We start from the raw sequence: 71,896 nt of genomic DNA, 5'->3' as shown, positions 1-71,896 counted from the left end.
TGTGTGGGGGGGGGGTCAAAACATTAAGAGTACAGATTATTGTATGGGACAATATACAAACGTTTTCGATAAATACCTTTTTTTAAATGACGTTTTACTGAGTAAATGCATTTCATTTGGATAACAGATGAAAACGTAATGAATTGACGGTTAAAACATTAAGAGTACAGATTATTGTATGGGACAATATACAAACGTTTTCGATAAATACCTTTTTTTAAATGACGTTTTACTGAGTAAATGCATTTCATTTGGATAACAGATGAAAACGTAATGAATTGACGGTTATTTGTTGATGTAAAATCTAAATTTGACCGATTTTAGGTTGTGTCATGAGATTTGGTGGCGAAAAGAAATTGCGTCCCTGCTGAAAAAGTTTGAATATTCACTGCAGTAAGGGTGTCCATACACTATGCTTAGCGTCTATTTAAAGCAGTGCAGGACAGGAGCTTTAGTCATTACCGATCTTAATCTCATTTTAACAGAGTGGCATTAATCTATTGCTCTTTTTAGGGTACCACGGAGAGTGCTGCCAATAAACTGAAATAGAGACTATATTCCCCCGTGTATTAGAATAACAACACAGTCTTAATATGGGATCCCGAATAGAAGACAGTTAAATTCCGTGTTAAATGGAGACTTACTGTAGGCTATATCGGTATTCCATATGCTTGTGGTCCCAATGTCAATAACATCAATGCTTCACGCAGTAACTGTTGAACCCTTGGGATTGACAAATTACATGCCTCTAGAAACAAAATGATTTAAAAAATAAGAAGAAGAATTTCACATTTAAAGGAAAATAAGAATCATGTTTTTTTTTATAGCACCTCAGTTTGAGCATTATACGAGTTCTACCTTACATGACAATTTAGCCGTTATGTAATATATTTAGCCTGCCTCGGTTCTTCTTAAAATAGCCCGTGACGGCCGGTTACATGGGTTACTTTGAAGCTGACCTTGGTTAGGCCTAACCTGTAAAGTAGTTTAGCTGCCTTCCCACACTACCTCATGTCATCTAGGGCCAAAGGGCAAGGACACTTATGCTGTATACTAGTACCACAGGTGGATGGTGGCACATTAATTGGGGAGGACGGGCTCATAATAACGCCTGGAATGGAATAAATGGTATCGAACACATCAAACACATGGTTTCCATGTGTTTGATACCATTCTATTCACTCCATTCAAGATGTTATTATGAGCCGCCCTCCCCTCACCAGCCTCCTGTAACTGCCCATCTCTACTACACTTCTATCCTTTACTTCTGCCATACAGTACCTACTTACACTTATAAAGGTCAGGAGCATATGATTTTATCTCGGCATGGCAATAGCATTTGATGATGCTCAGTACTTTGGCGCAGGTTTGAAAACCATGTCATGTATTCATTCTGTAAAGATTTGTGTCAAAAGGCTCACAGTTCCTGTACTGAAATCCATATGCATGCAATTGTACAGACAACAGGTTCACAGCCAAAGAACAGGCACCCAGCAGAGCAAACATGCATGTCTCTTCTTCTTTACCACATTCTACCTTTCTAACGGGCGATGGCTGACTGCTGCCCCACGGCCTACCCATGTAAGGGGTAGGCCCGGGGAGGGGGGAGAAGAGAGCCAGTACAGGTCAGATAAGTCGAGCTCACCTTCAGCAGAGAGGCTGCAGAGCATTACAGCCCTAATGGCTCACGTGTTCCGCCTGACCTCACCACCACCAGCTTTAGTCTCCAGAAGAAGAAGAAGAAGAAAAAGCTGTTGGGAGGATTCTAATACACCCCCCCCTCACCCCCTCCTGCCCTCTGTCCATCCCTGCGTGTGCTTACTTACAGCTCCATATGACGATGAGCCTCCGTAATGGACAGGTCTTTGACAGACGCCCAATTCTACACATGGACTGGTACTGTAGGCCTATAGCGAACACAACGTGGCTTTTGAGCCTTGGTGACATTGTACTATAAACAGGCTACCTGGGGAGGCAGGTAGCCTAGTGGTTAGAGTGTTGGGCCCGTAACCAAAAGGTTGCTAGATTGAATCCCTGAGCTGACAAGGTAAAAATCTGTCATTCTGCCCCCGAACAAGGCAGTTTGCCTAAACCATCATTGTAAATAAGAATTTGTTCTTAACTGACTTGCCTAGTTAAATAAACTAGATATTATTTTCTTTTCGTTTATAAAACTAATGTTACCACAGTAAACAGCTATAAACAGCTTTGTCTTTGAAAATGGGCAACAAGTGTAGTACATTTACATTTTGGTCATTTTGCAGACACTCTTATCCAAAGCGACTTAACCCAGCTCAAGGAAGAGTCTCAGTGGTTCCAAACTTCTTCTTCTTCTTCTTCTTCTTCTTCTTCTTCTTCTTCTTCTTCTTCTTCTTCTTCTTCTTCTTCTTCTTCTTCTTCTTCTTCTTCTTCTTCTTCCATTTAAGAATGATGGAGGCCACGGTGTTCTCTGGGACCTTCAATACTTCAGACATTGTTTTCGGTACCCTTCCCCAGATCTGTGCCTCAACACAATCCTGTTTCGGAGCTCAATTTCAAGTCTCATAGCAAAGGGTCTGAATACTTATGTAGATATGGTATTTCTGGATTTTACTTTTAATGCATTTGCAAAAAAAATGAAAACTCGCTTTTGCTTTGTCATTATGGTGTATTGTGTGATGAGGTGAAAAAAGTATGTGGACACCCATTCAAATGTGTGGATTCGGCTATTTCAGCCACACTAGCTGCTGACAGGTGTATAAAATTGAGCACACAGCCATGCAATCTCCATAGACAAGTCAGTTCATAAAATGTATGCCCTGCTAGACCTTCCCTGGTCAACTGTAAAAGTTGTTATCGTGAAGTGGAATTGTCTAGGAGCAACAACGGCTCAGCTGCGAAATGGTAGGCCACACAAGCTCACAGAACGAGAGTGCCGAGCCCTGAAGCGAGTAAAAAATATCTGCCCTCAGTTGCAACGTTCACAACTAAGTTCCAAAATTCTTTATTTAACGGTTATTTTACCAGGTAAGTTGACTGAGAACACATTCTCATTTACAGTAACAACCTGGGGGATATTCACAGGGGGATGAAGGAACCAATTGTAAGCTGGGGATGATTAGGTGACGGTATGAGGGCCAGATTGAGAATTTAGCCAGGACACAGGGGTTAACACCCCTACTCTTACTATAAGTGACATGGGATCTTTAGTGACCACAGAGAGTCAGGACACATGTTTAACATCCCATCTGAAAGACAGCAACCTACACAGGGCAATGTCCCCAATCACTGTCTTAGGGCATTTGGATATTATTTTAGACCAGAGGAAATAGTGCCCCATACTGGCCGTCTAACATCACTTCCAGGAGCATCTGGTCTCCCATCTAGGGAGTGACCAGGAACAACCCTGCAAAGCAAGTCAGCAGTGGGATGGAAGGTGGTATGCTGCTGGCTCTGGAAACAACGTCAGCACAAGAACTGTTCGTCGGGAGCTTCATGAAATGGGTTTCCATGGCCGAGCAGCCGCACACAAGCCTAAGATCACCATACGCAATACCAAGCGTCGGCTGGAGTTGTGTAAACTTGTTGCCATTGGACTCTAGAGCAGTGGAAACGCGTTCTCTGGAGTGATGAATCACGCTTCACCATCTGGCAGTCCGATGGACAAATCTGCGTTTGGCGGATTCCAGTAGAACGCAACCTGCCCTAATGCATAGTGGCAACTGTAAAGTTTGGTGGGGGAGGAATAATGGTCTGGGGCTGTTTTTCATGGTTCGGGCTAGGCCCCTTAGTTCCAGTGAAGGGAAATCTTAATGCTACAGCATACAATGACATGCTAGACAATTCTGTGCTTACAACTTTGTGGCAACTGTTTGGGGAAGGCCCTTTCCTGGTTCAGCATGCACAAAGCGAGATCCATTCAGAAATGGTTTGATGAGATTGGTGTGGAAGAACTTGACTGGCCTGTACAGAGCCCCGACCTCAACCTCATTGAACACCTTCGGGATGAATTGTATCGCAGACTGTGAGCCAGGCCTAATCGCCCAACATCTGTGCCGACCTCACTAATGCTCTTGTCGCTGAATGGAAGCAAGTCCCTGTCACAATGTTCCAACATGTCGTGGAAAGCCTTCCCAGAAGAGTGGAGGCTGTTATAGTAGCAAAGGGGGGACCAACTCCACATTAATTCCAATGACTTTGGAATGAGATGTTTGACGAGCAGGTGTGCACATACAGTGGGGCAAAAAAGTATTTAGTCAGCCACCAATTGTGCAAGTTCTCCCACTTTAAAGATGAGAGAGGCCTGTAATTTTCATCAAACTTCAACTATGACAGACAAAATGAGAAAAAAAATCCAGAAAATCACATTGTAGGATTTTTAATGAATTTATTTGCAAATTATGGTGGAAAATAAGTATTTGGTCACCTACAAACAAGCAAGATTTCTGGCTCTCACAGACCTGTAAATTCTTCTTTAAGAGGCTCCTCTGTCCTCCACTCATTACCTGTATTAATGGCACCTGTTTGAACTTGTTATCAATATAAAGACACCTGTCCACAACCTCAAACAGTCACACTCCAAACTCCACTACGGCCAAGACCAAAGAGCTGTCAAAGGACACCAGAAACAAAATTGTAGACCTGCCACCAGGCTGGGAAGACTAAATCTGCAATAGGTAAGCAGCTTGGTTTGAAGAAATCAACTGTGGGAGCAATTATTAGGAAATGGAAGACATACAAGACCACTGATAATCTCCCTCGATCTGGGGCTCCACGCAAGATCTCACCCGTGGGGTCAAAATGATCACAAGAACAGTGAGCAAAAATCCCAGAACCACACAGGGTGACCTAGTGAATGACCTGCAGAGAGCTGGGACCAAAGTAACAAAGCCTACCATCAGTAACACACTACGCCGCCAGGGACTCAAATCCTGCAGTGCCAGACGTGTCCTCCTGCTTAACCCAGTACATGTCCAGGCCCATCTGAAGTTTGCTAGAGAGCATTTGGATGATCCAGAAGAAGATTGTGAGAATATCATATGGTCAGATGAAACCAAAATATAACTTTTTGGTAAAAACTCAACTCGTCGTGTTTGGAGGACAAAGAATGCTGAGTTGCATCCAAAGAACACCATACCTACTGTGAAGCATAGGGGTGGAAACATCATGCTTTGGCGCTGTTTTTCTGCAAAGGGACCAGGATGACTGATCCGTGTAAAGGAAAGAATGAATGGGGCCATGTATCGTGAGATTTTGAGTGAAAACCTCCTTCCATCAGCAAGGGCATTGAACATGAAAGGTGGCTGGGTCTTTCAGCATGACAATGATCCCAAACACACCGCCCGGGCAACAAAGTAGTGGCTTCGTAAGAAACATTTCAAGGTCCTGGAGTGGCCTAGCCAGTCTCCAGATCTCAACACCATAGAAAATCTTTGGAGGGAGTTGAAAGTCCGTGTTTCCCAGCAACAGCACCAAAACATCACTGCTCTAGAGGAGATCTGCATGGAGGAATGGGCCAAAATACCAGCAACAGTGTGTGAAACCCTTGTGAAGACTTACAGAAAACATTTGACCTCTGTCATTGCCAACAAGGGGTATATACAAAGTATTGAGATAAACTTTTGTTATTGACCAAATACTTATTTTCCACCATAATTTGCAAATAAATTCATTAAAAATCCTACAATGTGATTTTCTGGATTTTTTTTCTCATTTTGTCTGTCATAGTTGAAGTGTACCTATGATGAAAATTACAGGCCTCTCTCATCTTTACAGTGGGAGAACTTGTACAATTGGTGGCCTACTAAATACTTTTTGTGCCCCACTGTACATGTCATTTAATATGTGTATCAACCTACTGGTAGAGCTCTTTTGGTTAGTACACTACACAAACTGTCTTATGTAACCTTTCCACACATAACATGTCACACTAATTTGAGAGTCATAGATTCACGTTGACTATGTTGCGTCTAGACTCTGAGGCCAGGCTACAATACGACGGCCTGGTAGGATAAGGCCTATCAATAGGGTTGGATTCTGGTCTTTCAAGCAACATGATCTCACGTTTTCCACTCAAGTCAAATAAAGACAGAAGAAGAACTTAGGTAAGGTTGATTCCTGTCACGTGGCTGGTAGGCATGTACACAAGGTAGAGGGGGAGGAGTCACCTCACCATAGGATTGACTGTTAGTTTCTGTAATCTCCACCCCTTCGGTGCTAAGGAAATTTTAGAGCAGATTTACATGAGCTATTCAGTCTACAGTTGGAGCCTAAAGGAACTCAGGATTGGCTTTACTGGCAAATTCTTCGCCACCTACCTTATTTTCTTCTGTACAGCGTCCAACATGAGACTGCAAGTGTGGTAAATTAGTACTTCTATTTAAATTGTTACACACTGTTTTGTGTTTTGTGTTTGATATTGCATTGGTTTGGATGGTGGTTTGGCAAAGTGGACAAGGTGATTAGTTGATTGGCTCTGGCCTGTGTTCTTGCAACTATGCAAGAGAACAGGGCTCATTGTAAGTCGCTCTGGATAAGAGCGTCTGCTAAATGACTTAAATGTAAATGTAAAAAATTGTTGATCTAATGATATATGTTCTATTTACAATGTTTTACATTTCTTTTGAGTCTTAGAGTTGGAGGAAATTGCCAGTAAAGAAATGTGAACTGTAAGCTTGGAGGTTTTAAATTAGCCTAATTGGTTTATCAATTCTAAGCATCTATCACCTATCACCTCACCTGACACACGGCTTCTGCTTATAGATGTCTGCTCTGTCATAACCACACGAATAGACGCACGTTTTAAAGATATTGGACAGGTTTTCGAGATACCTTTCCAATCATAATATAGCCAGGGCTAAGCTTGGTTGATGCAGGTACATGGAGAAATCAAATTGTAATCAAGTCAACTGAATGTATAGTATTCGTGCAAAGTATTCATCTTTCAAAATCAATATCGATTATGTTTAATTAAGCAATGATGTGGATTTATGTGAGATTGCCATTCAGCGATAGAGCTGCTGAGATTTGATTTTCAACAGGACAGGACAGGACTTTAAAAGTCAGTGGTTTTACAAGTACTAGAGATAGCGGGGTAGGATTCATCTGTAAGTTAACACAGCTGTATTTCATTTATGGTTATGCCAATGTACAAACACACCAACTAGAGGATATACGTTAGATTGAACAGAAAATAGTGATCTATCGCAGTTTTTTTCAATCCCTGGTCTGTGAGCGGCTTGAGAAAAGTTTTATTTAAGCAGCCATCAAAGAAAGAAGACCTATAGCTTATTGGTCCCTGGTAGGCGTACAGTAAATGTTGATACACAGGGCTTGTACACTGAGTGTACAAAACATTAAGAGCACCTTCCCAATATTGCATTGCACCCCCATACCCCTTTGGCCCTCAGAACAGACTAAATGAGTCGGGGCATGGACTCTACAAGGTGTCGAAAGCATCCCACAGGGATGCTGGCCAATGTTGACTCCAATGCTTCCCACAAGTTGTGTCAAGTTGGCTGGATGTCCTTTGGGTGGTGGACCATTCTTGATACACAGGAAACTGTTGAGCGTTGCAGTTGTTGGCACCGACTACCATACCTCTCAATTGTCTTAAGGCTTAAAAATCCTTCTTCAACCTGTCTCCACGCCTTCATCTACACTGATTGAAGTGGATTTAACAAGTTACATCAACAAGGGATCACAGATTTCACCTGGTCAGTCATGGAAACAGCAGCTGTTCAAAATGTTTTGTACACTCAGTGTATATAAATCTCGGCCTATAACTTAGTGAACTAAGGTTCACATTGGGCCTATTGATATTTCTACAGATGTGATGTGATGATTGACCTTGTAATAATCCTCTCGCTTCCCCGTTTGTGTTTTCCAGACACTAATATGAGGAAGCCTTTACATGCCCCAGACCCTGGAGAACATCAGGAGCCAGTCAGTTGTTGTGTTTAGAGGACTATGCTCTCCTCGACACCGTAAGGCAAGCGCTCGTGCTAAACCAGCCAGAGCAGCCTCACAGCCAGCCTGAGCCTCAGCCTCCACCTATGCAACAGCGATGGAATTGATGCTCCCAGGTGCTGACATGGGGCCCCAGAAGGACTCCTTCCCCCTGAGCAGAAGGCATCACTACCTCCACGTCCGGAGAAAATTGAGGCCCATAAGGATTCTAGCTTTCGTCCTCAGCATTGTGACTCTCAGCACAGTCTTCTCATTGGGTGCCTTCCAGTGGACTACTTCTTCTACTGGGCTCGCTGGAAATGGAAGTGATCTACTTTCCTCCTCCCCCGCTGCTATGTCCGGTGGAGACCTACTTCAGTCGGCCCCCCGCAGAACACTGCTCACCACCAAGCACCAGGGAGGCCACAACATCTCTATGACGGAGGACATGCCCGTGGCCATGAAGTCTTCCATGGATGAAATGAACCAGGGGGACTACCCCACGGATCTCTTCAGCCTGGAGGAGAGAAGGCAGGGGGCTGTGGGTCTGCACATGTTTGGGATGTTGTACATGTTCATCGCCTTAGCCATTGTGTGCGACGAATTCTTTGTCCCGGCCCTAACTGTGATCACAGAGAAACTTCAAATCTCGGACGACGTTGCCGGGGCGACGTTCATGGCGGCCGGGGGTTCTGCCCCGGAGCTTTTCACTTCCGTCATCGGGGTGTTCATCTCCCACAGCAACGTGGGCATAGGAACCATTGTGGGTTCGGCCGTGTTCAACATCCTGTTTGTCATCGGGATGTGCGCGTTGTTCTCCAAGGAGGTTCTCCAGCTGACCTGGTGGCCCCTCTTTAGAGACGTCTCCTTCTACATCATTGGTCTGTTGATGCTCATCCTGTTTTTTTTGGATAACCAGATCTTTCTGTGGGAAAGTATCGCCTTGCTGATGTGCTACATTTGTTATGTGACATTTATGAAGTTCAACGCAAATGTCGAGACCTTCATAAAGAGTAAATTGGGCCAGAATCAAGTGGATGAGGTGGAGGCCGCTCCTAAGGTGAGTTTTGCCGCCACCTTTTCCTCCCCAGATGTATTCTTAACTCACGTTCCTTTTGCTTTTGGCAGGAGGCTGCACGCATGCAGCGTAAGGAAAGGGTATTTAAAAGTCGTCCTGAGGGCCAGGTAAACGGACAGACGCCTAACCTCTGCCTGCCCAGGGATTAACATTGGGTTTAGCTGCATGTCACCTGTGCATGGCCTCACAGAGATGGCCCTCCCTATTCGTGCTGACTAAGTCAAACCACCAAGCAGGTCGCTCCATGGAGTCTTCCATCCACTCCCATATTAAATAACAGGCCTCTGAGCCCTTTGCAAAGCTGGCTCACCATACATACAGCCCTCGCAGTAGTCAGTCAACCAACTTTACGCAAATCTAGTTTTCCCTTAAACGTTTTAAACATACACAAGACACATTTACACAGCCAATGTTTAGGAAATGTATATGCCATTTAAGTAATAAATATGTCAACTTTTTTATCTTCTTGATGATGGATACTGTAATTACACACCATTTATTAACTTTGTCATTAACTTCGACCTATAGGAAATCAGTTACACATTAACTGGTTTACTGAATTCAGTGGTCTGTGGTTATCTGAGGGAGTCTTAAACATTGGAACTAACCAGCTGTCGACTTATACCAGGAATTGTCAATATCTGTAATGGGCTGCAAATGGGGGAGGGTGGTTGCTCTGACGAGGTCTCAATGTTTGGAGATTCCAATTCCTATTATCAACATGGCCCCAGAGGGTAGCTTTGTGTGGCCACATTTCTTCAAAGGATTGACACGTTTGAGTGGATAGGCCCGACAATGTGCACTGCACAGTGTGTCCCCTTGAACCGACTTCTCAACAGCTGTATTCAATCAACATCTCTTTATGACCAGAGTTGAGATAAGGACAGTAGGCTAAAGTAGCTTGAGCACTCACCGTTTTCTTAAAACTCCCACGTGTACTTTATTATCAAGATCGGCTAGCTAGTATTTTTCCAGAAATGCTGGTCCTAATGTAAGAAAACAACAGATTTGAGTACTTGAGACTTTAAAAGGAGGCTATACATACATTTCCATGGGATAAAACGTAGCGTCCGACCCCAAAAGACACAGCAAATAAATTGATTTGTGTAGATATAGATCGAATACATTTTTTTGTTTTTAAACTGCATCATTATCATTCAGAACTCTACTGTTGTGACATATCTCCTACATGTGTCCGACCTGCTGTGTTCTTGTCTTTGTCTTCAGTTGGAGTCTGATTCATTGCTCTCAGATGTTATATACTCAGAGTCACACTCTTACGGAGCCCAGGTGAACCCTAGCTGGATGTTGGCTGTGATTGTTAGGGCTTACCTGTAGCTTTTTTTTTTACCTGTATTGCATCCCAATTCAGGTCTTCAGGGGTTTATACTTTAATACTACTGTTCAATTTGGACTAGATTATAGGCCTGTATTTGGCATTTAGAAGACAATAATATCCATATGTACTAATTATTATCATCCTCACACCACATTGAGACACTAGATATTGTAAAGAAATATCTAGCAATGAGGTTTGATATAATGATTCCAGCAAGCAGTACTTTAAAAAATACCTAGTTAAATTCATTAATGGTAACTAAGTTACGAGCCATGTTTTTTCTCCTAAAAATACGGACCAATGTTGTAGTGACAGCAACATTTAGTGGGTGGCAGCAAACCTTGCTCTTACATCTTTACATAACATGCAAGTATCTGGTCAGTGGTTATTTGATGTGTGATATGTTCAGTTTACACCTCGGATCTTAACGTTGAAATGCAGGTGCCATTATTCAACCCGACTTGAAGAGGTGGTTACTATTTCTATCATCAAGGGGATATAAAAACTCCTGTTTGTATTCCGTCCTTCGGGTAAACTGCCCTGTTCACAGGAAGTCTCTCATCCTTGTACTGGTCTGACTCCTCAGGGATTTCTTTTAACCAGCCAGCACATGATGTACGACTTGCTTGCCCTCATATGTCTGTAGTTCTTAAGTAATCCCTCTGCAAATCCTCCAATCCATTTACCACAGCTAATTTTAACCAGGTGCTACTGCTGGTGTGGAGATCAAAACTCACTCAACACTAGGAAAAGTTTTTTTTTTTTAAAGTTAACCAATTGTGTTTATTGTTTTGTCATTCAGTGTAAAGTCTGTGCTTTTAACCCAAGCCATATATATGTAGAGAGATATGTATAAATATGTAAGACGGTGGAAGTCAGGAAGAACTCACCCTACTTGATTATTCTAAGACTCCAATCCTTCTTAAACCCTTAACTGATTACCATTTGTGACGACAGCAAATATAAAAGCAACAGACTCCTGGGCCCCGTTTCCCAAAAGCATCTCAAGACTAAGTTCATTGCTAGAACCCTCGTCGGAGCTTCGTTAAAGCTCCGAGCTGTTTTCCAAAACCATCGTTAGTAAAGTTCCACTTGAAAACGTTTGTTATTTACCAACTGCCTCCAGACCACTCGTACAACAGCCAAGTGTGTCGTTGGATGCTTATTTGCCCTTCTGTGTTACTTTATAGTTACTTTATACACAGAAGATCTCCACTAAACATAGGCGCCAACATCTTGATGCTATCTGAATCTTCTGTGACCAGCCGGTAACTTCACAGATCACAGATAACTTCTGTGACCAGCGGATAACGAAGCTACACATTTGCCAATGTTTTTGCAATTGTTACAAACAAGCAAGAGATACAATTATTCTTAAATGAAAAACAAGATGACTGCATTAAAATATAAGTACAGTATAGACCGATATATTTAAACCATACTGAAATCAATTTCATGTTCAATCAGATTTTTTTTGTTGTTGCTAATTCTAGGCTACTGTATGTAATTGCCTCAATATATTTAATGTTGTGTCACATGTGCGCAATACCTCATTTGTGATAGTGTATTATTATAGGGTTAGCATTAAAATAATGTGCCCCAATATTTGCAGCCATAAGTGATTATATATATATATATATATATATATATATATATATATATATATATATATGAGCTGAACCGTCGTCAGTATTGTGGAATAATTCTACTGTTAAAGTAAGACTTGGAAGGCAAAAGCTGATCCGACAGCGGTGCTGCATTTCGTTCGATCCTATCAGTATCGATACATGAACCAACAACACCCAGTGTTTTGTGAAACGCATATGATATTCAGCTGCTATAGGCAAGATGCACCGTTAAAACACTCCTAAGCTTAATGTTGCATTCTATGAAAGCGGGTATTTACCACATATGACGGGAAATTCTATTAAATGTCCCCCCAACTCGTAATTAGTAGTGGGAAACATGTCTATCTATCATCGCTGAGTGCCAACTCATGCTACATGCTGACCTTTGACGTCCCCTACTGAGGAAATAACAGCATTTTTGGCAGTTAAATGTAACAACTAAATTATTTATTTTTTAAACAATCTATTAACATGGTTTTGGAACAAAATAATTTGTTTATAAGCATTATATCTGTAGTTATAGTTTATGGTTGACGCAGCTTGTTGGCCATTAGCCAATCAACGTTTCTTGACAAAGTTCAAAGCTCGTGAATGCATGATGCATCCAACTGCATTTATGACTTCACAACTTAAAATTACGTCCTTCCCACTTGGTTATGAACGCAGCATTAGTTCCATCGCTATCGGGAATCGGGCCCTGGGCATGATGTGACCAACCTGCTGCAGCTGACTGACTAAAGCTGACTAACTAAAAACACAGAAGCCGACAGTGACTCAAAGAATGAACAATGAACAGTAGAGGATCTTTTCCACATTACGTTTCTCTACATCCTCTATATATACACACTGAACAAAAATGTAAACGCAATATGTAAAGTTGGTCTCATGTTTCATGAGCTGAAATAAAATATCCCCAAAATGTTCCATATGCACAAAAAGCTTATTTCTCAAAAATGTTGTGCACATCCCTGTTAGTGAGCATTTCTCCATTGCCAAGCTAATCCATTCACCTGACAGGTAGGGCATATCAAGAAGATGATTAATAAACAGCATGATCATTACACAGGTGCACCTTGTGCTCGGGACAATAGCTTTTTCACACAATTTCTTGAGGGAGTGTGTAATTGGCATGCTGACTGCCGGAATGTTCGAACAGAGCTGTTGCCGGAAAACATAATGTTAATTTCTCTACCAAAAACTGCATCCAATGTTGTTCTAAAGAATTTGGCAGTACGTCCAACTGGCATCACAACCTGGAGACTACGTGTATGGTGCTGTGTGGGCGAGTGGTTTGCTGATGTCAATGTTGTGAACAAAGTGGAGTTATGGTATGGAATACAATTGCATTTTGTCAATGGCAATTGAATGCACAGAGATACCGTGATGAGATCCTGAGGCCCATTGTCGTGCCATTCATCCGCGGCCATCAACACGTTTCAGCATGATAATGCACGGCCCCATGTCGCAAGGATCTATAAGCTAAAAATAGCCTAGTTCTTCCATGGCCTGCATACTCACCAGACATGTCACCCATTGAGCATGTTTGGGATGTTCTGGATCGACGTCTATGACCGCGTGTTTCAAAGTTCATGCCAATATCCAGCAACTTCACACAGCCATTGAAGAGAAGTGGGACAACATTCTACAGACCACAATCAACAGGGGCGGCAGGTAACCTAGTGGTTAGAGAACTGGGCCAGTAACCAAAAGGTTAATAGATCGAATTCTTGAGCTGACAAGGTAAAAATCTGTCATTCTGCCCCTGAACAAGGCAGTTAACCCACTGTTCCTAGGCCATCATTGTAAATAAGAATTTGTTCTTAACTGACTTGCCTAGTTAAATAAAAACATCCTGATCAACTCCATGTGAAGGAGATGTGTTACGCTGCATGAGGTAAATGGTGGTCACACCCGATACTGACTGGTTTTCTGATCCACACCCCTACTTATTTTAAAAGGTATCGGTGACCAACAGATGCATATCTGTATTCCCAGTCATGTGAAATCCATAGATTAGGGCCTAATGAATTTATTTCAATTGACTGATTTCCTTATATGACCTGTAAAATTGTTGAAATTGTGGCATGTTCCATTTATATTTTTGTTCAGTATAATACACTAGCGTATAGTACTTAGAATGAAGTAACGTATTGGGAATGCGTTGGACATTGGAACTCGTGTGTAAGAGCTTTTGACGAGCATGATCTGACTGCACTAGGAAGTGTTTTGTCGGCAATTGTTTGCTGTTGCAAGAGACGAGAAGACTACATGCTTATTTTGCAGGGCAAAATTCTCACAGATTTTTTTAGATAGAAAGCAACCACCAGTGTTCACGTATTTCTATCAACATTTCTTCTTTCAATCATGCCTCTCAATGACATGTAAATGATTGTGGATCATGTTGTAAATGTCCATGCTTCCATAATCATTAGTACAGGGCTCTCCAACCCTGTTCCTGGAGAGCTACCGTCCTGTAGACTTTCACTTTAACCCTAATCAAGCGCACCTGATTCTAATAATTACCTGGTTGATAAGCTGATTCAGGTTAGTTACAACTGGGGTTGGAACGAAAATCTACAGCTTTCTAGGAGAAGGGTTGGAGAGCCCTGCTTTATTGTAACGTTTCCCTTAATTGCGAGAGTTCACTTCCTGCGCTAAACCCCAGGTCCACAACTGACCAATCAGCTACACTGGGTTTCATTGTCTCAGAAATAGGGTTATGCTCCAGTCTTTATCATTAATTGTAACTAAAAGTGTACTGGTATTGTTATTGAGTTAACTTCTTTTCCATGAAGAAAGGGTACCGGTCACACACTTAACATTGTATTCTATATCCAATATCTTCTATATCCAATGGACACCGGGGTCCTTAAGGGTTGTAACACCACCCAAGTAACAACCATTAATCAACCCAATACATAATATAAGTGTAATAAAAGTGTGAGGTTCGAATCAAACGTCACATTGTGACATGTGAAGGTTGTTATGAGAGTTAACATGAAGGGGTTGAAATTACTGTTCTAAATACGGTTATCTCTGTGGATTAGTCCTCTCTAAATCTGGGAGCTTGGCGGGTCAGGTGGACACAATTGACTTCTGCCTTGCAAGGATACTTTCAGAAACTCCCAGCTTCGCAGAAAGCCTTGGCTGGCTGGCTGGCTGGCTACGGTATACTGTGAATAATTGTTATTTCGAAAAGCGTCACGTGTTCCTGAAAAGATCTTAAAGATCATTTTGTTTGGTAGTTTGAATTAATTACACGTTAATTAATCGCATTACATAACAAGGCAGTTAACCCACTGTTCCCCGGGTGCCGAAGACATGGATGTCGATTAAGGCAGCCGCCCGCACCTCTCTGATTCAGAGATGTGGAAGACACATTTCAGTCGAATGCGTCCAGTTGTACAACTGACGAGGTATCCCCCTTTCCTTCCCTAACATGCACTTTCCAATGGTGCAGTTACCTCCTGCAGTGCAAGTTTGATTGAATTCCAGGCGTAGCTATTTCCTGTTGAGGCACTGAAAGAAGTAAAAAAAAAAGATGCCTGTGACATATATGTTGATTTTCTATTCCAGATATTTGTTTTCGTACAGTGTGTGCATGTATGCATGTCCAGTTTGTGTGTTTGCTTGTATGTTTATGTACGGAGAGTATGAAAACCCTGCAAATTCACTCTCCAAGCCATTCCCCAGCATTTTGGTAAATATTGTTTTAGCTATGAGGACATGTGGAGTGTTTGATTGCAGCTTCTACAGCAAAAACACTTTGTGGAAAATAGTACTTAAAGTAAAAAAATATATATATTTCCATCGTTATTGTAGAGGTATAAAGGGAGTTAGGGAGCCCAAACTACTTGATATAAAAACAATGGCAGTGAATGTAAAGATCCCTATTAATCAATTAACTTTAATTAACTTCAATTACCCTGTTTGTGGATCAAATGGATCACCCATTAGTGCATTGTTTACTCAATCCCAGATTCTGTAGCTAGAGACATCTATGCCTCTATCATTTTGGCAAGAGTTAATAACTATCAATTTGATGATGTTCTATTATAATGATATGAATCACAGTTCATCCTGTGCTCCTGTGTTCTTTTTGGTATTTGTTTTTATATGTAGAGTCATACATAATTCACCTCAAAATGAATGTTTAGATAGGCCTACAGAATTTGTCAAATCATTATTTGACCTTTAATAAATCCCTTTCCTGCAATCAAATTACCAAATCGCCCTCCAGTGGCCTCGTTGGAATGTTAAAATGTTTCATAATTTCATAATTAATCAACATAAAAAAATTAAACACAAATCCACTGTTTGTATGTCAAATGGTTTTGTTATATTTAAGTCTTCTATGATGCATATAAAGTGTAATGTTGGGATGCAAACCCAAAACGGAATACATTTCAACTCTATATCTGACATGGTACAGGTGTCTTCTTTTTTAAGTCCATAACCATATGTGTGAGTTGTATACATTTGTTTCAAAGTTGATTTGTTTAAGACTACCAAGAAACACTCTGTGACCCTAATTTAGCCCACTGCAGTAAAGGGTTCATGCTATAAGCTATAGCCAGTATAAGGCCAATTACTTTTCAGTTGTATAAAGATGGATTTGTAAAGTATTATTGCTACATTTGTATTGTGTCGACCCCATTAGTTTCTACCCCATTTGTGGCTATGCCAAAAGCCTTGAGTATTATCCAAACCCACTCCCTTCCTGACATAGGTGGGAGTTCTGTTAAGATTCTATTTCTACACGGTCCGTGTTTATGTCCTGTCGACGTCAAATCCCAAAATCAAACGCATTCATCACGTACACAGTTTACAGCAGGTATAAAAGGTGCAGTGAAATGCTTGTGTGCTAGGGACGATAATGGCGCCCATTTCAGACCACATTACACACAGCAGACCAACTGTTAAGCAAACTGGTCAGTGTGGTGAGAACGAGACAGGTTGGAAATGTGACCGTGTGGCGGATGTTTTGGCGGTGGTTTCAGAGGGGATAAAAGGCACCATGTCTGTACATTTGACATTTTAGTAATTTAGCAGGCGCCCTTATCCAGAGCGACTTACAAGGGCAACGAGTTTAATTGCCTTGCTCAAGGGCACCCCGGCAGATTTTTCACCTCGCCGGCTCGGTGATCCGATCCAGGGGCCTTTCGGTTACTGGCCCAATGTTCTTAAACTGCTAGACTAAATGCCTCCCACAGAAAGCCAGGCCACATTGCAAACCTCCAGCAGTTCTCCATCTTGCCAATCCATCCATTCCTAACCCTAAGCTCCGGCAGCAGATGCTCTGCAGGTTATTAGGCTCAATGCCTAATAAATAACCTGTATGACCCGTTAGGGCCATGTGAGCATTAGGCAACAGCCAACCGCCGGGAATCAAACACAGCACAGGGCCTTAGCCTGCCTTACTGGAAAGGCCTAAGTTTGGTTGCTCACATGGCTAACGCTCATCCGCTAACACTTTGAGAGACAGCTACTAGTGGCTCTGGATGGATCCTCCTAACCCCAATGAAATCCTTAACTCGACGACATGACTCGGTCTACATTGATACAAACTGGTTGTGTAATTGTTGTCCCATTTTCCGGTAGACAAATAGCAGGGCTGTTCAGGGTTTTCAACTCTGATAATTGAAGAAATAGTTGAAATTCTGTAATTTTTTTTATTGGTAATCATAGTCTAGAATTTTTTTAGTGAATCATACAATAGTTAACTACAGTATGGCTAACACTTGGCCTATGTCTGCTTAGTCAAATTGCTCCTGTAACTCAAGACTTTTAGCTCCTATAATTCAAGATGTTCCTTCTTCCATTTTTAAAGGAAATAAATATTAGGATTGTCATGTATTCCCATTCGCTTCTTTTGCGGTGTGAAGATACACAGTTAGCTATAGTATAACCCTGTGTCTGACCACAGCAAACTGCTGAGGTGTTGCATAGTTTTGTCGTCTTTGAGCAGGGATTCATTGAAGTTATTCACTCATTTCATATCATTGATTTACAGTGGCTTCATAAAGTATTCAAACCTCTTGACTTTTCCCCACACTTTGTTGTGTTACAGCCTGAATTTAAAATGGATTACATTTAAAAAAAAAATACATGTAATTATGTCACTGGCCTACATGCAACACCACATGATGGCAATGTTTTTCATTTTTTTTCTCTCCAAATGAATTAAAAAGGGAGACCTACTGCTTGCTATGGTATCATACTGTACCTTACATTCCAAACAAAAAAAGCAGTATGCTTTCTCAATTTAATTTCTCTCTCAAACGGTTGTGTAAAATGGGATTCTGTCTCCACAACTGTAATGTATATGTCCTCTGAAGAACTGTTGGCTTTAGATTAGAGGAGCTGCATCTGTAGGTTTTACAAGCTTTATGTCTTCCCAGCTGCCAAGTATTCCCAGCTGCATTACAACTTGTACATTCTCTATGGGTCATTTTGAAACCGGCTTAGCTATTGACCGTTTGATATCCTGATAATTTATCATGACGGCTGCTTCTATTTCATTCATTAGGCCACACTGTCTTGTCAACAACTAGCATTTCCTGGCAGATGTTTTCTGTTTAAGCGCGATTTCGTGTGACTTCATACATGCACGTCTTTCTCTTTACCTCTTCCCTTTGAAGGCAACCACGGGTGACGACGAAAACAAGTTGACGGTATGTTTATGTTCTGTCGTGGCATCTTCATCTGTATTTATATGTGTCATGTTGACAGTACTGAATATCCAGTGTTCTTATTCAGCAAGCACACAAAGCATGTTGCCATAGACAACAATGCTGCATGAATACAATGAAATATAATGGTCCACAAATGTGGACCATTTGTGGACCACTCTAAATACCCATGTATTCAGAGTGTTGGCCCAATGCCGTTTCTGCATTATGACACATTTACACGACACTTCAACATTCAACATGGCAGCCATGTTAGCTCCCCATGAACATTACATGGGCAATATTTAAACAATGCTATGTAACTGAACGTCCAGTATTAGAACAAAAGTTGACCTAACTCTCTAAATATATGAACTCTCTAAATATATAAACTCTCTAAATATATGAACTCTCTAAATATATGCCGCTGGTTTGCACTACAAGGCACTGCATAATTGACACTCCCGCACTTGACACGTCGCACTGTGTATTCACTGTGCATACCACTTTGTTCAACTGCCTCATTGTTACACCACTGTGTATTCACTGTGCATACCACTTTGTTCAACTGCCTCATTGGTACACCACTGTGTATTCACTGTGCATACCACTTTGTTCAACTGCCTCATTGTTACACCACTGTGTACCAAAGACACATATGCATTGTGAGCTCACGGTTGGGGTCAATCCAGGAAAGTAAAATTGAAACTCAATTCATACATTGAATTTCAGTTCACTTGACTGAATTGAAAACCAAATTGACTCAACCCCTGCAGTTTTAGATTAGAGCTATGTAATGAAGCTGTAGATTAAAGCTTTGTATAGAAGCTATAGAAGATCTAGTATTGACGCTATAGATGATCAGGTATTGAAGCTATAGATTAGAGCTATGTATTAAAGCTATAGATGATCTAGTACTGAATCTATAGACTATCATCTGGTATAGAGACGTTAAAGCAGCCTATGCTCTTGGTCTCTACTGCAGGCCAAGCCCCGTCTCCAGAGAGGAGGCTCATCAGCCTCCCTCCACAACACCCTGATGAGGAATAGCATTTTCCAGCTCATGATCCACACCCTGGACCCTCTCAGTGAGGGTGAGGGACTGGGGGGTAAAACAACAGGTTCTTTTTGTCACACCTTCAATATAGACACACTTCCAATATCTATATTTGATATATTTGTTTCAATACGTTTCTGTATTAGACATGTTTTCATAATTTCTCATTCATGGAAACAAAGTCAAATATTTGTAATATTTTGTTTTACGTTTCCATTAGTGGGGAATCCGTAGCTAGGTTTCATATTGTTAGGGTTTATCACTGACTCTATGCAGCAACGATTGTGTTTCAGGGCGATTCAAAGAGAAGGCCTCCATTCTTCACAAGATGGCCAAACAGAAATGTCAAGATGGCGGGGATGGGGAAAAACCCAACGGTGTCGCAGGTGAGCTTTACATTTCAAATGTATGTAAATGTTAAATATGTTAAAATACTTGTTATATACTAAATTAAAAACTGGGTGGTTCCAGCCCTGAATGTTGATTGCCTGAAAGCCATGGTATAAGAGACCGTATACCATGGCTATGACAAAACATATATTCTTAATGTTCTAACTACATTTGTAACCAGTTTATAATATCAATAAGGCACGTCTGGGGTTTGTGGTATACGGCTAAGGGCTGTGTCCAGGCACTCCGTGTTGCGTCGTGCTTAAGAACAGCCCTTAGCCGTGGTATATTGGCCATATACCACACTCCCTCAGGCATTATTGCTTAAATATACTGTATATACATAATATACACTGCTCAAAAAAATAAAGAGAACACTAAAATAACACATCCTAGATCTGAATGAATGAAATATTCTTATTAAATACTTTTTTCTTTACATAATTGAATGTGCTGACAACAAAATCACACAAATGATCAATGGAAATCAAATTTATCAACACATGGAGGTTTGGATTTGGAGTCACGCTCAAAATTAAAGTGGAAAACCACACTACAGGCTGATCCAACTTTAATGTCCTTAAAACAAGTCAAAATGAGGCTCAGTAGTGTGTGTGGCCTCCACGTGCCTGTATGACCTCCCTACAACGCCTGGGCATGCTCCTGATGAGGTGGCGGATGGTCTCCTGAGGGATCTCCTCCCAGACCTGGACTAAAGCATCCACCAACTCCTGGACGGTCTGTGGTGCAACGTGCATTGGTGGATGGAGCGAGACATGATGTCCCAGAAGTGCTCAATTGGATTCAGGTCTGGGGAACGGGCGGGCCAGTCCATAGCATCAATGCCTTCCTCTTGCAGGACCTGCTGACACACTCCAGCCACATGAGGTTTAGCATTGTCTTGCATTAGGAGGAACCCAGGGCCAACCGCACCAGCATATGGTCTCACAAGGGGTCTGAGGATCTCATCTCGGTACCCAATGGCAGTCAGGCTACCTCTGGCGGGCACATGGAGGGCTGTGCGGCCCCCCAAAGAAATGCCACCCCACACCATGACTGACCCACCGCCAAACCGGTCATGCTGGAGGATGTTGCAGGCAGCAGAACATTCTCCACGGCGTCTCCAGACTCTGTCACGTCTGTCACATGTGCTCAGTGTGAACCTGCTTTCATCTGTGAAGAGCACAGGGCGCCAGTGGAAAATTTGCCAATCTTGGTGTTCTCTGGCAAATGCCAAACGTCCTGCACGGTGTTGGGCTGTAAGCACAACCCCCACCTGTGGACGTCGGGCCCTCATACAACCCTCATGGAGTCTGTTTCTGACCGTTTGAGCAGACACATGCACATTTGTGGCCTGCTGGAGGTAATTTTGCAGGGCTCTGGCAGTGCTCCTCCTGCTCCTCCTTGCACAAAGGCGGAAGTAGCGGTCCTGCTGCTGGGTTGTTGCCCTCCTACGGCCTCCTCAACGTCTCCTGATGTACTGGCCTGTCTCCTGGTAGCGCCTCCATGCTCTGGACACTACGCTGACAGACACAGCAAACCTTCTTTCCACAGCTCGCATTGATGTGCCATCCTGGATGAGCTGCACTACCTGAGCCACTTGTGTGGATTGTAGACTCTGTCTCATGCTACCACTAGAGTGAAAGCACCACCAGCATTCAAAAGTGACCAAAACATCAGCCAGGAAGCATAGGAACTGAGAAGTGGTCTGTGGTCCCCACCTGCAGAACCACTCCTTTATTGGGGGTGTCTTGCTAATTGCCTATAATATTCACCTGTTGTCTATTCCATTTGCACAACAGCATGTGACATTTATTGTCATTCAGTGTTGCTTCCTAAGTGGACAGTTTGATTTCACCGAAGTGCGATTGACTTGGAGTTACATTGTGTTGTCTAAGTGTTCCCTTTATTTATTTGAGCTGTGTATATTATATTACATCCTCCAGTGACTCTCACCGTCTCTCCTTCAAGTCTAACTCCTGGCCTCTCTCTATCTGTCTCTGTAAGCAGACAAAAACATCCCCAACAGTTCCAACGTCACAGTGGAAGTCACTTCGCCTGCAAACGGCGACGTAGGACCGGTAGGCTTTGTCTACCAAATACCTCCAAAATCAGTGACATGATGTTTAAGAGAGTAACTGACACACACTGGATGAAATAGTTCTGTTTCAATCAAATACATGTTTTATAGCCTTGGTATTTCTGTCACTGTTTCTCTCTAACCCCCCACCTCCTCTCTGTTTGGTAGGCGGAGGAGGAGGAAGATGAGGATGCTCCTCTGAGTTTGGAGTGGCCGGAGACGAACCGCAAACGAATAACGTACCTCCTTATCCTCCCCATCGTCTTCCCCCTGTGGCTCTCTCTGCCGGATGTCAGGAGAGAGGCAAGTGGAGCTGCTCCTCAGACTACATTAACATTTGGGGTGTAGCTACGGTTGGTTGATTGATTTGTGAAAGTCTATGACGCTTTAAAAAAGGACAACCTTTCTTTCTTTTTCTTTTTTGCAGACTTCCACAAAATTCTTCCCCATAACTTTCATTGGTTCCATCTGTTGGATTGCTGCCTTCTCCTACCTCATGGTGTGGTGGGCTCATCAGGTAAGCCCCTCCCTGACACATGTCAATTTCGTTCTGAGCCAATCAAAGCATAGGGTTTGGTGTCAATCATTATCTCACCTCACCTATGGCCTTTTGATTATGGTGGAAGCGTATCAGTCTGTGTGTGACCACGACACATAATCAAGAGCCAACCAATCCAAACAAGATCCAGTCAATCGATTGAGTTCCAGCCGTGCCAATCGCCAGACGTCATAACGCCAAATCTGATTCTTTGTCTTTGTTTGAACAATGTAGTTAACCCATTTTTACTCTCAGGTTGGAGAGACCTTCTGGATTACAGAGGAGATCATGGGATTGACCATATTAGCAGCTGGTACATCAATTCCTGATCTAATCACCAGTGTCATTGTAGCCCGGAAAGGCCTTGGTGACATGGCTGTGTCCAGCTCTGTGGGCTCCAACATATTTGACATTACCGTGGGGTAAGTCGGTCCAAAAGCACATTTAAAATGCTGTTTGCATGAATGAGTCATTTTTAAAAATGTTTTCTCAGTCAAGCTCTATCGCTGCACATTTGCAGTGTGACAGTAGTTTTGCACAGATCTATGCTCTTTTGCATGACAAAAATGTCAACCTAGAAGTCAAGGCTCAACTGCAACTATGTTTTCACTTTACCACCATATAGTCAACTCTAGACAGTAATGGTACATGTGATTCCTCTGTTTCTCCGGCTACCCTTGCAGCCTGCCGTTCCCTTGGCTCATCTACGGCCTGGTCAATGACTTCAAGGCGGTGCAGGTGAGCAGCAACGGCCTGTTCTGCGCCATCGTGCTCCTCTTCCTCATGTTGCTCTTTGTCATAATCTCCATCGCCTCCTGCAAGTGGAAGATGAGCAAGGTGCTGGGAGGCCTCATGTTTTTACTGTACATCTTCTTCCTGGTAACCAGCGTCATGCTGGAAGACAAGATCATCGTGTGTCCCATCTCCATCTGAAGGCCCCTCTTCAACCCCAACCTCCTGGAAACACAAACACACCTTCTCTCTCTCACACACACATACAGTACACACAATCATTTGATCCTCCCGTTGTCAATGGGGGCTTCCATTGGGAGGAGCAGTAGAAAACTAGCATGACTTGATTGATTGATTCCAAATGCCCGAGCACAACCTGCAAATGATAATTTGTGAACTTTGAGCAGGGCAGACGGACCTGTCGATGAGGGATTGATTCACGATGCTACTGCCCAATGGGATGGGTTTCTCCCCACATCACATGACCACATCTGAGAGCTTCCATTGGTTTAAATCTGTCGTTGACTGACAAACAGGCGATTGTAATCACGCCCATGTCGGAGAGTAGAGGACCACGTCTGGTTACTCTAATCCAGAGGACTATGTGATATGATTAGAGAATAGATTTGAATATGTCAGGTATCAACTGTCCATCCATCAAAACCTTTGATGGCTGTATGAAGTGGAGCTCTGGAAAAGGTCCTGCAGGTCCTAACCAGAAAGTGGAACCTGGCAGAGAAATGGAAGAGAGGTTCATCAGATGCAAGAAATATCAAGGCATGAGGAACATGGTTGGATCCAACAACAGGTAGATTAAAGAGCAGAGCCTCAGCTTTCACAGAGTTTACCGAACTCCAGTAAATCGCAATCAATTTGCACAGGTCCTTGCTATAAGAGTGTCTGAGGATTGCGTGGATCAAGCGGAAGTGTTTTTCTTGATTTTTGTAACTTAGTTTTCAGTTGTATTTATATTACAATTGCTTAATTTGCAAAACCCAAAAAGGTTTTTGTTCTCAAATCAAAATCTAGAATTTGTACAGTTCTGATTGGACTTGTAACCGTTACATGTTTGTATGGACTTGCAAAGTTTGGAAAGGTAAAAGTGTAAATGAAGAGAAAATGGTAGTAATATGACGAGGTTGGTTTTGTTTGGGACAATTTTGTGAAGTAAATATAATGTAGTATTTCTAATATCTTCTGTTTCTTAAACCCAACCCATATTTTCAAACTTGTTTGACATATAATATTAAGGTGAATCCAGTTGAGCAAATCTATTGTACCTAATGCTACAACAATTTTATGGTTGAAAATGTAACAATACAATTTTATTCCGGTAAAAGATATATACACTGTGCTCCACTTATTCTATACGCAAATCAGCTGAGGAACATGACAAGTGTAAATAGTTAAAATGGTCGACAGGTGTGATGTAGGGACACACTTTTTCAACCCCTTTTAATCAAATGTATTTATAAAGCCCTTTTTAACATCAGCAGATGTCAGCAGTCCTATACAGAAATCAAGACGAAAACCCCAAACAATGCAGACGTAGAAGCAGATGTGAAGTGAAAATATATATAAAAGGGGTGTGAACTCTGTACAAATGATCAGTTTTCCATGTTTGATACAGTTTGTATGCTTCAGAATCATATAGGGATATAAATATCTATTTTTTATACGTTATATGTTTGCTTGTTTTCTCTGTATAATAGAGCAAACAGTAACATGTATATCGGAATAACATCCTGTTTTTTTCTCATCCTGTTTTTTTTTTATATTGACCAAAAGCAAAATAGCATGTGAATGATATTCCCAGAATAATCGATAGTTCTACACTGTAAAAAAATCGATATGTTTCTTCTCCACTATAAGATCGATCATAAAAAAATGTCAAACTATTTAGTTGCTTCAGAATTGTTACCTTACCGTTACTGTATGGGGCTTGCCCTTTGAATGGCAATGGCAAAACCTATCACAGGATTCTCCAACCATGTTCCTGGCGCGCGACCAAGGTTTCCAATCCAACCACAGATGTAACTAACCTGAGTCAGTTGATCAACCAACTAATTATTAGAATCAGGTGCGCTAGATTAGGGTTTGAGTGACATTTCACAAGACGTTAGCTCTCTTGGAACAGATTTGGAGAGCCCTGCTCTAGCACATGAAGCATACAGTATGTGCATCACCACAATTAAGTTGTTTTCTTATAAATAATTGTTAAGATAACAAGCCCAATTTTGCAATACTTGTACCATAATAGTGACTTGTTATATTATCACATCCTAGTGGGCAAAAATGGTGTAAAATATGTATTTTGGAAAGAGATGTGCAGTGGAAATAACGTATTTTGAACCATATTTGCTCACTGGGATATGCTATATGTGATTTTTAACAATAATAATTGAACCATCTGAGACTGAATAGGCAAAAACACCAAAAAGATCCACTATATTGACAACTAAAATAATGGATTATCTTTGTTAAAAGATTTTCCATGTATTACTGTAACTCCTTTCACTTTTTGTTAATTTCTCTAAGCCAATTTCATCATTGTCAATTTGTTTTCTCTCGCGAATGCAATGTTTATGCATACAAACAGTTTGTAAACTGTAATGTAAACTGATAATGATAATTCCATATTCTGTTTAGACCAATATCGCTTCCACTGCTTTAGGGTTTAATGTTATTGATATGTATAGAACATGTTTAAAATACAGATAACTTTCATGACTTTAGACATCCACGTTGCATTAATAAAGAAACACTTTCATATAGCGGGTTATTTCTTGATCTTTTTTTCAATGGATCTTATGCGTGTGTAGCATTTAATGCATGGATGAGTAGGAAGGAAAGACGGTCAATATACAGAACTATATGGACAGCATGGAAGTCTATCATAATAACACAGAACAAAGAATGAACGGCAATGCTTTTATATTTCTGTTACATACCATATATTTAAGTATGAATCGTGTATTTGAATCATAATCATGTATACTTGAATCATGTAAAATATTGTTTAAAAAAATCATATCAGTCATTCTGTATAAAATGTCATGTGATAATAAATGAAACTGTTTGAAATGTAGGTGTAAATTGCTTGGTTTCAGAATCAAATCACCCAAAACGAAACTATCAAAATTATCCGATAAATGTTGTCCTCTACCATATAATATATAATATAGAAATATTCATTATAGGGTGCAATGGTGCATACATTATTGATTTGGTTACCCAAGAATACAAATTTGAAATGCACAAGTACATAAGCCAGTAGCGCCACCTAATGGTTAAAAATAAACACTGCAACCAGGGCCATATTCAGATGGAAATATTGAAATAGAAATGTCATGAATAGAGCTGTTAGGGTTCCTTTTTCTACTTGTCAGAGGCATCTTCGTTCTTCATAAAAATGTTATATCTGAACGTCCCACAAAGTTTCTCACTGCTAAACGCCCTCTGATTGTTGTTGGTAGTGGTGGTATTTGTAACATAATTTCGAAAGGGTTTTCTAATGACCAAATAACTTTTTAAAATTATAAACTTGGATTAGCCGTACATCGGCCTCTGTACGCCGATGTAGATCCGGAATGTCTACACAGTCAGAGCAGACGAATTCAATAGAAGCGGCGAAGAAGATCCCAACCTCCTTTGCACATTTCTGGAGCTCTCTAGATTGTTCATGACTGAACTCTAGATGGCGCTTGTGGGCATCTATGTCTTTCCCCAGGAATGTTTGGAGGTGAAGGGACGCTCCAGAGCACGCAGAAAATACCTTTCCCCTCTGTCCTGCCATTTCTACATTAGCTTTTGATTTGAGTTTATTAAAGGAAGATTTACATGGGAGGGATGCAGGATAAATAAGTTGCTCCACACTCATACGTGTGCCTTTCTATCCAATGTCACCCACATTAAGTGGCAGTTTCCCTGACTGATCATTGAGCATGTCTTTTTGTCCAAAACGAGGCTTAATTTGTCCAGGCAAAATGTAAGAATGTCTCTTCATGTAGCTTCCATTACCTTGGCCATCTTGAATATTTTCTTTGGGATTTCAATAGAACCCAGAATCATCCTGCCAGGACCAAGTTCGAATTTCAGAGGCATTTTCAAAAGAAAGTGATATATTTAGTTGGTAAATGACTAAAAGCCTATGGCAAATAAAGCAAATCTTTTTTTAAGGGTGAGATTGTCAGAGGCAATCTTGCACGGTGGAAAAAGGAAGAGATCGCTTATCACCTGCCCTTTTATCCAGTTCATTTTAGTCGACCCATTCAATGATAAGCCAATATCCTCATCCGTCAAACCGAAAGAGACGGGTAGGAATTTTTTGGGGTAGAGTCGTACCGGTCTGTTTCTGTTTACTTTATGGAACTGTCAGTTGGCAAGAGCACAAGAAAATCTAGTACCAGGCAAAAAAAGGTGTGCCTTCAGAAAGTATTCACAACCCTTGACTTTAAAAAAAATATATTGTGTTAAAGCCTGATAAAATGTGGCAATCAAAAGTGTGCAACTTTGAGCACGTGTCCATTAGGCCTATGGATTTTTTTGGTTTCAGCATGAATTAGATTGAGCAATAAAAGCTACACTTTTATTCCGTAGGCTGGGATCCGCACTAAGCAGTTTTTACAAGAGCGCATTTTTCACTGGCTTCCCACTGGTTTCAAAAACAATGATTGATAAGCAGTTTAAACTTCTAGGATTCAACCGTTATTGGGTTCAAATGCACATTTAGATTTGTGAACAGCCATCCACAACAACCACAATCCGTAAACGCAAATAATCGCAATGAGAGAGCAGCAGTGTGATTCACACATATGCGCTGTGTAGATATCAATAATAAGTGATATCCGTATCGCGGTAGACTACGCCACTACTGTCATCTTTACCTCCAAGCGTTTATTCAAATTGGATATTCTTTGGATGCCGACAGCAGTCGCATAATTGGAAGACATATATTGGATTGTAACCTACAAAAACCTATTCCTGCTCTTTTCCCGCGATCCATCAAACACATTTGGTGTGTCATCATAGTGGTCTCTGATTTTTGGTCAGACTCGCTCAGGTGGAACAAATTTAAATATTTTTTTCCGCAAACAACCTTTCTTAATTTAAAACTAATCCTCGAAGTAATCATCTAGATTTTCAGAAGTATCGGTAATCTGATTACAATACTTTTGCTGGTTACAGTTCCCGTTTTTAGTAATCCCTTCCACGTAAAACGTTACTCCCCAACCCTGTAAAATAGTACAATAATGAAAAACCCTTGAATGAGTAGGCGTGTTTAAACTTTTGACTGGTACTGTATATCAAGCAAGTTTTTTTATATTCCACAGAGTCTTATCATATTAACTGTTCTGTACAGATAATGATCAGACTCACGTTACAAATGCTGGTTAACAAACAATACATTTAGTTTAGATTGTTTCACAAAAGTAGTGCGCTAGTCTTTTACTAGTCCGGTATTAGCAGACCAATATTGACTTCATCCGCATAGGCAAATGGCTACTGCAAGAAAACGTACGCTATCTGGATTTGAAGATGTGATAGATGGAAAAACAACGATTTTCAAAGACAGCGGCAAGAAGATACACGTTGCAGCCCTGATCCTAGCTAGGGGAGGCAGTAAGGGGATCCCCCTGAAGAATATAAAAGTTCTGGCCGGCGTCCCGCTCATCGGATGGGTTCTGAGAGCTGCCGTGGATTCCAAACAGTTTGACAGGTGATTCCGTTCAATCTACTATTGACTTTCCAATGTAGCTACAGTATATGGGTTTGCTCTGAGGCTGTTAATAATAACTAGCTGCAACAAATGCATGTGACGTTCTTGTTTTGCGTGCACGGATAATATTGTTCATCCTAGTGATAAAGTATATGTTGTCTATGATGATTGATGCATCTAGTCATATCTGTACATTATCAATTGTTTGTGTGTGATAAACCCATGTCAGACTCTTATTGAAATAGTTTGAAAAGAGGATGTTTGAAAATGAGCTGTCTCTGACTTTGTCTTGGCCACGCAAGACCGGATTGCATTGATGTAGCTTACTTGCAGTGGTGTACTTAAGAAAAATACTTTGCAGTATTTGCAGTACTTATGTCGTTTTTTGGGGTATCTGTACTTTACTTTACTATTTATATGTTTGAGTACTTTTACTCCACCACATTCCTAAGGAAAATAATTTACTTTTTACTCCATCAATTTTCCCTGACACCCAAAAGTACTCGTTACATGTTGAATGCTTACAAGGACATGAAAATGGTCCAATTCACACACTTATAAAGAGAACATCCTTGGTCATCCCAACTGCCTCAGATCTGGCAGACTCACGAAACACAAATGCTTAATTTCTAAGTCATGTCTGAGTGTTGGAGTGTGCCCCTGCCTATCCATTTAAAAAAAATGAAAATAATGCCATCTGGTTTGCTTAATAAAAGGAATTTGAAATTATTTATACTTTTGATACTTAAGTATATTTAAAACCAAATACTTTAAAGTCTTTTACTCAAGTAGTATTTTATCAGGTCACTTTCACTTTTACTTGAGTCACCTTTATAGAAAATATCTTTCCTTTTACTCAAGGATGACAATTGGGTACTTTTTTCCACCACAGCCTACTTGTTACAAAGCCTGAGGAATCAACTTCTTAATTTCTTTCTCCCACCAGTGTGTGGGTATCAACTGATCATGATAACATTGAGAAGGTGGCCAAGGCATGGGGAGCTCAGGTTCACCGCAGGAGCCCAGAGGTGTCCAAAGACTCCTCCAGCTCTCTCGACACTATCCAGGAATTTGCCCGATTAAACCCAGGTAAAGGGGTGAATCTCAATTGTAATTTCCTTGATTCCTCATGTCCTCACTTCTTGGCTCCTTCTCAAAATGCATTCGAGGAGGAGATCTGAGAGGAGGAACTGCAAATCTTCTGCTCCAATGTGCTGTGAGAAGGAGACAAGGAGGGAAGTGTGAGGAATCAAGATAATACAATTGTGATTTACTCAATGGCATAGCAACAGGGAAGTATCAACGTTTATTATAATTTATTGTGACAAAACCACACCCTCTTTGATGCTTCACTGTCTTTGTTAGGACTCTTAGGCAGTGCTTTGTTATAGATGCCAGCCGTTAATGGAAAATATGCAGAAGAACATATTAGCTCGACTACGGCTCTGGGGCGATATGTATCAAGCATCTCAGAGCAAGAATACTGATCTAGGATCAGACCCCCCCCCCAGCCCATGTAGTCTTATTCATTGTGTTCTTTGAGGCAAAGCTGATTGTAAATGTCACGACTTCCGCCGAAGTCGGTCCCTCTCCTTGTTCGGGCGGCGTCACTGGCCATTTCTAATTTAAAAATAATCCCAATCTGAGTAAATTGTTGCATATTAAGTATAAACAGAGTTTCAGTTGCTATCTTATTGATAATGTGAGAGTGACTATAGACAACCCATGAATAGGAATTTATCCAAATAATGTGGGACTCACTCCGTCGCTACAAATGTCAACAGTGACCATATAGGTTTATTCATATCTCATATCATATGACTATCTGGTTAAATAATGGATAAATCAAATATCTGCTGTGTTGTGTTGACTTCCTCCAGAGGTGAATGTGATCTGTCACATCCAGGCTACGTCTCCCTGCTTGCACCCCTTCCACCTGAAGGAGGCCCTGGAGTTGATCACCAATCAGGGCTTCACGTCTGTCTTCTCCGTGGCCCGGCAACACCACTTCCGCTGGCAGGAGGTCAAGAAAGAAGGTATGGGATAGCCATGTGTTATGTTTAGGGCTTTCCAGGGTAGCCTTGTGTTATGTTTAGGGCTTTCCGGGATAGACTTGTGTTATGTTTAGGGCTTTCCTGGATAGCCTTGTGTTATGTTTAGGGCTTTCCGGGATAGACTTGTGTTATGTTTAGGGCTTTCCGGGTAGCCTTGTGTTATGTTTAGGGCTTTCCGGGGTAGACTTGTGTTATGTTTAGGGCTTTCCGGGATAAACTTGTGTTATGTTTAGGGCTTTCCGGGATAGACTTGTGTTATGTTTAGGGCTTTCCGGGGTAGACTTGTGTTATGTTTAGGGCTTTCCAGGATAGCCTTGTGTTATGTTTAGGGCCTTACACGTAGGTTTGTTTTCCCGGACACAGATTAACCCTATTCCTGGATTTAAAAAAAGGTAAATGGAGAATCTCCATTAAATTCTTTGTAGTCTAGGATTAGGCTTAATCTGTGCCTGAGGAAAAACTGTCCCTTACTTAATAAGTTGTGTCAGGAGTTTGCCCTGGCCACATCAACATAGCCAGGAAAAACTTGAGTAGCCTAGATATGTTGTATTTGAAAACGCCTACCCAATATAGCTTGTAGATGCTAATAGATGCTAATGCTCAATGATAATGAATTGTTTATATAGGGCCTTTCACAAGCACAATACATGGAAGTCATCCCATCCACCACCAATCACTGTGTATCACAATAGAGAGATGAGGGGTGTTTAGACAAGTACGTCTTTTCTTCTCTGGACAAGGAAAATCTAATCCAATCAAATGTTATTGGTCACACACATATTTAGTAGACGTTAAACCTTTTAGGGCTAGGCGTCCCGCTAGCGGGACAACTTCCGGTGAAACTGGAGGGCGCAATTCAAATAAATAATCATACAAATTATGGATATTAAACATTTAGGTACATATAAGTGTCCTATATTGGTTGAAAGTTTAAATTCTTGTTAATCTAACTGCACTGTCCGATTTACAGTAGCTATTACAGCGAAAACATGCCATGTGATTGTTTGTGAACGGTGCCCCAAATCAAAATATATTTCCACCGGCACAGGTTTCATGAATTCACAAATAGCGATTAAATATTCACTTACTTTTTGAAAATCTTCCTCTGATTTGTCATCAAAAGGGTCCCAGCTATAACATGTAGTGTCATTTTGTTAGATAAAATCCTTCTATATATCCCAAAAAGTTGGCGCCATCGATTTGAGTAATCCACTCGTTGAACATGTAGAGAAAGGAATCCGAAAATCTACCCCTAAACTTTGTTTCAACAAGTCAAAATACGTTTCTATTTTCTCCTCAGATACCCTAAAATGTAATCAAACTAAAATATTTCTTACGGAAAGGAGTATGTTCAATAGGAAACTGATTTTAGCAGGTGCGTCCTGTCTTCATGGCGCACAAACACGAGTTTCCAAGACTATGTCCCTGTACTAAAACTGTTACTTCTTCATCGTTTTTGAAGTTACTAGTCTGAAACCTTGAACATAGACTGCTGACACCCTGTGGAAACCATAGGAATTATGACCTAATATTGCCATTCAAAGGGTTAGGGTTAGGGATAGCGTTAGGGTTAGATTCTGGTTGGTTTTTCTTTGGATTTTCTCCTACCATATCTATTATGTTATGATCTTCTACATTATTTTAACATTTCTACAAACTTCAAAGTGTTTACTTTCCAATGGTACCAATTATATGCATATCCTGGCTTCAGGGCCTGAGCCACAGGCAGTTTACTTTGGGCACGTCATTCAGGATGAAATTGAGAAAAAAGTTGCCGAGCCCCAAAATGCAGGTGTAGCAAAATGCATGTGTTCCAAACTCCAAAAGTGAAGTAGTATCTAACAATTCACAATAATACACACAAATCTTAAAGTAAAAGAATGGAATTCAGAAATATCTAAATATTAGGGTGAGCAATGGCTGAGTGGCATTCACTAAAATACAGTAGAGTACAGTATATACAGTGAGGGAAAATGTATTTGATCCCCTGCTGATTTTGTACGTTTGCCCACTGACAAAGAAATGATCGATCTATAATTGTAATGGTAGGTTTGAACAGTGAGAGACAGAATAACAACAAAAAAATCCTGAAAAACGCAAGCCAAAAATGTTATAAATTGATTTCCATTTTAATGAGGGAAATAAGTGTTTGACCCCTCTGCAAAACATGACTTAGTACTCGGTGGCAAAACCCTTGTTGGCAATCACAGAGGTCAGACGTTTCTTGTAGTTGGCCACCAGGTTTGCACACATCTCAGGAGGGATTTTGTCCCACTCCTCTTTGCAGATTTTCTTCAAGTCATTAAGGTTGGGAGGCTGACGTTTGGCAACTCAAACCTTCAGCTCCCTCCACAGATTTTCTATGGGATTAAGTTCTGGAGACTAGCTAGGCCACTCCAGGACCTTAATGTGCTTCTTCTTGAGCCACTCCTTTGTTGCCTTGGCCGTGTGTTTTGGGTCATTGTCATGCAGGAATACCCATCCATGACCCATTTTCAATGCCCTGGCTGAGGGAAGGAGGTTCTCACCCAGGATTTGACGGCACATGGCCCCATCCATCATCCCTTTGATGTGAAGTTGTCCTGTCCCCTTAGCAGAAAAACACCCCCAAAGCATAATGTTTCCACCTCCAAGTTTGACGGTGGGGATGGTGTTCTGGGGTCATAGACAGCATTCCTCCTCCTCCAAACACGGCGAGTTGAGTTGATGCCAAACAGCTCCATTTTGGTCTCATCTGACCACAACACTTTCACTCAGTTGTTCTCTGAATCATTCAGATGTTCATTGGCAAACTTCAGACGGGCATGTATATGTGCTTTCTTGAGCAGGGGGACCTTGCAGGTGCTGCAGGATTTCAGTCCTTCGCGGCATAGTGTGTTACCAATTTTTTCCTGGTGACTATGGTCCCAGCTGCCTTGAGATCATTGACAAGATCCTCCCGTGTAGTTCTGGGCTGATTCCTTACCGTTCTCATGATCATTGCAACTCCACGAGGCGAGATCTTGCATGGAGCCCCAGGCCAAGGGAGATTGACAGTTCTTTTGTGTTTCTTCCATTTGCGAATAATCACACCAACTGTTAACACCTTCTCACCAAGCTGCTTGGCGATGGTCTTGTAGCCCATTCCAGCCTTGTGTAGGTCTACAATCTTGTCCCTGACATCCTTGGAGAGCTCTTTGGTCTTGGCCATGGTGGAGAGTTTGGAATCTGATTTGATTGATTGCTTTCGTGGACAGGTGTCTTCTATACAGGTAACAAACTGAGATTAGAAGCACTCCCTTTAAGAGTGTGCTCCTAATCTCAGCTCGTTACCTGTATAAAAGACACCCGGGAGCCTTAAATCTTTCTGATTGAGGGGGTCAAATACTTAATTACCTCCTTAAAATTCAAATCAATTTATAACATTTTTGACATGCATTTTTCTGGATTGTTTTGTTGTTATTCTGTCTCTCACTGTTCAAATAAACCTACCATTAAAATTATAGACTGATCATTTCTTTGTCAGTGGGCAAACGTACAAAATCAACAGGGGATCAAATACTTTTTCCCTCACTGTACATGTGAAATGAGTAAAACAGTATGTAAACATTATTAAAGTAACTAGTGGTCCATTTAAAGTGACCAGTGATTTCATGTCTATGTATATAGGGCAGCAGCCTCTAAGGTGCAGGGTTGAGTAACCGGGTGTTAGACGGCTAGTGATGGCTATTTAACAGTCTGATGGCCTTGAGTTAGAAGCTGTTTTTCAGTCTCTCGGTCCCTGCTTTGATGCACCTGTACTGACCTCGCCGTCTTGGATGATAGTGGGGTGAACAGGCAGTGGCTCGGGTGGTTGTTCTTCTTGATGATATTTTTGGCCTTCCTGTGACATCGGGTGCTGTAGGTGTCCTGGAGGGCAGGCAGTGTGCCCCCGGTGATGCGTTGGGCAGACCGCACCACCCTCTGGAGAGCCTTACGGTTGTGGGTGGAGCAGTTTCCGTACCAGGCGGTGATACAGCCCGACAGGATGCTCTCAATTATACATCTGTAAAAGTTTGTGAGGGTCTTAAGGGCCAAGCCAATTTCTTCAGCCTCCTGAGGTTGAAGAGGCGCGGTTGCGCCTTCTACACACTGTCTGTGTGGGTCGACCACTTCAGATTGTCAGTGATGTGTACGCCGAGAAACTTGAAGCTTTTCACCTTCTCCACTGCGGTCCCGTCAATGTGAACAGGGGCGTGCTCTCTCTGTTGTCTCCTGAAGTCCACGATCAGCTTCTTCGTTTTGTTGACGTTGAGGGAGAGGTTATTTTCCTGGCACCACTCCACCAGGGCCCTCACTTTCTCCCTGTAGGCTGTCTCGTCATTGTTGGTAATCAGGCCTACTACTGTTGGGTCGTCTGCAAATGTGGTGATTGAGTTGGAGGCGTGGCCACGCAGTCATGGGTGAACAGGAGTAAATACGGGGGCTGAGCACGCACCCTTGTGGGGCCCCTGTGTTGAGGATCAGGGAAGTGGAGGTGTTGTTTCCTACCTTCAACACCTGGGGAAGGCCAGTCAGGAAGTCCAGGACCCAGTTGCACAGGGCGGGATTCAAGACCCAGGGCCTCAAGCTTAATCATAGTATTAACCCTAGTTAGACCCTATTAACTGATATTGATTATTTTGCTCCCTCCTCTTCAGGTAGTGTAGCCACTAAGCCACTGAACCTTGACCCGTCTAACAGGCCCCGGAGACAGGACTGGGATGGAGAGCTGTGTGAGAACGGATCTTTCTACATTCATACCAGAGCGACAATAGAGAAAGGCCTGCAGGTAACTGGCACTATACCCCATCGGGGCCCATAGTCACAAAGTGTTTCAGGATAGGATTGTTGATCTAGGATCAGTTTTCCCTTTTCTATCATTATTAATGAGATTGTATGGGCAGGGAGGACCTGATTCTAGATCAGCACTTCTATCCTGAGATGCTTTATGAATAGTGGTCCTGATGTGCATGTCTGCTGCTGGAGGTGAACCCTATTTTCCTCGGCGGATCAATAATGTTTAGTCATTCAGTGGATGTGAGCTTGACAAGAGACAAAAGACACACTGAGAAATCGACTTACTGATCTATAATTCTAGATATTCTATTGTCAACAGCCGTTGTTTCAAATGATAATTGAAATCCCCTTTCTCTTGCTTTGTCTTTCTCAGGGGGGAAAGTGGGCTTACTATGAGATGCTGCCAGAGTACAGTGTGGATATTGATGTGGATATCGATTGGCCCGTGGCAGAACAGAGAGTACTGAGGTAGTCTGAAGTCACTGACTCAGAGCTTCTCTCTCTCTCTCTCTCTCTCTCTGTGTTTACTTAAACAAACTTAATCGGTGTCCCTTCCACAGGACGGTTGAGCTAACATAGGCTAACGGAATTAGCATAAGGTTGTAAGTAACGAGAACATTTCCCAGGACACAGACATATCTGATATTGTCAGAAAGCTTCAATTCTTGTTAATCTAACTGCACTGTCCAATTCACAGTAGCTATTACAGTGAAATAATGCCATGTTATTGTTTGAGGAGAGTGCACAATTTTGAACATGAAAAGTTATTAATAAACAAATTTGGGCAGTCATGATACAACATTTTGAACAGAAATGCAATGGTTCATTTGGATCAGTCTAAAACTTTGCACATACACTGCTGCTATCTAGTGGCCAAAATCTAAATTTCACCTTGGCTGGAATAATACATTATGGCCTTTCTCTTGCATTTCAAAGATGATGGTAAAAAAAAAATACAAAAGAACGGTTGTTTTTTTCTTTGTATTATCTTTTACCAGATCTATTGTGTTATTTTGTCCTACATTCCTTTCAAATGGTAACAAGAATATGCATATTGTTGCTTCAGGGCCTGAGCTACGGGCAGTTAGATTTGGGTATGTCATTGTAGGCGAAAATTTAAAAAAAGGGCAGATCCTCAAGAGGCAACACAATAAACATTGATGTAACACAGAGGAGTCATTATACAAATGCATTTCCCTGTGTGTTCTGGTATGACAACTGCTTGGCATTCGACCACAAGGCGCTACGAAGGGTAGTGTGTATGACCCAGTACATCACTAGGTCCGAGCTCCCTACCATCAAGGAAGTTTATACCAGTCGGGGTCAGAGGAAGGCCCTAAAAATGGTCAAAGTCTCCAGCCACCTAAATCATAGACTGTTCTCTCTGCTACTGCACTGCAAGTCTGGAAACAACAGGAACGCCAAGCTATAAGACTGCTAAATAGTTGGTTAAATAGTAAACCAATAGCTACTTGGAATATCTGCAATGACCATTTTTGAAATAATCTCTTTTGACTCATCACATGATGTTTATCTAGCCCGTTGTCCTCGTCACTTTATCCTTACCTATATGTACATATCTACCTCAACCACCTCGTATCCCTGCACATTGACTCTGTACTGGTAGCCAAGTCATCATTACTCATTGTGTATGTATTACTTGAGTTCATTTTTACTTTTTTTTTGTCTCTCTCTCTGCAATGTTGGGAATGGCCCGTAAAAGTGAGCATTTCACCTTTAGTCTACGCCAGTTGTGTGACAAATAAGATTTTTTGATACAATTGTATTTGATTTGTTCCTCTCCAGGTTTGGTTACTTTGGCCTGGACAAGCCTGAGGTGGTGCGTCTGCTGCTGTGTAACGTCTCGGGCTGTCTGACTGACGGCAACGTCCTCATCTCTGTCTCTGGAGAGGAGATGGTCTCTGTCAACAGCAGAGATACCACGGGTATCCGCATGCTGCAGGGAGAGGGCGTGGAGGTACGTCGACTGTAGATATAGAACATATAGGACATACACCAAAGAGGGAAAGGAGATACGGTGCAAAGATAACGTGATGAATACGGATGATGGAAGATTGACGTCGATTCGTCGTTGGAATTTAAAAGATCACGTGGTAACAGCAAATAGTGACAGACAGGCTTTACTTAATTTTTTTATATATTTTTTTTTACAGTTGAAAGAGAATCCCAATCATGTGATTACTGCTTCCACAAATACATGTGTTGTCTATGTTGTAATAGAAATTTCCAGGTGAACAAAAAGGAGAGCGTTGGTAAAGTCAATCAAAAATATATCGGTTTTATTACAAGTTGCAACAGGGAGACACCATGCAGCCCAGTAGCAGAGAAAATGTCTAACTGACCTCTTGGAGACGGGACCTTTCTATCCTAATCAGACAGCACCACATGTTCAGTAAACAACAACACCAGAAAGACTTGTAGGAAGACAAAACAAAAAGGCAGCGACTGTCAGCTGATACAGAATCACAGTGTTCACAGAATGTCATCAGTACAATACAACAGTGAATAATCAGCGTGTCCTTGTACATCCCGTCTGGCGTCAACCACTATCAACAGATATGAGAATAATCCATAACATTCAGTATCAAGTCTAGTGACCATCAACCTGCACCTTGAGTGTCACAAACAGAACATATTGTGTATTACAGGAACTCAAAATATGCTAAACATTGTGTTGATCACTCTAAACTAAAGATGAACTTTAGTCATCTTAAATGTCCCAATTACATATGAAGAAGGAGAGACAATTCATTGTTTTGATAGTGAAGTTACAGGTCATCCATACTGAACAGGGGCGGCAGGTAGCCTAGTGGTTAACCGAAAGGTTGCTGGATCGAATCCTCGAGCTGACAAAGGTAAAAATCTGGTGCTCTGTCCCTGAACAAGGCAGTTAACCCACTGTTCGGTAGGCCGTCATTGTAAATTAGAATTTGTTCTTAACTGACTTGCCTAGTTAAATAAATAAAAATAGGGGGACTGTGATCTGGACCCAGAACGGGGTCAGTACAGACTGGGGTTCTGACCGAGTTTTTAAAATAATAATTATATGAATATAAATACAGTTTGGGGGGAGGGGTACATTTTGTCAGGATTTGACTCATGGTATGATCTGAACACACATAAGACATGGAACATGTGTAGAATTGCAGGCAAAGAGTTTTAAAACGACACATTTTTCTCTCTGCCAACAGGAGGGGTGCGAACAGTTTGGGGTTGCGAGGTAGAGGTTTGTTAATATGCTGATAAATGACAATATCCATCCGAACCTTTGCCATCTCGGAAATTTGTGTGACCAGACCTTCTGAAATAGTATTAGAATATGACTTTATTTTTCCAGAAGACACTTCAGTTGTGGCAAGTCAGATAAGATAAAGATATATAGTGAACCAAAAAAATGGCAACATTCACACGACAGATACAAATTCTTAGAGGATATATATACACACACAGGCTACTATTTACTCTAGCTGTCATGTGTATCGTGTTTCAGGAGGAGACCCAGATGCAGACAGTGTCGAAGTAACACCGTTTATTACTAGAACAGGGGGCAGGCAAAACGACAGGTCAAGGGCAGGCAGAGGTCAGACATCCAGATCAGAGTCTAAAAAGGTACAGAACGGCAGGCAGTCTTGGGGTCAGGCAGAGGTCAATAATCAATTTTTTCAGTTTTACAGCAAATTTCCTTCAATTCTACACGTTTTGCAATAGGGTGGAGGCAAATGTTTGCCGTTTTTTAATGATAACTGATGAGCCATCGGCCCACCCCGGTTGTTAGTTGGACCATGCTCACCACAAGTTTAGAAAGCTGGCTGCTAGACTAACTTAATGATCTTTAAAAAAAATGTAAATTACTGACTTGGGTTAATTGAGTGACTACTGATACACAACCAAATTTTGAAATTGTACCTTGTGTATTCTATTATTCTAACTCTCAACAAGAAGTTAAGATCCCGAGTCCCCCCCCCCTAAAAAAAACACAAATCAGAGCTTGCATAGAACATTTAGACATTAAATCAAGTGTTTTATGCTGTCTCCTCCAGGTGATCCTGATCTCGTCCAGTGAGGACCTGACCAAGGCCTTGGCTGACAAGCTGTCCCAGAGAACGGGCTGCGAGGTCAGACAGCTGGGCAAGGACATCCAGGGTGAGGTCAAAGCCATGATGGACGACAGGGATCTGGGCTGGAAGGAAGTCGCCTATATGGGTAAACTCACTATTCTTTTCACTTAACTGACTACTACTACTAATATTACTATTACATTTACTTGTTTAGTGATCATTTGTAAAGTGGCTCTCTATTTGCCTTCTGCATGTAGGTTAGGCTACCACTGCAGAAAACTACTGGCATTGTTCTGAGTTCATGTCACTGTCAGTCAATTGATATTTATGGGCAATGTGGGAAGGGTGATGTCAGCTGTCAAGTCCTGGAGAAATTGAGATTCAATTTAAAATTAATACATTTCTATACTGAACAGAAATATAAACCTAACATGTATAGTGTTGGTCCCATGAAACATGAGCTGAAATAAAAGATCCCAGATATTTTCCATATGTACAAAATGTTTATTTCTCTAAAATGTTGTGCATAAATTTGTTTTACATCCCTGTTAGGGAGCATTTCTCCTTTGCCAATATAGTCCATCCACCTGACATGTGTGGCATATCAAGAACCTGATTTAAACAGCATGATTGTTACACAGGTGCACCTTGTCCTGGGGATAATAAAAGGCCACTCTATGTGCCGTTTTGTAACAAGTTTTCTCAGGTTTTGTGGGAGCGTGCAATTGTCATGCTGACTATAGGAATGTCCACCAGAGCTGTTGCCAGAGAATTGAATGTTAATTTCTCTACCATAAGCCGCCTCATCTAGCACATCCAACTGTCCTCACAACCGCAGACCGCATGTAACCACGCCAGCCCAAGACCTCCACATCCAGCTTCTTCACCTTCGGGATTATCTAAGAACAGCCTCCCGGACAGCTGATGAAACTGTGGGTTTGCACAACCAAATAATAGTTGCACAAATTGTCAGAAACCGTCTCAGGGAAGCTTATCTGCTTGCTCGTCATCCTCACCAGGGTCTTTACCTGACTGCGGTTTGGCGCCGTAACCGACTTCAGTGGGTAAATGCTCACCTTCAATGTCCACTGGAACGCTGGAGAAGTGTGCTCTTCACGGACAAATCTCTGTCTTTATTTCAATTGACTGATTGCCTTATATGAACTGTAGCCTCAATTGTTGCATGTTGCGTTTATTTTATGTTCAGTGTATGATTTCAGTCATTTGTTTTTAAGACTTCCCTGAACCCAAAATTGGAAACTGTTCATAAAAAAAATCTTTCTATTATTTCCTTAAATCATGTAATGTTTTTGCATATTTTATCCATGTTGTGTTTTTGCAACATACTAATCATCCTATGAATACTTCCAGAACCACCTTATGGACACTTTAATAGATAAACAAACTCATCTCACCCCTCCTACAGGTAACGATGCACCAGATGTTGACTGTCTGAACCTGGCTGGGCTGAGTGCAGTACCCCAGGATGCCCCAGTGGTGGCAATCAATGCTGCTAAATACTCCTGCCACAATGTTGCAGGCCTCGGGGCTGTGAGGGAGTTTTCGGAACTCATCCTGCTGCTCAAGAAGAAGGCCAAGTCTTAGATGGAACAGGACCACATCCACAGAGATACATTCTAAACTCTAGAATGTGTTCTAAAGTCACAGAGATACATTCTAAACTCTAGAATGTGTTCTAAAGTCACAGAGATACATTCTAAACTCCAGAATGGGTTCTAAAGTCACAGAGATACATTCTAAACTCACAGAGATACATTCTAAACTCCAGAATGTGCTCAAACTCTAATCTGGCTCAGATATGTTCTAAACAAAGAGTTGCATTCTTGAAGCCTGAGTGCCAGTCTGTTTTTACTCGCTTGCCAGATCCTTGTCATTCCAAACATATTTGGCATTACAATTCCAAAAAGAGTTAACTAGAGAGCAGAAACAGACGGGTACTCAGGCTATTTTATTGAGGACTATCAGACAAACCTTGAACTCGTGCCTGTGCTAAAGATTAGGCTAAATGACCTTGAAGCTTATTGACAATCCTCAATACTTTCTCTGGAGTATTTACTCACTTTCATTAACTTAGCTCAGGCTGAGGTGTTTTTTACAGGTTGTCAGATCGAGGTAGTTTTAGTTTTACAGGTAGTGTTGACAAATACAGTCAGTGTGTGTATAGATATATATTAGTATATACACTGCATGCACAATTTAGGCAAGTGAGTATTCTGATATTATTATTTCAATGCACATTTTCCAACTCCAAACCATATAAACTTGAATGCTTATTGGATTTAATCATATTTGTGTAATGAGGGAGGATGTGGCGAAAGTGAATAACACCTTATAAACTCAGCAACAAAAAAAAGGAACGTCCTCACTGTCAACTGCGTTTATTTTCAGCAAACTTAACATGTGGAAATATTTGTATGAACATAACAAGATTCAACAACTGAGACAAACTGAACATGTTCCACAGACATGACTAACAGAAATGGAATAATGTGTCCCTGAATAAAGTGTGTGTGTGGGGTCAAAATCAAAAGTAATAGTCAGTATCTGGTGTGGCCACCAGCTGCATTAAGTACTGCAGTGCATCACCTCCTCATGGACTGCACCAGATTTGCCAGTTCTTGCTGTGAGATGTTACCCAACTCTTCCACGAAGGCACCTGCAAGTTCAGTCTGAGCACTGATGGAGGGATTGTGGGTTCCTGGGGTAACTCAGGCAGTTGTTGTTGCCATCCTGTACCTGTCCCGCAGGTGTGATGCTCGGATGAACCGATCCTGTGCAGGTGTTGTTACACATGGTCTGCCACTGCGAGGACGATCAGCTGTCTTCCTGTCTCCCTGTAACGCTGTCACAGTACGGACATTGCAATTTATTGCCCTGGCCACATCTGCAGTCCCGTGCCTCCTTGCAGAATGCCTAAGGCACCCTTTACAATGTTTAAACCCTTGCAATGAAGATATGTGAAGTTATTTTGATTGTTACGAATTATGTTTGAAAGACAGGGTCCTGAAAAAAGGGACATTGATTTTTTTGCTGAGTTTATCAAAAGTGTGCATAATTATTAGGCAGCTTCTTTACCTCAGGTAAAATGGGCCAAAAAAGAGATGTAACTGACACTGAAAAGTCCAAAATTGTAAAATGCCATTCAGACGGATGCAACATTCTTGAAATAGCTTAACTATTGAGGCATGACCACCGGACAATCAAACGGTTTGTTTGCGAATAGTCAACTGGGGCGCAAAAAAACGCATGGAGGAGAAAAGGTGCAAATTAACTGCAAAAGACTTGAGAAGAATTAAACATCAAGCTACCAGGAACCCACTCTCCTCCAGTGCCACCATATTCCAGAACTGAGAAGAATTAAACATCAAGCTACCAGGAACCCACTCTCCTCCAGTGCCACCATATTCCAGAAATGAGAAGAATTAAACGTCAAGCTAATAGGAACCCACTCTCCTCCAGTGCCACCATATTCCAGAACTGAGAAGAATTAAACATCAAGCTACCAGGAACCCACTCTCCTCCAGTGCCACCATATTCCAGAAATGAGAAGAATTAAACGTCAAGCTAATAGGAACCCACTCTCCTCCAGTGCCACCATATTCCAGAAATGAGAAGAATTAAACGTCAAGCTACCAGGAACCCACTCTCCTCCAGTGCCACCATATTCCAGAACTGAGAAGAATTAAACATCAAGCTACCAGGAACCCACTCTCCTCCAGTGCCACCATATTCCAGAACTGAGAAGAATTAAACATCAAGCTACCAGGAACCCACTCTCCTCCAGTGCCACCATATTCCAGAAATGAGAAGAATTAAACGTCAAGCTAATAGGAACCCACTCTCCTCCAGTGCCACCATATTCCAGAACTGAGAAGAATTAAACATCAAGCTACCAGGAACCCACTCTCCTCCAGTGCCACCATATTCCAGAAATGAGAAGAATTAAACGTCAAGCTAATAGGAACCCACTCTCCTCCAGTGCCACCATATTCCAGAACTGAGAAGAATTAAACATCAAGCTAATAGGAACCCATTATCCTCCAGTGGCACCATATTCCAGAACTGCAACCTACCTGGAGTGTCCAAAAGTACAAGGTGTCAAGTGCTCAGAGACATGGCCAAGGTCAAGTAGGCTGAAACACGACCACCACTGAATATGATTCACAAGTTGAAGCATCAAGATTGGGCAAAGGTATACCTGAAGACAGGTTTTAGGGTCAGATTACATGAGAGTGAATGTTGATGGACCAGGTGGATGGGCACGTGGCTGGACCAGTAATGGACACAGGGCACCACTTCGAGTCAGGCACCAGCAAGGTGGAGGAGGGGTACTGGTATGGGCTGCCATCATTAAGGATGAGGTAGTTGGACCTTTTTGGGTTGAAGATGGACTGAAACTCAACTCCAAAACCTGCTGCCGGTTTCTGGAAGATTCTTTCTTCAATCAGTGGTACAGGAAGAAGTCCTCAGCATTCAAGAAGGCCATGATCTTCATGCAGGACAATGCTCCTTCACATGCATCCAAGTACTCCACTGCTTGGCTAGCCAGCAAGGGCCTCAAAGATGCCCGAATAATGACCTGGCCCCCTTCCTCACCTGACCTCTTGATACTCCCCATCCCGGATCCGGGATCGTGAATAAAGCCTCAGGCTCATTAGCATAACGCAACGTTAACGATTTCTGAAAATCGCAAATAAAATGAAAATAATGTGCCTGCTCTCAAGCTTAGCCTTTTCTTAACAATACTGTCATCTCAGATTTTCAAAATATGCTTTTGAACCATAGCAAATCAATCATTTGTGTAAGAGTATTGCAAGCTAGCTTAGCATTTTGCGTAGCATTTAGCACGCAACATTTTCACAAAAACCAGATAACCAAATAAATAAAATAATTTACCTTTGAAGAGCTTCGGATGTTTTCAATGAGGAGACTCTCAGTTACATAGCAAATGTTCAGTTTTTCCTGAAAGAATCTTTGTGTAGGAGAAATCGCTCCGTTTTGTACATCACATTTGGCTACCGAAACGAACCGAAAATTCAGTCACCAAAACGTCAAACTTTTTCCGAATTAACTCCATAATATCGACCGAAACATGGCAAACGTTGTTTAGAATCAATCCTCAAGGTGTTTTTTCACATATCTCTTCATTGATATGCAGTTCGTGGAAGCCTGCTTTCCCCTCAGAATCGCATGGAAAAATACCAGCAGCTGAAAATTACGCACCAATTTCGACGGAGGACACCGGGCGGACACCTGGAAAATGTAGTCTCTTATGGTCAATCTTCCAATGATATGCCTACAAATACGTCACAATGCTGCAGACACCTTGGGGAAACGACAGAAAGGGCAGGCTCATTCCTCTCGCATTCACAGCCATATAAGGAGACAATGGAAAACGGAGCCTCAAAAATCCTGCTGATTTCCTGGTTGCCGTTTCATCTTGGTTTTGCCTGTAGCCCCCGTTCTAGGGCACCCACAGACAATATCTTTGCAGTTCTGGAAAATTCAGAGTGTTTTCTTTCCAAAGCTATCAATTATATGCATAGTCGAGCATCTTTTTGTGACAAAATATCTTGTTTAAAACGGGAACGTTTTTCATCCAAAAATGAAATTGCGCCCCCAGAGTTTCAAGAGGTTAAATCCTATTGAGAACTTGTGGGCCCTTCTCAAATGTGAGATTTACAGTGAGGGAAGAGAATACACCTCTTTGAATGGCATTTGGGAGGCTGTGGTTGCTGCTTCAGTGAAGTTGATCGTGAACAGATCAAGAAACTGACAGACTCCATGGATGGAAGGCTCATGACAGTTATTGAAAAGAAGGCTAGTTATATTGGTCACTGAAAGGCCAAAAATGTTATTTGTCATTGTGTGTTATGTTGCCCTTACTCTAAAAACGGAAAATAAACAAGTTGGGAGAAATTATTTTTGTAATTTAATAATTCTGCACTTATATTCCCCTGAGAAAGACAACTCACTTTTCCTTTGTTAAACATTCAGGTTTGAGGTTCAATAACATTTGATTGACTGAGAGCGTAGTGTTTGTTCAACAATCAAATTAATCCTGAGGAATACAATTAGTTTAATAATTGTGCACGCAATATATATATATATATGACATTCATTTGTAGGCGATTTTGATTGTTTTTCTCACCACTTTTTAAATTTTGTCTTAATGTTTTTTGAACGTAGTAGGACATTGATTTGAGTTGCTTTGAGATTCTTGTTGGCTTGGTTGTTTACTTCCGTAGTGTATTTTGCTTGCAATTTGTTTGTGAAATGCTGTATGATGTACTCATAAATGAAATGAAAACAAAATAATTGTAATTTGGCATGGTGTCCATATGCATGAATTTTTATAAAGCTGCACCATTTTCTCTCCACCCCATTGCAAAATGTATAGAACTGTAGGAAATGTAAATTCTCTCTCAACCGTCAAGAGGGGGGGACCACTAAAATGTTTTGCCACCACCAACAAAATCTCGTCTAGGACCCCCAAAAGGCTAGAGCCGGCCCTGCATGGATTACAGTTAGCGGTAAACCAGAGACTGGTACCCAGATTATATTGAGATTTTAGGTCAGTTGTCTATTTTCTAACAGTTTTGCGGTGTTAACGTCTTTTGAACCAGTTTTGCTCACTGGGATATACAGCTCCTATGGAAAGTATTCAGACCCCTTGAATTTTTCCACTGTTAGGTTACAGCCTTACCCTAAAATTGATTGATGAGGGGAAAGAAAACAAAATCCACACATCTCATAATGACAAAGCAAAAACAGGTTTTTAGAAATTTGAATATTTAGTAAAAATAAAACATTTACATAAGTATTCAGAGCCTTTACTTTGAAGCACCTTTTGCAGCATCGAGTCGTCTTGGGCATGACGTGTCAAGCTTGGCACACCTGTATTTGGGAAGTTTCTCCCATTCTGCTCTGCAGATCCTCTCAATCTCTGTCAGGTTGCTGCACAGCTATTTTCAGGTCTCTCCAGAGATGTTCGATCGTGTTCCGTCCAGGCTCTGGCTGTCCAGGCTCTCATGGTCAGCAAGTCTTTGGGTGCCCTTTGGCAAACTCCTAGCGGGCTGTCATGTGCCTTTTACTGAGGAGTGGCTTCTGTCTGGTCACTACCACAAAGGCCTGATTTGTGGAGTGCTGCAGAGATGGTTGTCCTTCTGGAAGGTTCTCCCATCTCCACAGAGGAACTCTGGAGCTCTGTCAGAGTGACCATCGGGTTCTTGGTCATCTCCCTGACCAAGACCCTTCTCACCCGATTGGTCAGTTTGGCCGGGTGGCCAGCTCTAGGAAGAGTCTTTGTGGTTCTAAACTTCTTCCATTTAGGAATGAGGCTACTGTGTTCTTGGGAACCTTCAATGCCACAATCTTCCCCCAGATCTGTGCCTCAATATAATCCTGTCTCGGAACTCTACGGACAATTCCTTCGACCTCATGGCTTGCTCTGACATGCACTGTCAACTGTGGGACCTTATATAGACAGGTGTGTGCCTTTCCAAATCATGTAAAATCAATTGAATTTACCACAGGTGGACTCTAATCAAGTAGTATAAACATCAAGGATAATCAATGGAAACAGGATGCACCTGAGCTAATTTGAGGCTCATAGCAAAGGTCTAAATACTTATGTAAATAAGTTATTAATTAATACATTTACAAAGTATAATTTATTGATCTTTTGTTTTCAAATGGATTCCTGGTAAATCTGGTTGAGAGAATACCAAGAGTGTGCAAAGCTGTCATCAAGGCAAAGGGTAGCTACTTTAAAGAATCTCAAATATATTTTGATTTGTTTAACACTTTTTGTTAGTACATTATTCCATATGTGTTATTTCATAGTTTTGATGTCTTCACTATTATTCTAAAATGTAAAAAACAGTAAAAATAAAGAAAAACCCTGGAATGAGAATGAGTGTCAAACTTGACTGGTACTGTACATAAGGTATGTTTTCACTTGACACTCAATTGTACCAGAATTATCACAAAATAATATAATTGCAATCAAGGAGTGTGATTTCGGATGAAAAAGGTAAAGATGACAATCATTAGTGTTTGGCATTTTGTATTTGACATTTTTGTAGTGAAATCAATTGTGCAATTAACAAAAATGGCCATTTCATTTATACATGAACAGTTAAACATTGAATTAGAATGCAATCATTTCAGCCACTACTGAACATAGTTTGTATTTTCTCTTCTCTTCTTAACTAGGCACTTGTAGTCAAGTTTGAATCATTGAATGTTTGTTTCCATCTAGTAAAAAAACATGAAACCAGAAAAATAAAACATGTCGCTGAGACTTCTAGGCCTCTAAATAATATCTATATTATCGATGTTCCCACAACCACCTTTTCACTTTTCTCAGCCTGTAAAAGTGCATTGTGTTGTTTGGCATTGTGGTTAAGGTATTACAATGGTTACAGTAGGCTATTACCAGGGTGATTACACAACTCAGCACTCGATCTTCTTGCCGTAGCTTTCGACCACGTCTGGGGTGATACTCTCGTCCTCCTCCACGTCCTCTGTGACGGACTTGCCCACCAGCTGGTAGATGTCTTCGGGGGGAACGCCCTTCGGCTCGCCCACCTTCACCCCCAGCATGTCCATACTCAGCACAGTGCCTTTGGGGATCGCCACCTTGGCCACCACTGATTTCCCCAGCTGGAAGAGGACACAATGAATATATTAAAAGAAGTTCTGACATCCTTTCCTGTTTGAAGCAACATTATTGGGCCCAGTACTTGGGTATAACAACAAACCAAGAAACCCTAAATATCAAAGATCATAAAGCCTATAGGGTACAGAGTTTTTCCAGGTCAGATGACAAGGGAAAAAAAACTCCTAGCCCTAACACACACCCACCCACCCCTGAATTGGAATAAATGCTTAATAATGTTTGTAAAAATAAAATACCCCATTGTCTTGCATCAGACTGCCATTAATCATTGCAGTTGGCCGTCAGGCTATGTGGTAAGAATAACATAATCTGTTGGAATACAATGAAAAGTGCCCATCCAGGAAGTACCTTATCGTGGCATGGCTTCTCACAGGGCAGCATCTGCTTGATGCTCGTCCCCAGAGACCTCTCCACCAATCGGATGGCTTTCACCAGCTCTGTCAGCTCAGAGGGCTCCAGAGAAGCTTCGTGGTCACTTCCCTTCCAGCTCTTGTCCAGGGTCACATGACGCTCAATGACCTTTGCCCCCAGCGCCACTGCTGCCACGGAGATGTGGACCCCAGACTCGTGACCGGAATATCCGATGGGAATATCAGGGAATTCCTTCTGGTATTCCTATGAACAAGATTATGGGTCATTTTCCTGCCTCGAAACACGTATTCTCCTTGGATTTAACCTTAACCACAGGCTAGCACTAATGTTCCATTGATTTATAACATAAATAAGATGCACCGTGTGTTTAGGGGTGACAAGGTTGACAGCCAACTTTCTGATCTTGCCTGAAACAACTCCTTCGTTCAAACTAATGAAAAACTCTTACTGCGATGACACGCAGGTTGACATCTTCCGCCTCCAATGGGTAGGCACTGGTGCACTGCAGGATGCAGAAGTTCTGATTGTGTTTCTTGACTGTCTGGTAGACCCGTCTCATTGTCTCCATTGACTGCATGCCACTGGACACCACCATGGGGCGACCTAGCATTAAACATCAAAGAGATTTGAGATTCATTTCACCAACAAACAAAAAACGCTTTGCTTTATCCTCGATATTTAGATTTTTTTTACTACACTTTCAGGGGTATAAAGTAGACCAAATAATCAAACTACCTCAGAGGCTAAAATGTTCATTTTTACATTTAGCAGCCAAAGACAAATATCTATCATACTGTAAACTTTAATCACTGACCCTTTTTAGCAGTCTTTTCCAGATAGGGAAAGTTGTTGGTGTCCCCTGAACCGACTTTGAAGAAAGGCACATCAAGCTCATGTAGAAACTCCACAGCCATCTAACAAGAGATACAACAAATAACAAACAAATAACTACAGTTTTCATATGCATTATACAGGCCCATTCAATATAGTACCACAGGAGTCAATAGACCCCAAAAAAGCCTAGCAGTCAAACAGGGAAATGGTTCCAATCGTTTTTCCCCCATTCATTTTTCCCCATAGGGGATTTTAGTAACACTTAAAATAAGGGCTGAGTTTCATGTAGGATTAACCTGGTGTGCCATTTTGATAACTGTAAATCTCTAGGACAAGGTGACTTATCAATATATTTGCCTGTATTTACCCCACAAAAATGAAATGCTAATTAGCAGCTAATGTGGCTATCATAAAGAACTACAAATGCCATGAGTCGAGGCAAAGATAAGAATCTCTGGATTAATTTACTAATGTTAGCTAAATGTACCAGTGAATAAATTGGCTACACTTCTTTAAAAATGTACAATCCTGTGAACTGTCTTGTGCAAGTTTTAAATTGACAATATCTGTCAGCAAAGGTGTCACTTGGAGACGAAGTTCAGGAGTGCAGGGATTTGTCGTTTTGCATGACGTCTACTTTGATGCTATTTAGCATTTTCGAATCTGAGCGTAAATAGAGCTGAATATGTTAATAAAAGTCACCCTGTCAGATTGAGATTTACATGGTTATCAAAACATCATGCCGGGGTAAAGATACAGGAAACACAGCCCTTATTTTAGGCGTTTCTAAAGTTCCCTATGGGAAGAATGTATTGTGAAACAATTGGAACCATTTCCCTATTTGACTGCTAGATTTTATGGGTATTATGACACCTCCACTATGGGGCTCTATGGGCCAATTCCACATCAACATCATTCTTACCTCATCCATTCCTGAAGCAGTAAAGAAAATTCCAACCTCCTTTGCATAATTCTGCAGCTCTAAGTATTGTGTATGACTGAACTCAAGGTGACGCTTGTGCTCTCCGTATGTCTTTCCCCAGGACTGTTTGGAGGTGTAGGGACGCTCCAAAGCACGCTTGTTGAACTTGTACTCAAGTTCACTCTTCTGAAACTTGGCGCAGTCTGCCCCACAGTCCTGTGAATTGATTTCCAATATGAGTAGGGTCACATAGTTGTAAAATGTGTTACCAATGACGATGAGAAGGGAACCTTGTTTCAAATCTTCTCTCATTGATTGAGACAGGTGGGTCCACACCCCAAAGTGCCACATGCCATGATGACACTCACCTGTCTCGAACAATGAGAGAAGATTTGAAATAGACAAGATGGCGACAAAGACATTGTTGGATTACTCATGGAGCAAAACATTAATACATTTAAACGCATCACCTGCAACTGGACACTGACATTTTAGAAGTTAGTTGTTTGGCTGAATCAAAAACAAAGATAGTATTGCCAAGTTAAGGTTGGTTGAAATGTCACTGTGCTACACCAAACAGTACCCAACCTGTAACTCAGGCAAGAAAGGCATTTCACTGTACTTGTGCACGTGAAATTAAAAAGCTTAAACTTGACTTGAATGGATACCAAAAATCTTTGGTTAGATCACATAATGTAAATCTGTAGCTTACACAACCACTGCCTTTTCATTAAACAGTCAAATGGTGTGATAATCCAATTTGTAAGTCGCTCTGGATAAGAGCGTCTGCTAAATGACTTAAATGTAAATAATTGTGTGTATGAGGTTGGGTATCTGTTGTGCCACATCTCTGGCTCTGGTAGGAAATCCATATCCACCAATATCAATCCTTACTAAATTGACCAATATATGCCCATGGTCTCTGTCACAAATTCACTATTTTAAATACAGCCCCAGCAAGCAACAGAGCTACTGTCATTTTACAGTCCTGTGGGCACTGGAATCGATCATTTAGTCATTGGCACAGTAGCAGGGCAGTAGTTAGACAAGAAGCAGCGTCATTCAAAAGAGACTGGACTGTCAATTGAAACTGCCAAATTGGTCAATGCATTTATACTAAAGTAGCTGCTAGTTTACTAGCAAGTAAGTCAGTACCATGGTCCCCAATACAGCAGCTGGGCTAAGAAAACTGATTAAAACATGCTACTAACATTACCTTGGCCATCTTGATCATTTTCTTGGCAATTTCGATATCTCCCTGGTGGTTCTGTCCAATTTCTGCAATAATGAAACAGGGGTTAGAACCCCCAATCATCCTGCCAGGACAAAGCTCGAATTTCAGAGGCATTTTGGAAATGTGATAAATCCGGTTTCCTAAAAATGTTGTGGCGATAAAATGTTCGCTTGCTCTGAGCCAGTAGTAGAGACGGTCAGGTGCGGGTTTTCGCGGAAAAGGTCGAGCTAATTTCCACGTTGCACATCCGGAATCCACGTGGTTTCCTCTCCACTCATGTTTCAAAATAAAGGTTCTCCATTCACTCACAGGTCATTTCAGGATTCTCAAAAGTCAAAATATGAGACACTGTCATGAGTAATATTTTATTATTATTATAGGAGCAGTCAATCATTATCTGTATACATTGTATTTTACTTTTTAACACCAAATTCTATTTCACATCCTCTGATATAGAAAAGTAAACATCCACCACATGTATATAAATACATGTACCTTATATAGACAGTCAAGTCTACTATATTCGGATCTAATCTGTTTGTTTCTACCTATAAAAAAACGTTAACTTGCTTCTGACTATACATCGCCCAGTGCCATGTTCAGTAGCCAAACGTTGCAGATAGAAATGCAATGGAGCCGACGTGATTCCTAACATGCAAACCAGGCATTAAACCGTAAAGTGATGGGCCAGGTTATATGTTTGGCTAGCTCAATCTTGATGTGACTTGAATTTAAAAGAATAATAGCCTAGACTGGTGCAATATGGTGGAAGGAAACTCTCTTGCCCATGTTTACACCAATCCAAAGCTTCTTTTTTTTAAATTTAGTAGTACATGTAAGAAGAATAAAGTAGACTACCTTTACTTAAGTGAAAGACAGAGAGGGGGGTGGGACGGGACAAATTAAGTCAAGGCACATGTTATGCTTATGCAATATTGTAGAATTTTGAAACTGAAAAAAAACAATTTTTGGATGACACCCAGGTGTATTTTGTTACACCGAAATTAACATCTGTTTTTAGAGGAATGAGGATGAACAGTCCACCACACAAACCTTTTTAAAATTGTCCACAATGAACGCTTGTGATGCAGTGTAAATATTATGTAACTAATAACATTTTCAGACAGAGTTTATTAAGGTTAAACGTAAGATTCACTAACACCTTCAAATAAGGTTAATAAAAAGCAGCTGCAACAAAAGCAAAAAAAATCCACATTTAACATATTATGTTTATGTAATATTGTAGAATTTTGCATCTGAAAAACATATTGAGTGACAGCCAGCAGTATTTTGATTGTTGACAGAAATGAACATCCGTTTTTTTAATGATGCTGGTCAACAATCCACCACACATTTTTTTTTTAAATTGCCAACAATTAACACTTGTTAGGTAGTGTTGAATACTCCTGGCTCCTCGCATAGTCTTTAGACGTGACAGACTCGATTAATAAATTAAACAGTGCTTCTTCTCTCTTTTTAAACTAATTTGAATGAGGTTGCCAAGCTTCTGCTACTGGTTGCCATTGACGTGGAGCTAGTAATAGCTGGAGGCTGTCTCACCTTGACTTCATCTTGATTTTATTTAATCTCTGTTCCACACTGGCTGCCATCTTCTGACACTACAATACATTTCCTCTTGTCCTTTCCAGTAATGTACTCTAAATAATCCCATATGGTGTTTTGCCTTTCTTCATTGATAATTTGTGATGCACAAACTCGGCCTATTTGAAACATCACTATCTACTAGAAGCATTTAAAACGACGGAAGCTTGAAAACCAATGACGTATGTATACCCTGGATTGCTATTGGTACTCCCTTGTTGGAGAAGTCCTCCATAGGAATTAATGTAACTCTACAGTATTTCAATTAAATATTTAAAGGAAAAAATGACATGTATTTAAGTATGTTTTGTTGTTGTAGTGGACACAGTAAAAGTAGTACTCTCTCTAAAAAAAAAGACTAAGAAATGTTTTATATTTTTTTTTCATTTTTTATGTTTAGCTCACATAATATAATTTCAAAGTATGCTTTAAGGTGTCTAATATAATACACATGTCAAAAACTAATGTAGACATTTAAAAAATGCATTTCTATAGCTTCCAAATGAGGAGTGCCAAGATGGCTATGCCGTGGCTTCAATACAGCGCCCCCTGTCAGTAATCCAGGGTTTTATACACATCAGTGTCAAAAACCCTAGTAGTAAAAACATTTTTCTAAAGGTCTTAAATTGTAGTTTCAGTATAGTTTTAGTTTTTCAAATATTTTTCTTAATTATTTTATTACAGGTTACTGAATAGTTTTTCCAATTTTAGTTTAAGTTTTTGTTCCACTTACATGTTATTCAATCATTTCCCCCACATCTCTCGCGTGCTCGAACGCGCCTCTGCGTAGCCAAGAGCTACAGTAGAACTTGGTTCTATTTGAGATGCACTGTGTTGACTGTCGCCTCCTTATTGGGTCTCAGGAAAAAGATACAAACACACGTTGATTCTTGAAATACACGAGGAGAGATTCATTAAAGATAATTAACTAGGTTTCTCTTTTCATCTGTGGATTTATCGTTGGAGGAGAGAAACACACGATTTTGTACAACTCCGGTTCAAAATTGTACAAAGAACCAGCTAAATTAAGGAAAATATGGCATGTCAGGTAAAATAACAACTCAATGTTCATCTCCCAGGACAAACGATCTAGCAACAGATAGCGACCTAAATGTCCATGATTGTTTCGAACTGTCCACAAATGAATATAGTTTGTTCACAGTTGCCTTTGATATTTTAACCTGAGTGTCATGATCGCATTTGATGTGGATGGACAAAATCAACATGCGAATGCATGCGTGTGGCCGCTTCACCAAACCAGCCCCCTGAAATGTTGATTTCGACTATCCCCATCAGACACGTTCATGACAAGCAGGTTAAATTAGAAAAACAAACTACAGTATATTAATTTGGGGACAGGTTGAAACACACGACTCATTCACGGATATTTAACTATTGCTAGCTAATTTGCCCTGGGACATAAACATTGGTTTGTTAGTTTAAATATGGGGTCCCTTTTTTGCTGGATCTTTGCAGAATGTTTTGTTGTCATAATCTTTGCAGAATGTTTTGTTGTCATACAAAATCATGTTCTCTACTCCGACAATTAATCCACAGATGAAAGGGGAAACCTAGTTCGTTTTTAGACAGCTTTCTTTGATTAATCTCTTCTCGTTCATCTTTCAATCACCCACTTGGGTTAGTATGCTCGTGAAAACCTATGAGTAGATGGGAGAGGCGGGACTTGCAGGCATTATATAAGGGTCTGAAATGGAACCAAGTTCTATTTATCGCCTGGCTATGCCCATTGATGCGCATGAGCAGTTAAATGATTGAATAATGGGTACATTCGTTTTGCGACACCACCGCACACAACTTGGCTGTCTGGTGATACGGATCATATGTCGGATTGATAGTCTGTTACATAGCGGATTGCGGTAATTAAAGTGGCTGTTTAGGGGAACCAACACATTAGGTTTGGTGAAATAACAGCAGGTTATGAGACTGAGGTTAAAGTGAGGAAAATAATTGGGGTTAGGCTTTGCTCCAATACTGACATGACCACTGGATGAAGATGTATGCCTACTCAATCTAGCCAAAATGGTAGAATGTAAACAGACCATCAGTATCATAACAATAGTCTAGTTAACATGTTTGTCAGCCCTTGTTGTTGTAGACGTCCACCATACGTGGCGTGATGCTCCCATCCTCCTCCACGTCCTCTGTGACGGCCTTGCCCACCAGCTGACCCATGTCTTCAGGAGAGACGCCCCTCGGCTCGCCCACCTTCACCCCCAGCATATCCATACTCAGCACCGTGCCTTTGGGTATCGCCACCTTAGCCACCACTGACTTCCCCAGCTGGAAGAGAAAATAATACGGAGATGTCCTCCTACAATATGTGCTGTTGTAGGTTATACAGTACAAAGATAATACTTGATGTAAGGGAGGTTTATGACAAACATAATGGTCCTACCTTTTAAATGAATGTGAATATAACATCATTTTTGGAGAAAGTTATTATTACAAATATTTGTGTGTCTCAACATCAAGTTAACTTTAATGAACTTATCCTCTGCAGCAGAGGTAACTCTGGGTCTTCCTTCCCTGTGGCGGTCCTCATGAGAGCCGATTTCATCATAGTGCTTGATGGTTTTTGCGACTGCACTTGAAGAAACTTTTGACTGACCTTCATGTCTTAAAGTAATGATGCTTATTTGAGTTGTTCTTGCCATAATAAGGACATGGTCTTTTACCAAATATGGCTATCTTCTGTATACCACCCCTACCTTGTCACAACACAACTGATTGGCTCAAATGCATTATGAAGGAAAGAATTTCCACAAATTAACCTTTAACAAGGCACACCTGTTAATTGAAATGCATTCCAGGTGACTACCTCATGAAGCTGGTTGAGAGAATGTCAAGAGTGTGCACAGCTGTAATTAAGGCAAGGATGGCTACTTTGAAGAATCTCAAATATAAATATGTTTTGATTTGTTTAACACTTTTTTGGTTACTACATGATTCCATATGTGTTATTTCATAGTTTTGTTGAAAATAGTAAAAATAAATAAAAACCCTTTAATGAGTAGGTGTGTCCAAACTTTTGACTGGTACTGTATGTACATGTATTATTTCAGTTTTACATTTTTTATTAACTAGCAAAAATGTCTAAAACCCTTTTTTTGTCTTTGTCATTATGGGGTATTGTGTGTAGCTTGATGAGAGGGTTAAAAAAACAATTTAATACATTTTAGAATAAGACTGTAACATAACAAAATGTGGAAAAAGGGAAGGGGTCTGAATACTCTCTGAATGCACTGTATGTCAAAAATATACTAAATAAATATTTTCCCTTTACCATTCAAAAATTATGTCGTATTTATTTTCATTTAAACCTTCTGAGGCTAACTCACCTTGACATAGCAGGCTTTCTCACAGGGTAGCATCTGTTTGATGCCCGTGCCTTGGGCCCGCTCCACCAAGCGGATGGCTCTGACGAGCTCTGTCAGCTCAGAAGGCTCCAGTGACGCCTCGTGGTCGTTGCCCTTCCAGCTCTTGTCCAGGGTCACGTGGCGCTCCACGACTTTTGCCCCCATTGCCACTGCTGCCACAGTGATGCTGATTCCCCTCTCATGGCCAGAATATCCAATGGGAATATCAGGGAATTCCTTCTGGTATTCCTACAGTATGTCAGGAAAAGGGATAGTAAAATTCCATGGGTCAATTAATTTCCTTTAGTGGTGGCCTGAACAGAAATATGTTAAATTCTTGTTCTCTCTCTCTCTCCCGCTCTCTCGCCCTCTCCTCTCTCTCTCTCTCTCTCTCTCTCTCATTGCTGTGCACTTGACTCAACCTATGATTCCCTATGATGTTACTCTGGGGTGACAACAGATATCTTGCTGATCCTGCCTGACAACCCTTTCCTTGTAATAAACCAATGGGATGTCTTACTGCTATGACACGCAGGTTGACATCCTCAGGGTCCAATGGGTAGGCACTGGTGCACTGTAGGATGGTGAAGTTCTGATTGTGTTCCTTGACTGTCTGATAGACCCGTCTCATTGTCGCCATTGACTGCATCCCACTGGATATCACCATAGGCCGTCCTGAGGTTAAACAAAGTTGTAATTTCAACAGTAACTGACTTGACTGATATGCCGCATATTACACATGTGGACTGCACATTCAGTGTATAACTTTTCACTTTTACCACAGTCACAGGTGATAAAGGTGTAGTACATATATAACACAGTGTTAACTTAAATCACTTAACCTTTTCTTGCAGTCAGTTCCAGATAGGGGAAATTGTTGGCATCGCATGAGGCAACTTTGAAGAAGGGTACATCAAGCTCATCCAGGAACTCCACAGCCATCTGACAAAGCGAAGCGAAGCAGTTGGGATGGTCATGCATGTTTTGCTTGAAATCCGGAATATCTACACAGTCGCAGCAGACGAATTCAATAGACATTTATCATGGAATAACCTCTTACCTCGTCCATCCCAGAAGCGGTGAAGAAGATTCCAACCTCCTTTGCATATTTCTGGAGCTCTCTATATTGTTCATGACTGAACTCTAGATGGCGTTTGTGGTCACCGTATGTCTTTCCCCAGGAATGTTTGGAGGTGTAGGGACGCTCCAGAGCACGCTTGTTGAACTTGTACTCAAGTTCACTCTTCTGAAATTTGGCACAGTCTGCACCACAGTCCTGTGAATTGATGCCAACATGAGTAAAAGCACCAAACACACACACACACACACACACACAATTTCCGTTTATGCAAATCCATGCACAGCAGCAATACAGTATCAGGATCACAGCAGAAAATACCTTTCCCCTCAGTCCTGCCATTTCTGCATGAGCTTTTGATTTGAGGTTATTAAAGGAAGATTTACATGGGAGGGATGCAGGATGAATAAGTTGCTCCACACTCATACATGTATATGTGTGCCTTTCTATCCGATTCTCCCAGAGAATCTTGTCACCCAACCTATTATATTTAACTGAAGCTTGAAAATACTTTCAATGAAGACCATGTTCTGTATTCAGCATGCTTTTTGTCCATAACTGTGTCCAGGCTACCAGTCGTTATAGTCTTACAATGTCTCTTCATTTAGCTTCCATTACCTTGGCCATCTTGATCATTTTCTTTGCGATTTCAATATCTCCTTGGTGGTTCTGTCCAATTTCTGCAATAACGAAACAGGGGTTAGAACCACCGATCATCCTGCCAGGACCAAGTTCGAATTTCAGAGTCATTTTCAAAATTATAGTGATAAATTAAGTTGGTAAATTATTTAAAGTCTATGGCAAATAATATTTTAAGGATGAGATTGTCAGGGGCAATCTTGCACGGTGGAAAAAGGAAGAAATTGCTTATCGTCTGCCCTTTTATCCAAATCCTTAAAGTCAGCCCATCCAATGATATGCCAGTATCCTGACCAGTTATGCAAAAAGTGACAGGTAGGGCTTATTGTTTTTTTTAGCCTGGATGCCAGTCTGTTTCTTTTCGCCTTATGGAATTGTTCTCACGTTATTGTCATTTGACAAGAGCCCAAACAAATCTGGAACCAGGCAACAACAACAAAAACGCAAATAAGATCTAAATAAGGATATTTGCAAATACATTCAATAAGGAAATGAGTACAGTGATAGATACCAAGTTCTCTCTCGTGCGCAGTTCAGACAATTAGTGAAGGAGATAGTCTTATACTTAGGCTGTTGTTTTTTTTACTGGAAGAAAGACCCACGTTGAGCGCAGCTTTATAAAAACATTATTTACATTGAGTGTAAAATACTGTTTTATATTATTGCTTTATATCTTTACCTTTGATATAATTATATCCTCTTTGATTGTTTTTATATATCCTTAGAGATTGAAAATAGGGTTAGATTTAAAGCTCTTTGAGTATGACAGTGGACTGTAGGAATGCGCACTCCCAATAACTCAATTTCTCCTGACTGATTAGAAGTCCTGTGATATGCACAGAGAAATCCTGGGTGGTGGAAAAGTACCGAAGTACATCTTTGTGGAAGGGAGAGGGTGAGAGCTGAGGGTGTAAGTGGACACGGCGCTGTCTGGAATGCACTGTATTCAGCTGGACATCTTTGTGGACGTCACTTTGAGTTTGGGCTCTTTTGTGTGATAAATATGTTTATGTTTTTTTCAGATATGGGTCTTCTTATCAATCGGCGTTGTCGCCAGGATATCACGCTTAAGGAACAGATAGTTTTCTGTGGAGAGTGAAGCTTCAAATGTTTAAACAAATCTTAGATATGGCCATTTAGGAAACATCCTGTGCGTGTGCGTGCGCGTGTGCGTGCGTGCGTGTGTGACAGTTGGATGTATCCCGTCTGTAACAGGTGGACAGTGCAACTGTTACTAAATCCGAGGGGATAGAGATAGTATTTAGAACTCAACAGCATATGGTTCTGGGGTGGGAATTGTATCTAGTACAGATTCCCACAGGGGAAGGATATATTGTACATGTACAAAATATTCCTAAATAAATGAATGAATCTAGAAATTTAGACTGGAAAATGAACACAATTAGTGAGATACGATTGGTCCCCGAAAGGATACATTATAAAAACGCCACAATATAACCCACAACTTGGAATGAAAGTCGTTTTAGAAGAAGGAGTCACTGCTTAGTGGGAAAAAACTTGGGTTCCAATATATATGATGGGAATGAGAGACATTGTCCGTTCGTTGAACCTGTACAGGAGAGGGAGAGGCAAGGACTGAGAGCTTTGTGGTGATATGGCTCTTTATGCCTCCTAATCCACTGACCGGTGGGCACAAACAGTGAAGCAAACAGAAGAGAAGTTTAAAAGTGTGTATATAAAGGTTGCCACGGTAAGTTTCCAGAGACAGGAAAGGACGTCTCAGGGGATGTGTTAAAGGAAGTGATCATGGTATGTAATCACTGAGCTATAACTTGAACTACAGACAGCCTCCAAGATGGCTGAAAACCGATTTGTGGGGGGCTGACATCTTGCTAGTTCCAGTTTCAGGAGCTCATTAGTACATGACCACTAGCCCAGCCAAGACGTGAATTCCAGGGCAAGCCAGAGCAGGCCGAAGATATTGATCAGTGGTGGAGGGGAAATCTGCAGGCATGAAGAACCACCACACAACCCTGACACAGCCACTGAAAACAGAACTAAGAGGACAGTGCTTCAGCTTGCTCAATATGTACACCTCAGGAGACAGTTGGATGCTATTTTCTGTTTAAGACAACAAAATAACAACTTGTTTCAAACTTATTGAATGTCCTTGAGTGGCCCAGCCAGAGCATAGACTTGAACCCGATCAAATATCTCTGGGGAGACCTGAATATACAGTGCCTTGCGAAAGTATTCGGCCCCCTTGAACTTTACGACCTTTTGCCACATTTCAGGCTTCAAACATAAAGATATAAAACTGTATTTTTTTGTGAAGAATCAACAACAAGTGGGACACAATCATGAAGTGGAACGACATTTATTGGATATTTCAAACTTTTTTAACAAATCAAAAACTGAAAAATTGGGCTTGCAAAATTATTCAGCCCCTTTACTTTCAGTGCAGCAAACTCTCTCCAGAAGTTCAGTGAGGATCTCTGAATGATCCAATTTTGACCTAAATGACTAATGATGATAAATACAATCCACCTGTGTGTAATCAAGTCTCTGTATAAATGCACCTGCACTGTGATAGTCTCAGAGGTCCGTTAAAAGCGCAGAGAGCATCATGAAGAACAAGGAACACACCAGGAAGGTCCGAGATACTGTTGTGAAGAAGTTTAAAGCTGGATTTGGATACAAAAAGATTTCCCAAGCTTTAAACATTCCAAGGAGCACTGTGCAAGCGATAATATTGAAATGGAAGGAGTATCAGACCACTGCAAATCTACCAAGACCTGGCTGTCCCTCTAAACTTTCAGCTCATACAAGGAGAAGACTAATCAGAGATGCAGCCAAGAGGCCCATGATCACTCTGGATGAACTGCAGAGATCTACAGCTGAGGTGGGAGACTCTGCCCATAGGACAACAATCAGTCGTATATTGCACAAATCTGGCCTTTATGGAAGAGTGGCAAGAAGAAAGCCATTTCTTAAAGATATCCATAAAAAGTGTTGTTTAAAGTTTGCCACAAGCCACCTAGGAGACACACCAAACATGTGGAAGAAGGTGCTCTGGTCAGATGAAACCAAAATTGATCTTTTTGGCAACAATGCCAATACAATCACCCTGAACACACCATCCCCACTGTCAAACATGGTGGTGGCAGCATCATGGTTTGGGCCTGCTTTTCTTCAGCAGGGACAGGGAAGATGGTTAAAATTGATGGGAAGATGGATGGAGCCAAATACAGGACAATTCTGGAAGAAAAGCTGATGGAGTCTGCAAAAGAGCTGAGACTGGGACGGAGATTTGTCTTCCAACAAGACAATGATCCAAAACATAAAGCAAAATCTACAATGGAATGGTTCAAAAATAAACATATCCAGGTGTTAGAATGGCCAAGTCAAAGTCCAGACCTGAATCCAATCGAGAAAGAACTGAAAACTGCTGTTCACAAATGCTCTCCATCCAAATTTTTCAGTTTTTGATTTGTTAAAATAGTTTGAAATATCCAATAAATGTCGTTCCACTTCATGATTGTGTCCCACTTGTTGTTGATTCGTCACAAAAAAAATACAGTTTTATATCTTTATGTTTGAAGCCTGAAATGTGGCAAAAGGTCGCAAAGTTCAAGGGGGCCGAATACTTTCGCAAGGCACTTTAGCTGTGCAGCGACGCTCCGCACCGAACCTGACAGAGCTTGAGAAGATCTGCAGAGAAGAATGGGAAAAACTCCCCAAACACAGGTGTGCCTCACTTGTAGCGTCATGAAGACTTGAGGCTGTAATCGCTGCCATAGGTGCTTCAACAAAGTACTGAGGAAAGGGTCTGAATAGTTACGTATATGTAATATTTCCGTTTTTTATTTTTTAATACATAGGCAAAAATGTTTTCTAAAAAGGAATATTTTAACTAAGAAAACTATGTAAGAAATTATTAAATCAAATAAATTAATTGAAGAAGAAAAAACCATACAGCCCTGGTCTATGATGTTCTTCTCTCTTTATAATAACTATTTAAGGCGGTGATGGATGGCGTTTAAACATATCTAATTACCTAAATCTAAATGAACTCCGTCACGCAGAAATAGGTGGGGTTATTATGTTTCATGTGAGGATGGCTAACCCAGTGCCTTTCCAAAATCTATGTTGCACCAGTGAGGGGGGCATCCTTCCTCTCTTTTCTTTTTCCTCTCCTGATGAGAAATGTACTGAACAACTACACAAACCTGGTACAGAGAATGTTTCAAACAAGGAGTCTGAAGTACAGGGAAGGAACAGACTCACAAGGGTTGGGCGTATCCAGATTTTCATATCGTTTCTGTACCATACCGGGGTACATGATATTATCCGAAATGCACACAATGGGCACAATTTCTAAAAAACGAAATAAAAAAACATATATTTGTTTTAGACACAACTATTTAGGCAACAGGGATTTTGATCCAGGAGAGGAATGAATGTCTCAGCTCTAACCAAAAAGCTTGATCTTGACATCTAGCCACTTAGCTTGCAATTTAGCAAACCAAATGCATTGCTGGAGCACTGAGCTGGAGAAAATGTATTTGACACATTTTATATTTCTTATAGATATACTCATCTTAATTATAAGTAGTGGGGTAGCACACTCCCCCGCAGCCCCTCGGGGGTTTATATTTTCAATTTATTGGAAATCATACCTTCGGTATTTCGAAATACCCCGGTATACGGTATAAACAGTCTATTGCCCAACGCTAGTGTTGACCTCTATTCTGACTTTCTGGTGAGGCCTGATCACCCAAATATGAAGACGTGTATTGCTTTTGTTTGTTTTGTTTTTGTCTTTGCTTCAACACAAACTCACCAGATTGGGTCTGCTGTATTATCTATATTTCTTGCCAAGGGTTGGCCCTCCAACTCCCTGGCCCTGTAACTTTGTTGTGAGATCGCCAAATATGACAGGAAATATTAGTCAACTTGCAAAATGATTTCAAAAGCGTATATTTATTATATTTATTATAGACATTTGTATTAAGAATTTTGGAAAATTTTATAATTAGTCATACAATGAATAGTCAGTCTTGAATTCCTGAATCAGAAATGCCATAAACTGTTGTTCTGGTCTGTCTTCTCTCGAGGTTATGGCGATAGTGACCCCGAATGGTATCTAGATGTATGGAAGGGATCGTTTGACCAAGATCAGTCCGAGCCCCACCCCCTCTCACCGGCTAAAGTAATGGCGTCCACTACAGCCCTGTCCACGACAGCCCTGTCCACTACAGGCCTGTCCACTACAGCCCTGTCCACTACAGCCCTGTCCACTACAGCCCTGTCCACTACAGCCCTGTCTACAACAGCCCACCACTTCTACCTGAGACCTGAATCCAAGCCAGCAACATATATGCAGCATTCAGTCGAAGCTATCAACTGCCTTTTCTCTCAGGAGTGCTGCATGAGTTGTCCCAAGATCGAGTGCTTGGGGTGAGCATGGAGGGATCACTTCTAAAGTCCACTTCTAGAATGGACATTGAAGGAAGTTTGCGGCAGCTCAGGTGAGAGATCATCTAGTTTGTAAAATCCAACTATCCCTTAGATATTGACATTGAGACCCACTCTGACAGGCATGAGTTATATCAAATCAAATCAAATTGTGTTTGTCACATTCTCTGAATACAACAGGGATTGCAGTGAAATGCGTACTTACAAGCCCTTAACCCAACAATGCAGTTTTAAGAAAAATACCACAAAAAAAAGAAATAAAGTAACAAATAATTAAAAAGCAGCAGTAAAATAATAACAGTGAGGCTACATACAGGGGGTACTGGTACAGAGTCAATGTGCAGGGGCACCGGTTAGTCGAGGTAATTGAGGTACTATATACATGTGGGTAGAGTTATTAAAGTGACTTATGCATAGATAATAACAGAGAGTAGCAGCAGCGTAAAATAGCAAGTAGTCTGGGTAGCCATTTGATTAGATGTTCAGTGGCCTTATGGCTTGGGGGTAGAAGCTATCTAGAAGCCTCTTGGACCAAGACTTGACACTCCGCTACCGCTGCCGTGCAGTAGCAGAGAGAACAGTCTATGACTAGGGTGGCTGGAGTCTCTGACAATTTTTAGGGCCTTCCTCTGACACCGCCTGGTATCGAGGTCCTGGATGGCAGGAAGCTTGGCCCCAGTGACGTACTGGGCCGTACGCACTACCCTCTGTAGTGCCTTGTGGTCGGGGGCCGAGCAGTTGCCATACCAGGCAGTGATGCTCTCGATGGTGCAGCTGTAGAACCTTTTGAGGTTCTGAGGACCCATGCCAAATCTATTCAGTCTTCTGAGGGGGAATAGGTTTTGTCGTGCCCTCTTCACGACTGTCTTGGTGTGCTTGGACCATGTTAGTTTGTTGGTGATGTGGACACCAAGGAACTTGAAGCTCTCAACCTGTTCCACTACAGCCCCGTCGATGAGAAAGGGGCCGTGCTCTGTCCTCCTTTTCCTGTATTCTTGATCACGTCGAGGGAGAGGTTGTTGTCCTGGCACCACACGGCCAGGTCTCTGACCTCCTCCCTATATGCTGTCTCGTCCTTGTTGGTGATCAGGCCTACCAATGTTATGTCATCGGCAAACTTAATAATGGTGTTGGAGTCGTACCTGGCCGTGCAGTCAGGAGTGAACAGGGAGTACAGGAGGACACCGAGCACGCACCCCTGAGGGGCCCCGTGTTAAGGATCAGCATGGTGGATGCGTTGTTACCTACACTTACCACCTGGGGGCGGTCTGTCAGGAAGTCCAGTTGCAGAGGGAGGTGTTTAGTCCCAGGGTCCTTAGCTTAGTGATGAGCTTTGAGGGTACTATGGTGTTGAACGCTAAGCTGTAGCCAATCAATAGCATTCTCACATAGGTGTTCCTTTTATCCAGGTGTGAAAGAGCAGTGTGGAGTGCAATAGATATTGCATCATCTGTGGATCTGTTGGGGCGGTATGCGAATTGGAGTGGGTGTAGGGTTTCTGGGATAATGGTGATGATGTGAGCCATGACCAGCCTTTCAAAGCACTTCATGGCTACAGACGTGAGTGCTACCGGTCAGTAGTAATTTAGACAGGTTACCTTAGTGTTCTTGAGCACAGGGACTATGGTGGTCTGCTTGAAACATGTTGGTATCACAGACTCAGACAGGGAGAGTTTGGCCATAATTGATTGGGTATTTCCCTCCCCTCCAAAAATTGTGGTCTTCACACTGGGAAAGTATAATAACCGAGACTTTTAAATACAGTAAGATACCGATCTGTCATTAAAATGACACATGCGACGGTATGAGAGAAGGCAAAACGAGGGCCGTACTGACAAAAGTTAATGCTAGAAATGTAAGATTAATAAAGTGTATGTTGACGTTAGTAGGATACTGTATATACACTCAGTGCCCAGTTTATTATGTCCACCACCCCATTCACAAAAATGGATCGCTCCGACCATCTGTTAGTAACGTGGCCGAGGCATGCGATATAAAGCAGGCAGACAGGCATCGAGGCATTCAGTTACGGTTCGATTGAACGTTAGAATGGGCAAAACAAGTGACATTAGTGACTTTGAGTGCTGTATGATCGTTGGTGCCAGGCGCACCGGATCCTGTATCTCAGAAACGGCTGACCTCCTGGGCTTTTCATTAACGCCAGTGTCTAGGGTTTACAGAGAATGGTGCGTGAAACAAAAAAATCCAGTCAACGAAAGTCCTGTGGGCGAAAAAAACAGCTTCTTGATGAGAGAGGTTGAAGGAGAATGGCAAGAATCGTGCAAGCTAACAGGCGGGCCACAAACAAATAGCAACCCAGTACAACAATGGTGTGCAGAACGGCATCTCGGGACGCCCAACTCATCGATCCTTGTCATGGATAGGCTATTGCAGCAGACAAACACACCAGGTTTCCCTCCTATAAGCTAAAAACAAGAAGGAGCTGTTCCACGGGCCACGCGATCTTCCAACACTTGACAATTGAGGAGTGGAAAAACATTTCCTGGTCCGACAAATCCCTGTTCCTGTTATGTTATGCTGATGGCAGTGTCAGAATTTGGTGTAAGCAGAACAAACCCGTGGACTCATCCTGCCTGGTGTCAACGGTACAGGCTGGTGGCGGTGGTGTAATGGTGTGGGGAATGTTTTCCTGGCACACGTTAGGTCCTTTGATACCAGTTGAGCAACGTTGGAACGCCAAAGCGTCTCTGAACATTATTGCTGACCAAACCCAATATGTTTTGGATGAGATGGAACGGGTTGTTGACAGCATGAATGTACCGCCATCCGATCTGCAGCAAATGCATGATGCCATCGCATCAGCATGGACCAACATCACTGTGTAATGTTTACGGCACCTTGTAGAATCCATGCCCAAAGAATTTAGGCTGTTCTGGAGGCAAAGGGGGGGGGGGGGGGTCCAACCCAATACTAAACGGGTGTACCTAATAAACTGGCCACTGAGTGTGTACATATATGTCTCCCTTTCTGGAAATGTATGTTCTGCCCGTGTCTGTTTGGGCTAAATTGAGGGTCGAAATATAGACTCAATTTTGAATCACCCTTTCATGGGGTTTCATTGTGTTACAAAGTGCATGAGTCACTGTCCCAGTAGTATGTGTGGCAGTGACAGCTAAGTTAATAACTGGGTCTATTTGGCTATGTCCATAGTTTTATTCTGTCATTCTCATCAATGGCCTCGCCGTTGAATACTTTGACAGAAGTGGGGAAGCAGGGACAAGACCCAGTAGACTGGACACTCGTGTCAAGAAGAGTTTGAGAAGTTAAAACAAGCACTGTGCTAGTTCCTCGCTCTGGGAATACCAGATAGGGAGTTTGAGATGTTTGTGCACGAAGATAAGGGGCTGTCATTCTAAATTTGGGTTGTATCATTTATCAATAGTTCCAATTCGGATTCGGACAGGCGAGAGACACAGAGCGCTGTCCCTGAACTGTGAAGAAAGCACAAAGGGAAGGGCGGGTGCGCTACTCACACACAGCAGCACATGATGAGTGTGAGAGAAACCCGTCTCTAGTCTATTTGACTATTCCTTGAATTCCCTTATGGATGAAAATCATTTCCTTTTGAATTTATAAAGGGTTGCAATTATAATTTGGCTTGGGTGAGTCATTATGTATGTTAATCTGATTCATTAATTTTTTTATTCTGCTGAGGAAATATTGAGTTACAATGCCCAGGGGCGAGACGTGGGGGGTGTTATCATGTAATATGGGGTCATCCTGCGAGTGGTTTCTGAAACAAATTACATCTTTGTTCAAACGAATCTAGCTTCTCGACCTTAGAAGAAAGGCCTCCCTAATTTAGACTCACTAAGTTACGGAGGGTTTCCTCCCAAGGTTGAAATAGAAGGCCCTACTGTAGACTCCAGCCGCTAACAAGCTACTCTGTATCAGTGGTTATACAAACAACACTGATGTAATGGTTAAGCTAGTCACCTAGAAGCTTAGACAAATATTGTCTACTGGTTTATTGAAACTCTACAATCAAGCTGTTGTGATATGTTGAATTTGATTACTGTAACCAATTATTGCAATTTCATACTCTGTTGACTACATAACGGGAGGGTTTTACTGACGAAGGAAAAACCCTTGAACGATTAGCCACAGGCCCAATATACAGGAAGCCAGTTCACCAGAGGAAAAGTTGTCTGTGTTAGTGGTCGCTCATCTGCTGCGGAGGGTTATTAGGAAATATGTGCCTCAGAGTTTCGTTGAAATGACCTGAAAACAACGTTGATTCAACCAGTGTGTGCCCAATGGCATAGAATGAAGTGAGGATGACATGGCGTGGGAACATATTTTGTAGTCCTGGGGGAAGACTGAGTGGGAGTTTGGGGAGATGTATAGATCCTTTATTTTTGTCAATCTCAGCAGAAAAGCAGCCCAGGTCAGTCAAGAGGTGGGAAGCGCCAGGTTTCTTACTTCTTTCTTCAAATATATCCACATATTAGTATGTGAGTCTATTGTAATGCGTTTCTATGTTTTTCTCTCCATCAAGTGTCTGTTAGTACACTCTTGGATCTCCAGCAGATGGAGGAGAAAAACGGTCAAAAGCTCCAGTTGGAATGTTAGTGCCTATTGTATAAAACGTTTAAAAGGGGGGACTGATAGAATGTAAATGACTGTTTTACAGCATTATCATTTTAGTATGAAAATATTGTTTTTATATATCCTTAGAGATTGAAAGTAGTGCTAGGTTTAAGCTCTATGGGTATGAGAAGTGTAATTGTTTAGTGGACTGCAGTGGACAGTAGGAATGCGAACTCCCAATAACTCAAGGCCTCTCCTGACTGATTAGAAGTCCTGTGATATGCACAGACAAATCCTGGGTCAATAGTATTGAAAAAAATTGAAGTACATCTTTGTGGAAGGGAGAGGGTGAGAGCTGAGGGTATAAGTGGACACGACACTGTATTGAATGTATGTATTCAGCTGGACATCTTTGTAGAGTACACGTTTGAAACGTTACTTTGAGTTTGGGCTCTTATGATATAGACGCTTATGGTATATTGAGATATTGCCGTGTTTTTCATTGCAAGCAAGAAGGAATCTCCATTGGAATGTGCATATCAGTTAACCATCCACTACAATCAAAAGAGTCAGATATCTCTGGAAATTAATCACAAGCAATGGACCTCAGTTGAGTTCAGGAATTTTGTGGCCAAGTTAGGTTTTTGTGGGTGAACCACAGGGAATGCAAATAAGGATATTTTTCATAGGAAATAGGAAGGCTATAGCGAGACAATTATTTCATTAAATGTATGATGTATCAATTAATTATATGACAGGTCAGGGCAGGCAGAGGTCAGTAATCCAGAGTGCCCTGACCCTGAGCCTGCCAGCTCTTCTGTGGCAGAATGGTAAAAAAAACAGGAAAGCTAGATAACAAGAACAAGAGAAAGACAGGAGCATGGGAAAACCATTTGATGAAAAACAACAGGCAACAGACAAACAGAGAACACAGGTACAAGTACACTGGGGATAAATCAGGGTGTTGGGAGGGTGTTGTGGGCCTATTCAACCCACACAAGATGTTGGCTCCAGGTTGTGGAGTTGGCGGAGACAAGGCAGCGAAGAGGCATCCCCAAGTCTTGACTGGCTCTCACCGACTGGCCATTGGACCAAGGGTGGAACCTGGAGGACAGGCTGGCCGATGACCCAATGAATGTGCAGAATGCCTTCCAGAACCGGGACAAGAACTGAGGAACACGGTCAGAGACCATGTCCACCGGGGCTCAAAGGATCCAGAAGACGTGCTGAACCATGAGCTGGGCCATCTCTTTGGCAGAGGGTAGCTTGTGGGAGAAGAATGAAGTGGGTGGCTTTGGAAAACCGGTCCACTACTGTCAGGATGGTGTTGTTTCCATCAGACGGGGGGAGACCAGTGATGAAGTCCAGGGATATGTGAGACCAGGGACGGTGAGGGACAGGCAGTGGTTGAAGTGGACCAGCCGGAGCAGGGCCCATCTAGCTTGCCTGGAATTGAGATGCTTGGCGGTGCGGAGATACTCTAGGTTATTTTGATCCGTTCACACAATGAAAGAATGTTCCGCCCCCTCCAACCAGCGTCTCCACTCCTCCAACGCCATCTTCACCGCGAGAAGCTCACAATTCCCGACATTGCAATTCCTCTCCATGGCGTTGAGACGATGGGAGAAGAAGGTACAGGGATGTAAGCTGAGGTCCAGGGCAGAATGAAGGGACAGGACATCCCCCACTCCGACATCCGAAGCATCAGCCTCCACCACGAACTGACAGGAAGGGTCAGGATGACACAATATGGGAGCTGTGGTGAAGCGGTGCTTGAGGTCCCGAAACGCCCGGTCCGCAGCAGGGGACCACATGAATGGAACATAGGGAGAGGTGAGTGCAGACAGGGGGGAAGCCAGATGCTGTAACCCCGGATAAAGCGGTGATAAAAGTTGGCAAATCCCAGGAAACATTGCAGCTGCACTTGGGACGTAGGCTGAGGCCAATCCACCACCGCTCTCACCTTCCTGAGATCCATTTGTACATTCCCTGCAGCAATGATGTAACCAAGGAAGGGGATGGTGGAGCAACTCGAGAAAGACAGGCGCACGGGGAAACCGCTGGTAGGCTTGCCGAAACAAAATAAACTGGCAACAGACAAACAGAGAACACAGGTATAAGTACACTGGGGTTCATGGGGAAGATGGGCGACACCTGGAGGGGAGTGTAGACAAGCACAAAGACAGGTGAAACAGATGAGGGTGTGACAAAAAAAATGCTCATTCATGTTGGTTAATTTAGGATTCAAAGATAATCTTTGAAAATATATAGTTTAGCTTAGCCCACACAAAACATAAATTACATGACAGAGCACAGAGCAGTTATAGACAAGAACAGACAATATTAGAATAAATTAAAAATAAGAGTCAGATTGTCAAGAAAGCAAAAATACTTCTTACACACTATTAATATATAGCTATTCATAGTATTATACACAGTACAGTTCAATTAGATATTTTAAAAGAAAAGAGGCCCTGTGACACTGTTTAATTTGTTTTTGTTTTTTAAAACTTTTGCCTGAGTAATCTCTGGTCCAAAATTAAATGGTTCTATACATAACTAAGCGACAGATTAAATCCGTTTTTGGTTTGGGTACAGTAGGCCTAAAGAAACCCACAGTGGTGTGTCTGGTGGGGAATATATAGTGCCATGCAACTTATTATGTGACTTGTTAAGCACATTTTTACACCTGAATTTAGGCTTGCCATAACAAAGGGGTATTGACATTTCAGCTTTTCATTTTTTATTAATTTGTCAACACGTGGAAAAATATAATTACACTTTGACATTATGGGGTATTGTGTGTAGGCCATGACAAAAAATCTCAACATGGGAAAAAGGTTAAGGGGTATGAATACTTTCTGAATGCACTGTATGTCTGTTTGACTTTGTAGTATTACCCAACTAGAAGTGGGTTATTTCTATGGGTTTTTTGTCAGTAGCTGCTTTATAGTCTGGTCCCAGATCTGCCAACTCCATTGCTATCTTTGAAGCTTAACAGAGTTGGTATTATAGCGCAAAGAAACTGTCACTCAGGCTAGAAATGACTCCTTCAT

The 71,896-nt window shown here is 41.5% G+C and overlaps 4 protein-coding genes across 4 annotated transcripts; 2 read left to right on the top strand and 2 right to left on the bottom strand.

Moving 5' to 3' along the window:
- The first annotated feature begins 8,044 nt into the window (after positions 1 to 8,044).
- On the top strand, positions 8,045 to 23,640 carry LOC135507315 (sodium/potassium/calcium exchanger 2-like). Its single transcript, XM_064926879.1, has 10 exons — positions 8,045 to 8,986; positions 10,232 to 10,294; positions 18,613 to 18,645; positions 19,628 to 19,751; positions 19,993 to 20,085; positions 22,097 to 22,179; positions 22,344 to 22,472; positions 22,597 to 22,686; positions 22,963 to 23,129; positions 23,391 to 23,640. The coding sequence occupies exons 1-10, from the start codon at positions 8,045 to 8,047 to the stop codon at positions 23,638 to 23,640; spliced, it is 1,974 nt and encodes a 657-aa protein (XP_064782951.1).
- Positions 23,641 to 28,782: 5,142 nt separating this feature from the next.
- LOC135507746 (N-acylneuraminate cytidylyltransferase-like) lies at positions 28,783 to 44,894 on the top strand. The gene is made up of 8 exons (XM_064927360.1): positions 28,783 to 29,158; positions 30,105 to 30,247; positions 31,039 to 31,194; positions 35,871 to 36,001; positions 36,383 to 36,477; positions 37,816 to 37,987; positions 40,071 to 40,233; positions 41,515 to 44,894. Exons 1-8 carry the CDS (start codon positions 28,938 to 28,940, stop codon positions 41,691 to 41,693), a joined length of 1,260 nt encoding a protein of 419 aa, XP_064783432.1. The 5' UTR covers positions 28,783 to 28,937; the 3' UTR covers positions 41,694 to 44,894.
- Positions 44,895 to 48,160: 3,266 nt separating this feature from the next.
- LOC135507744 (sialic acid synthase-like) lies at positions 48,161 to 52,386 on the bottom strand. Its single transcript, XM_064927359.1, has 6 exons — positions 52,137 to 52,386; positions 50,921 to 51,136; positions 49,979 to 50,078; positions 49,613 to 49,767; positions 49,141 to 49,407; positions 48,161 to 48,776 (listed from the first exon to the last, which is right to left on the bottom strand). Exons 1-6 carry the CDS (start codon positions 52,266 to 52,268, stop codon positions 48,567 to 48,569), a joined length of 1,080 nt encoding a protein of 359 aa, XP_064783431.1. The 5' UTR covers positions 52,269 to 52,386; the 3' UTR covers positions 48,161 to 48,566.
- A 153-nt stretch (positions 52,387 to 52,539) lies between these two features.
- LOC135507743 (sialic acid synthase-like) lies at positions 52,540 to 59,044 on the bottom strand. The gene is made up of 6 exons (XM_064927358.1): positions 58,830 to 59,044; positions 58,194 to 58,409; positions 57,976 to 58,075; positions 57,654 to 57,808; positions 57,116 to 57,382; positions 52,540 to 56,057 (listed from the first exon to the last, which is right to left on the bottom strand). Exons 1-6 carry the CDS (start codon positions 58,959 to 58,961, stop codon positions 55,854 to 55,856), a joined length of 1,074 nt encoding a protein of 357 aa, XP_064783430.1. The 5' UTR covers positions 58,962 to 59,044; the 3' UTR covers positions 52,540 to 55,853.
- Between the last annotated feature and the right edge of the window lie 12,852 nt (positions 59,045 to 71,896).

The sequence above is a fragment of the Oncorhynchus masou genome, chromosome 21, assembly GCF_036934945.1.
Source record: "Oncorhynchus masou masou isolate Uvic2021 chromosome 21, UVic_Omas_1.1, whole genome shotgun sequence".
Classification (NCBI taxonomy): domain Eukaryota; kingdom Metazoa; phylum Chordata; class Actinopteri; order Salmoniformes; family Salmonidae; genus Oncorhynchus; species Oncorhynchus masou.
This window is presented reverse-complemented; position numbering and strand designations above follow the sequence as displayed.

Coding starts and splice junctions, on each gene's coding strand:
- LOC135507315 (XM_064926879.1), top strand. CDS start 8,045: ATGGAATTGATGCTCCCAGGTGCTGACATGGGGCCCCAGAAGGACTCC. Junction 18,646..19,627: donor ACGACGAAAACAAGTTGACG/GTATGTTTATGT, acceptor TCTCTACTGCAG/GCCAAGCCCCGTCTCCAGAG. Junction 19,752..19,992: donor TGAGGGTGAGGGACTGGGGG/GTAAAACAACAG, acceptor ATTGTGTTTCAG/GGCGATTCAAAGAGAAGGCC.
- LOC135507746 (XM_064927360.1), top strand. CDS start 28,938: ATGGCTACTGCAAGAAAACGTACGCTATCTGGATTTGAAGATGTGATA. Junction 31,195..35,870: donor GCAGGAGGTCAAGAAAGAAG/GTATGGGATAGC, acceptor CCTCCTCTTCAG/GTAGTGTAGCCACTAAGCCA. Junction 36,002..36,382: donor CAATAGAGAAAGGCCTGCAG/GTAACTGGCACT, acceptor TGTCTTTCTCAG/GGGGGAAAGTGGGCTTACTA.
- LOC135507744 (XM_064927359.1), bottom strand. CDS start 52,268: ATGCCTCTGAAATTCGAGCTTTGTCCTGGCAGGATGATTGGGGGTTCT. Junction 50,079..50,920: donor CTGCTTCAGGAATGGATGAG/GTAAGAATGATG, acceptor ATCTCTTGTTAG/ATGGCTGTGGAGTTTCTACA. Junction 48,777..49,140: donor AGAAGCCATGCCACGATAAG/GTACTTCCTGGA, acceptor GTCCTCTTCCAG/CTGGGGAAATCAGTGGTGGC.
- LOC135507743 (XM_064927358.1), bottom strand. CDS start 58,961: ATGACTCTGAAATTCGAACTTGGTCCTGGCAGGATGATCGGTGGTTCT. Junction 58,410..58,829: donor AAATGATCAAGATGGCCAAG/GTAATGGAAGCT, acceptor ATCAATTCACAG/GACTGTGGTGCAGACTGTGC. Junction 56,058..57,115: donor AGAAAGCCTGCTATGTCAAG/GTGAGTTAGCCT, acceptor TTTCTCTTCCAG/CTGGGGAAGTCAGTGGTGGC.